This window comes from Panthera tigris, chromosome B4 (genome assembly GCF_018350195.1).
Source record: "Panthera tigris isolate Pti1 chromosome B4, P.tigris_Pti1_mat1.1, whole genome shotgun sequence".
Classification (NCBI taxonomy): domain Eukaryota; kingdom Metazoa; phylum Chordata; class Mammalia; order Carnivora; family Felidae; genus Panthera; species Panthera tigris.
The window spans coordinates 43,153,059-43,225,147 of NC_056666.1; the positions used below are offsets into that span (position 1 = coordinate 43,153,059).

Consider the following 72,089-nt stretch of genomic DNA (forward strand, 5'->3'; position numbering starts at 1 on the left):
ATGGCTCGGAGCCTGGAGCCTGTTTCCGATTCTGTGTCTCCCTCTCTCTCTGTGCCTCCCCCGTTCATGCTCTGTCTCTCTCTGTCCCAAAAATAAAATAAATGTTGAAAAAAAAAAAATTAAAAAAAAAAAAACAAAACAAAAAAAAAAAAAACTTGGCATTTCCCATTCAATACTCCTAAACTAGAATGTCTGGTATGCCCCATTTAATTGATTAATTAATTAATTAATGTTTATTCATTTATTTTGAGAAAGAGTTCACATGCCCACGTGTGCAAGCAAGGGAGGGGCAGAGAGAGAATCCCAAGCCGGCTCCATACTGTCAGCATAGAGCCAAATGTGGGGCTCGATCTCACAAACCTGTGAGATCATGACCTGAGCCAGAATCAAGAGTCAGACTCTTAAGCCACTGAGCCACCCAAGTACTCCTTTAGGCCCCATTTTATATTGAAATGTGGACCGGGAAAATTATTTTGGTTTTCTGTCCAACATAAACTGGAAAGAGGTTTCAATGAAAAGGGCAAGTAACAGAGCTATCTTGTTCATCAATAGTCTTTCATTCTTTAGAAGATACATAGATCTCAGTTCCCTGTTACCTCTCATCCTCACTGTGACACCAAGACATTTTGGAAAAGTAAACATTAAATTCTAGAATTTCTCTGTGCCTTGAAATACAGCCATTAGCAGACTTCATCGTGCCCTCCTTGCCTCCTTAGAATTGGGGAAACGATTTTATTATGTCCGCAGACTATTGAATACGTGCCACGTAAAATGAGGATTGAGAATTCTTTATTTAGGCACACAAAAAAAAGGTTTCCCACATAGGGACATTATTTACCACAAAGTAAATTCCCCTTATTTTACCATGTACCAAGGAGTCATATTTTCCTTGAGTGAAACTCTTGAATTTAAATAGAGCCTAGGGTGTCTTTAAAAGCATGGAGTACTGATGTTGTATCTACACATCTGATGTGCCATGTTTTGGTAAAATAAGCGAACTGAGAAGGTATAAAGCAATTCTTAACCCAATCAAATAAACCTTTGTGGCACCACCTGTGGACTCACCCCAACAGTGTATCTATGATGAATCAATTAATAAACATTTAGTAAGGGCCCAGTTGTAATTGACGCACTGTGAGCAATATACATTGGGCAGAGATACTACAAAAATAAGTTTAACCATTTTCTTTTCAAACACTATATTTTTAATTTTGGGGGTACTGGTAGAGTCCAGGATACTCTGTTTCGATTTTTTTTTTCAGCTCAGCAACTGGAGAATTTATCTGTATCTTTTTCTTACTTGTAGTAGTATCTCAGCAGAGTCATAAGCCTGTATTAATCAGTATAATAAATTAATTTTTCAAAAGATCAAATGCCATTGGACTTCCCTCTCAATTATATAAAGGAAATTAATAAATCCATCAATTAATTTGTGACTTTCTAAGTACTTTTCCTCTTATTCTCTGATGATCTTTCATGGAGAAGAGTCTGTGTTTTGTGTTGCCTGTGTTTCTTTTATTTCCTTGAGCTCATATGAAGTCCTCTTTAACTTCATCTCTTTCCCTCACGTCCACTGACCCTGGCTTTCTTGCCCTTTCTCTGGATATTGGAGGATCCCATATTCTGTACACCATAGCGTCTAGAAACTTGACTTCAGAATCGCCACCAGTAAAGCAAATTATGAGAGCCGCTATCAAAGAAAGTCCTAAGTTTCCCAGGATGAAAATTACATATAATGTACTGAAAGAAAAGAAACTCACAGACTCAGATGAGAAATGAAAGCATTTTATGGGACAATAAAAAATACAATCTGATAAGAAGTCACAGAAGACTGTGGTCTCTTCAATATAGGCGGTGATGCATGGCTTTCTTCCAAGTTTGATACAGAAAGATGAGTTTATTCAAAGTAAATAGCTTTCCATCTGGAATTTAAAAACATAGGTTAAACAATAAATAACTGTGTGTGCATAGAGAGAGAGATAGATAGATGATAGATAGACAGATGGATAGATAGGTATAGACATTGCTGAACAAACATACATATACACACACACACAAATACACATACACATCTAATCTATACGTGAATGTGTATAAATGTACGTGCATCTGTATTTGATGACTTATCAACTTATAAAACAAAGATGAGAGGTTTTAAAAAATGAGTCATGTACAAAAGCCACATATACAGCTGGAAATTCTTTAAAGCTATTTTAAAGAAAGAAATAAAATCTTATTGACTATCAGGATACTCATTTAGTACACATAGCTACTCAAACCCTGTGACATATGGCAGACTTCCCTTTGTTTCATCTATTGTTTTTATCTTTTTAGGCTTTCGTTGCAGATATATTTTCAGTATTTGTAATTTCCTTACCTTTTCCAGTGCTTTGTTTTTTCTCACGAGGAATCTGAAACACTGTTGATGTTGTAAGTAACAAGGGCATATTCATCTGGAAAATAAAGAGAAAGTTCGCCCCTTATTAAGTTTCCAACTTTCTATAATCAGATTATGTCAGACTATATAGATACATTAGGTCTTATCTTTCCAATAATTTTGTAAGGCAGTCAATCACTTCTCCATTTTCTAAATCCAAAAATATCGTATTAAAGTTTAAAGCGCTTGATGAAGTACATTCAATTAGTAAGTGACAAGAGCAGGAATTCAAATGCTACTTGACAAATTTCATGTGTCATTCAATGAGAAACTAATAGCACTGAGCTTCCATGGAAAATTTTTATGGTCCTTACAACATCTTAGCAACTGTTTTGGAACCTAATCTATCAAGAGTCTTCTATAACATTTCAGAGTATTGTCCACTCTCCTTCTCAAATCAAAGTCCATAAAGGTAGCATGAAATGGTAAGAGCAACAAAGAGACTGGAAGTGTCGAATGGTTTGTATTTCAAGTTAAAGGGGCGGTTTCTCACACTATGTCAAAAAGATTCTAGGTGCCGAAAATCTTTGGTAACTGGAAAATGGCCCAGTCTGAAGATATAACAGGGAGGGGAAAAAAGCAATATAGAAAGTAAAACCAGTTACTGTTTAGTATTTGATGACTGAGGTTGATTTTGGAAAATTTAGTGGCTCAGGGAGTCTTAGATCTAGATATCATGGTCATGTTCAGTAGCCTTAGGGCAAGGGCGTTGCTTGCCTACCTTTTTCATAATAATCATAGACCATAACCGGGGCTGGCTGTATGTTGGACACGAGGTTACTTTGCTCAACAGAGAAAGTAAAACTGTTCACTGTACTAAAAACCTAGAAAGATACAAATGGTAAATACATCAGGTCTACATCACACGAAGACGCAAATGACAAATACATTAGGTACAAATACATCAGCAGTTCTGCAAAGAGAAAATCACTGAGCAAATCATATCCAGAGTCCTTAGGTGTTTCTCCCATGGAGGAGGGGAAGGAAAAAAAAAAGTTAGAGAGGGAGGGAGCCAAATCATAAGAGACTCTTAAAAAACTGAGAACAAACTGAGGGCTGATGGGGGCTAGGAGGGAGGGGAGGGTGGGTGATGGGTATTGAGGAGGGCACCTTTTGGGATGAGCACTGGGTATTGTATGGAAACCAATTTGACAATAAACTTCATATATTGAAAAAAAAAAGAACTAGGGTATCAGTATCTTACATAATGACAAAATCATGTGTTAGGTGACATTAAATTATAAGAAATTTGAAGTCCCATTGCTTATATTGAAGTGAAAAGAATCTAGTTCAGAACATTAGTGTAATGCAGGCATTTATGTGAAAGGTAATGATGTACACATAGAAGGGACGACTCTAAAACTCATGCCAGCCTTTGTTAGGAGTTCCTGTTAAACTCTACATGAATTCTACATCGACTCTGTGTCCATACTATGTTAGATGCTGTGAGGAATGAAAAACAGGAAAATGATATTGTTGACTTGAGTCATTCTAGTAAAGTAGCTAAAGCATATATGAACACGCTTGTTAACTCTTATTATCTAGTGATATTTAGATATCATTAAATATCTTAAATATCTAATTACATTTAGAGTTAAGAGGGAAAAGTGGGAATGGAAGAACACTGAGCATCTTTAATGTCCCATATTTTCTAATAAACCCCATCAGATATACAGTTGACCCTCGAACAACATGGAGGTTAAGGGTACCGACCTCTTGTGCAGTTGAAAATCTGCATATATATTTTGACTCCCCAAAACTTAACTATTAATAGCCTCCTGTTGAAGAGAAGCCTTACCTATAACATAACCAATTAACATATATTTTGTATGTCATATCATATGCTGTATTCTTACATTAAATCTATAGAAAATGTTATTAAGAAAATCATAAGGAAGAGAGAATATACTTACAGTATTGTATTGCACTTATAAAAAAAAGAATCCTTGTGTAAATGGACCCATGCAGTTCAAACCTGTGTCATTCAAAGGTCAACTGGATAAAAATTCATATATGTATGAATAAAATACAAGCATCCAATTACCTTCAGAAATCAAAAGAAAGCCACGGAAGAAAAAAAAAAAACAATTATTGCTCAACTTACACTTTCCAAGTAGAAAAGAACATGATCATTCTTGACTTCAGTCTTCATCACTTGGCCATTATTTTCAAGCTTTAAAGAAATTGGCAGGGAGGGATGGAGAATAGATATTAAAGAATATCTTCTAGTATTGAATGTTTCATGCTTTTTACTTAACTGATTGTCAGGAATGCATTTTATGGATGTTCCTTTATGCCATGATATTTTTTAAAGTTTATTTATTTTGAGATAGAGAGAAAGCACAAGTAGAGGAGGGGCAGAGAGTGAGAGAGAGAGAGAGAAAGGAGAGAGCGAGGATGCCAAGCAGGCTCTTCACCGCCAGCGTGGAGCCTGATGCAGGGCTCGAACTCATGAACTGTGAGATCATGACCTGAGCTGAAATCAGATGCTTAACCAATTGAGACACCCAGGTGTTCCATGCCATGATATTTTTATAAACACAAGTAGGAACTAAATAAAGAAATTAATTATGAACTATGGGAAAAAATGACTTCTAATTGCTACAAATTAAGAACACCGTCCCTCCAGTGTGACAGCAAAAATAAACAAATGAACTCTGCATATATTTGTTTAAAGGAAAAATTGCACTATTTTGTTTTGCTAACGAATTATTCCGTGCTCAAGTTTTAGGCTTCTATTATTTACCTCCTCAATAGATGCCATGACTGGAGTAAATCCTGACAGCATTTTTACATCAACAAGGGCCATATTGGAGTTATTGCGGATTCCAGTATATCTGAAATTTAAAAACAAACACAAGTTGAGACAACAGTCTGGAAAGGTGACCTATATTAAGGCAAGGATGATGGAGACGTAGATGCCAACTGTCTGTACGTCTGGAGCAAAGGCAAGAACTGAAGAGGGAACAGGGCGAAGAAAGTCATTCTCAAACATCTGAGAATAGGCACAACTAGAATAATAATGGATGAGAAGATACAAAGGAGCGTAATTTGGAGTAAAGAGTGAATTATCTGGACCCAGAATCTCTCCAATCTCTTTTAAGTTTACCTGAGGCCTCAAAATCATGAATTTTAAACAAAGCTGATACATTTATATGACATATACTTATGTTAGCCTTAGATTTGCGCAATACTTAAAGGATATCTTTGTTTAGAAAGCAAGATGTTGGCAGAATCTTAGAGTAGTCATGCCCTTAAGTGACATAGATTATGTCCCTGACTCTGGACAGCATCGTTGGGACATGAAGTTGAGGGTTCCACAGCGTATGTAGTTCTTATCTTAGCTCTGATGTTTAAGAGATTTTCATTCAGAAATCCTAAGAAAAATCCCCCAAACTAATTTTACTCGTTGTTTCTCCACATATTAACTAGGATTAAAGCTCTCTGGCATCGATAAATTATATTTTAATTCAAGAGAATGATTTTGTCTACTCCAAATAATAAAAATCTAAAATTTTGCTCTGCATAGTTAGAGAACCAGTATTTGTAAGTTTCCTTGTACTGGCCCCACTGTGTGGTCTTCAGGAGGAAAAAAAAAATAGTATCTCTGTTGCCCAAATCTGACAGATCTTACACACACACACACACACACACACACGCACACACACACACAAATGGGAGCATTGCTGGAATATATTTCCAGCAGAAGCTTTCAAATTTATACTTGCCTATAATACAAATCATACTTGCATAAGTACTAAACTGGTGTGTACAGAGAGAGCTATAAAGTAACTATGCTGTAGAAATATCACCACCAACGTATGAACTCATCGCGGTTGCCATCATTAATATTTATTTTGCTACTATTTAAAATAATTATTGTTTGATCTATCGCCCTCTGTCTAAGCTGGGAGTTGATGTCAAAATGGGACACTCACTTGAGGGTTACAGTCAGGTTAAAATTGCTCTGGAATGTATCCGATGAGTTTTTCTTTATCATTTCCAAGGAAAGGGAAAATCCAGATGCCTTCTTAGGTAGGAGTACGTTATACCTCAGGGTAGCCTAAAAAGAAAAGCAAATCGTAAGAAAATCATAAGACAAATTTATCCTGAAGTAAAAATTGAAGGACTTCTGTTTCCTCTATTTTTAAATTTAATTTTTTAAACGTTTATTTGTTTTTGAGAGAGAGACAGAGCATGAGCAGAGGAGGGGCAGAGAGAGAGAGGGAGACACAGAATCCAAAGCAGGCTCCATGCTCCGAGCTGTCATCACAGAGCCCGACGTGGGGCTCAAACTCACAAACTGTGAGTTCATGACCTGAGCTGAAGTTAGGCGCTCAACCAACTGAGCCACCCAGGCACCCCTCTTCTATATATATTTCTAATGCACTTTATTTTGTATCTGTACCATCAGGGAATAAAGCTAAATGTAATTGTTCAGTTTTCAGAAGATGTAAGGACCTTTACATAATTTAATGGAAATATCGGAATTCTTTCTAACGGTGACATTCCTCGAGAAATTTCTCAGTTACCCAGCTGTCTTTAGTTGTAAGTGTCTCTTCATAAAATAATTTGCATTTTCAGCTTTTGATTAGAAAATATCAATGAGAGAAAGAATGGAGATAATAATGAAAATATACAACGGTAAAATAACACTCTATCTATAACTAAAAGGATAGTCTGGCTTTTTAACTGGCAAATATTTATTTCTGCCTCAGGTAGATTTCTATTACCTGGATAAATGTACAACCTTGTCCTTCCACATCTACTGTATATTGTCCATGTGCTTTTGTTAGTTCGGAACGCTGGACCAGTAAGCGATTGTCACTGTTAACCTGGAAAATCTCACTGGATTCTTCACTGTGAAAGGTGACGGTGTTTTGGTCATCAGAGAAGGTTAACTTCATGTAGCGGGTCATGGCAAGAAGACAGACTGCAGTGTCCTGCAAAGAACAGTAGAAGCCAAGATCTAAGTTCTGTTATGTTGCAATATTAGTCATCACTTGACCATGAACTTTAAATCAATCCGTAAAAATATCCCTAAGACAGGTCAACAGACCAAGAAACAAATCTTAAGTCATAAGAAGATACATTTGCTTATGCAATGATTGCCATTTAATCTTCTTCAACCCATCTTAATTAGATTTTAGTTTAAAGGATTTAATGCAATGTAGTCTCTGTTGAAAATAGTGTCAAATCTTTTCTAAAAATTAAGGTTCTATGTACTTTGGCTGCCTTGGATAATGCTTATGCCCAACAATCTTCAAGAAAAAGAGTCAGAATCAGAAAAGGATGTTGGGAGATTCACTAACATATGATTTTATTCAGATACTAAGACTAAAGCAAAGAAAATAAGGAGGGAAGTAACAATTTCCTTCATAGGAATGAAACCGCATTTCTTTGAATTTTACTTTTTTTCCTGTTAAGGAAAGACATAAGCCACTGTTTTTTATACCCGTTTCTTTTGTTACTCATTACTTCCATTTGTTTTTCCCAATGTGTACACCACATAAATAGAAATCTTTTTTCTTGGCCTATATGTAGTATCATAGTATTATTGGATATCTAACATCATCAAGACTCTGGTGCTTATGGTAACAATCCCTTCTAGACTCATATTCTACTTTTACTGTGCAAATGGAGGTAAAAATCAGTCACAAATTCCTTGAACAGAGGCCTTAGTTTATTCATCTGTATATGAAGAATTCTTGGTAGAGTCTCTGTTGCACAAGAACTGCCCAACAAATCGTTGGGCATACACAATATCAAATATTCTTCATCTCAGAAGGTATTTTCTATGATTACCTTTGCTATGTAGATTATTGAAGGCTAGCATCTTTCGCATGAAACATATGATTAATATCAGGCCCATGTCAATCACCTGAGTGGAGGAGAAACCCCCATGGGAATTCATCTGCCGGGCAAGCCACTGCACAATTTTACTCGCATAGGTGAGATCAGGAGTTTTCTTGGAAAGAACAGCCAAGAGCACATAACAAGTCTTCTCAGTCTCAGCAGAAGGTGCATGAGGAATAAAGAACCGGGATGCTTCTGTCTTGGGTTTCTTTGCTCGTTCCCAGTATATGACATTATCTAAGGAAAAGGAAGAATTTTCACATAGTCCCTATAAATACCGCTGATTACACATAAGAACAGTGCGAATTCCATTTCTGACCTCTGCTGTGGGTTGAGATGTGTTTTCTCAAAATTCACATATTGAAGCCCTAATCTCCAGTACCTCTGAATGTGACTCTCTTTGGAGATGGGGCCGTTAAAGAGGTGATTCAGTGAAAATGACACTGTTAACGTGGGCCCTACTCCAGTATGACTAGTATTCCGATAAGAGGGGAAAATTTGGATACACAGAAGGAACACCAGACAGACAGGTGCACAGAAGAAAGCAGAAGACAGAGGGAGAAGATGCCCATCTATAAGCCAAGAAGAGAAACCTCACTTGTTGATACCTTGATCTTGGACTTTAAACCTCTAGAACTGTGAGATAATAAATTTCTCTTGTTTCAGCCACCTAGTCTGCAGTACTTTGTTATGGCAGTCTTAGAAAACCCATATAGCTCCCAAGAGCAATTCCCTAAGGTTAAAAGCAGTATGTGATTAAGTCACACAAACAGTAATTTTGGTCGATGGCATGGTCACCATGCTTGATTTTCTCTACTCATCGGAAAAGAAACTAACAGAAAGGAGAAAGAGGGAAATAGAAAACATGTAATGTTCTTGATTTTATTTTTATTGTTTTAAAACTTTTTTAATTTTAAATTTAATTTTTTAATTTTAGAAGGGCAGAGAGACAGAGAGAGAGAGAGGGAGAGAGAATCTTAAGCAAGCTCTGCGCTCAGCAGGGCTTGATCCCTTGACTCCAGAATCAGGATCTGACCCGAAATGAAGAGTTGGATGCTCAACTGACTGAGCCAACAGGTGCCCTATGGAATGTTCTTTAAAGATAAAGGGGCACCGAGAAATTCCACAAGAGAAATGGAAGCAGACCAGTGAAGACAGGGTTCCTATATGATTATAAGTAAGTTTCACTTCTTTATTCTCAAGGCCATCCTCATTAGTAAGAGTGAATAATAATACTTACTTGTTTTGGTAGCAGATTGATCCAGGATCTGGAGTAAGGATTCCATTTGTTCCTCTTTTTCAGCTAATGCAAAAGCATAAGCTAGAATTGCATGATTATAGCCATTAGTGACGCCGTGTTGAAGTGCTTCCTCTAGGCAAAAGAGCCCATCTCGTAGAGCAGGAAACTAGTCAAGGCGAAGAATAATATATTTTAAAATAATACCTGAATACTTTATAAGCTTGCTGACTATTTAAACTAATCATTCTGTAAAATGTATACAATATGTCCTTGAAGTATATTTTACATATAAACTTATTCATATACACGTATGTATGATAGTTCATAAATATTGTTAAAATTCAGTTTTAATGACAATATTAGTGTTTGGGAAATAAAAGCTAAGTAATATGCATTATATTTCTAAGGATGCTTTTCGAGATATACTAGTGACTAAAAATTCCTGCTATTTCACTTAGTTCAGGAATAGATTTTTCAGTCAGATAATCTGAATTTGGGATTCGGGGGTAGCCAATATGATCACACTTAAGTTGAAAATGTTTACATACTAAACTGGTTTGACAAACAGACTCTTCGGTTACGTCTACACCTAAAACAGGACTTCTTAACCTGAAATTCATGGCTGGACATAAGGAGATATCTCAATACCTGAAATGGTATGAAAAGCTTGCGGATGTGTGCCTATGTGTATTTTCCCTAGAGAGAAACGCAAGCGTTCATCAGAGGTTTCTATGAATCAGAAAAACTTTGAGCAGCTTTAACTTAAGGAGGGGTAATGAATTAAATGCTCTCCCGATTTTCATTCAGTCTAAGGATTTCAAATCGCTCTGAACCCATAATGCATTTAATGTGCATTCAGCTGGCTGGAACTCAAGGATGATAAGAATCCGTACGGTGAAATTGAGTCCAGCTTCAAGGAACGCTCCGACAATATAGGCAGTGAGTAAAACGTCCTCTTCTTCTCCACCCTAAACACAAGGGAACAATTAATCACACAGGATAGTAGACCACACACAAAAAAGAGCTATTCTTCTGAAGTGAAACTAAGTATGCTAGAAACACTGGAACCAATACTCTTATTTATGAAAACATCCTAAATGTAATTTTAAAATGTGATGGTTAATAACTATGCTATCGGAGTGAGAATCCACCAAGATTCATTACACTAATGAAATAAACAAAAATACAATTAATGTCAAGTACACGAAATGACAATCTGTTTACATGACCCAGGATTGAGCATGAATTCCAAATAACTCCCATGGCTCTATTTTCCTTTATTTGTTGTTCATTTGGAAAAATAAACACGGAATTTCTGCTGCCCTCGAGCAGAAGGTTGCTGCGAAGCTGCCTGAACATCCCTGGGGACGTATCCTAGGAGGTAACGATAGTCAGGTCTCAAGGATTCGTAGAGTGTAAAACCAGAAAAGCATCTGTAAGTTATGCAATTTGTAAGTTGACAATGCATAAAAATGCAGTGGGGAACTTAAGCATTAGATAAACCAGCATTCACACAAGAGATTCTGATTCAAAAAGTTAGGAATAAGACACAGGGAAATGAATGGGTGCTCTAATGATATAGGTGCATAGCCTTCAGATGGCTTTTGAGATCCTCTGATCTGGCATAAACCTCTCAGTTTCTCTATTTAAGCAAAAGGTGACCTCTTTCTTCTTCAGAAAATGAACATCTGAGGAGCTCAGTTTGCAAGGTGCAAATAACTGTAGAAAGGAACACCAAAATAAGCTGTGGGAATCCATTTAAATTATAACAGGTTCTATCACCATTCTCTTGCAGTATGGGTTCTTGTTTTTCTGTTGCTTCTTAATCCTTCCCAACTCAACACACACACACACACACACACACACACACACACACACAGAATCCTGGAAAAGGGATTGGGTAAGATCAGACAAACGGAAGCAGTGATCAGTAACGGGCCCAGTAAGAAGAAAGCTTGCAGAGATGTTTTAGAAAAGAACATACACAATTCTCATTTTCTACGTAAGGACAAGAGCTCTTCTCTACCAGGGTGCTCCTATTGTGAAGAAGAGATTTGAAATAATTTAAAGACATTTGTCTAGGGGAGCCTGGGTGGCTCAGCGAGTTAAGTGTCCGACTCCTGATTTCGGCTCAGGTCATGATCTCACGGTTCGTGGGATCGAGCCACAGGTTTGGGCTTTGTGCTGACAGCGCGAGGGCTGTTTGGGATTCTCTCCCCCTCTTTCTCTGTCTCTTTCCTGTTCACGCTTGCGTGCGTGCTCTCTCTCAAAAACAAACTTTAAAACAGTAAAAAGATAAAGACATTTTTCTACACTACAAACAGTATAACAATTTGAAGAAAATTGCATTAAAATGAAATACCATACAGAGTGGCCATTTGTCCATATTTTGAAGTGGATTAGCTTTAGGTTTCAAATCCAAGAATAGGTGTGGTGACTCTGAACAATGAAGAGGGAAAGCCCCGAATATTTTAGGCGATACTATGGCATGCTAAAAAAATCATGATCAGGGCTTGTTTTCAGAGGGAAATACAAAGGTTAGGAGAATAAAGAACATAGAGGACGGAGGGGCACCTCGGTGGCTCAGTCGGTTGAGCATCCGACTTCGGCTCAGGTCATGATCTCACGGTCTGTGAGTTCAAGCTTGGCATGGGGCTCTGTGCTGACAGCTCAGAGCCTGGAGCCTGCTTCAGATTCTGTGTCCCCCTCTCTCTCTGCCCCTCCCCTGCTCATGCTCTCTCTCTCTCTGTCAAAAATAAATAGACATTAAAAAATTAAAAAAAAAAAAAGAATGTAGAGGATGGAATGGAGATGTACAGGTATCCTCAAAGAAGGGAAACCAGAAGGGAAAATGCCTAGTGATTTACCTACATATGCACAGGGGAAGGGAAGGGGTGGGTACCTTCAAGGACATAGTTCATCTCATTTGTATTTTGACCTACAGCAACCTAAGCCGTCATCCTTTGACTTGAGAAAACATTGAAAGAGTTTCACTGAAATGCTGTGAATGACTGGATATTCTTCCTGAACGTTCTTGCCATCCATAAATAGGAATGAATTCCCTAATTAGGGCCCCATTCTTTAACATATTGTCTGACTTTAAATTTATGAATGTTTCCCTTCTAGGTTCCTTTTTTCTTCCTTCTCTCCTATTTTTAGTTTATCCACTGCAGGAGACTAGTTCTATGGAAGTTCTATGGAAGAACTAAAGACCATGAGGCAAACAGCAGGTTCAGGAAAAGTTAGTCTAGCTGTGGTTAACATGCATGCAGGGGAATGAGGCTGTTGACCAGTACACCAGGGACCTACGACTCTGGTGGACTCAGAAGGGGTAATATTCCCAGGAAAAATATTCCTGTTCTAGATGAGTTAGACCAGAAGTAGGAAAGGTAGGCAATGCAATGACACGAAGAAGGCCTAATTCTGTTCATCTCTCACCTCCCACGCATTGTTGAAAAGCTTGCCATCACTTTTAAAGCAGCCATCGATTTGCTGTTTGCTTGAAAGCCAGAGCAAGGTCTGTTTTTGAACTTGTTCATCAATGTAAACATATTCCTTCATTTTCTCTAATGTCTTAAAAGTAAGGGCACTGAGCCTGTAATACAAATCACTAGTTAGACCACAGTTAGATAAGAAAGAGATGTCATTTCTCCAACAGGTTCATCAGCATTGTTCCCCTTCAAGAGTGGCTGCGTCTGATTTGGCTCATGTTGACCGCAAAGAACATTTACTGAGAGTGGATGGGTCAGTAAAATGCTGTGAACGTCAATATGTGAACATAAACGTAGGTAATTTCCAGCGTGTTTCCACTCAAAATTCTTGTTTTGTGGTTCATTGGATTATCTATACACGGAGACAGAATGGGTTTAATTAGATGCTCTGGGGCCTTCTGGTTTTACTTTCCTCTCTCCTGAATCTACATGGCTCTCTGAGAAGTGTAGACCAACCTGTGTCATTTGCCACAATGTTAGGCTGTGGCGGTACAGGGGGGTGTCATTAAATGATCAGACTTCTAGGCAAATTGCCACGGTACTTTAGGTATATGGTTGTATTAGAGATAGAATAGTCAAACATTTTAGTCAACGTGATTCATTTCTGTAAAGTCACTTTGAAACTCATTTTGCTTCCAAATCCCACCGAACTCAGCCCCCTCAGACTGTCACAAGCCCTCTTCGGATCACTCTTACATTATTTAAAATAAAATGTTCATCTCTTACCATAGGCTTCCTTTCCGGTTACTCTGCCAAAACACACTATATGAACCATCAAAGTTTTTGAAAGACAACTGCTTTTGATAACCTAAAATAAAAAAAAAAATAGGAAATTAGTTTTTCAAGCTACGAAAATTAGAAAAAAAAGAACGGCATAGCACAAGCCCTGTGTTTGGGTTTTAGACAGAAATTACTAGGAGGATCATTTCAAGTATAATTTCTGAAGTTTGGGTTCTCTATCCATAGTGAGAAAAAGTAAGTCATGCTTTACAGGGTTTTAATGACCAGATATGACATGTGACTATGCCTAGTTTAATAAGTGGCACTTAACTATTTAATACCTTTTCCTTAAGGTTAATTTATTTCTGTGATATCTTTCTGAAAAGTGAACCTGGAGAAATTATCCCCTTGGATCTCTCCTTGGTGTCACATTTTGCAAGGTTTGTATATCCTTTTTTTTTTTTTTTTTTTTTTTACATACAAATCCAGTCACTTCATTGCAATGGAATACAACTGGGCAAACGAATACAGACCTTGATGAGTGAGCTATTTATACCTATTAGTAACAAGCACAACAAACTAGGTAGGGTGGCACAATGTTCAGATGAAAAAAAAACTGGGCTCATAATTTTAAAAGTTATTGTTCTAATCTGTGAAGCCGAATGACCGCATAGATACTGAAGTAAAAAGAAAAAATAGCTAGGACTCAGAGCACCTCAGTTCGGAGTCCAGACCCACTATTATGGGTCAAAAATAAATACCTACCTGCCCCCCCCCCCCCCACGAGACCACCTCATAATAATAGCTTTAGGACATCTTGGTATCAGGGACAATTGATTTTATTTATTATGGGTGGAAATTACGCAAATAGCCTCACCGTTAGACAAGAAAAAGAAAGCCTTAGATTTAACTTCCTCGGTCAACTGTTTAGTAGATTGTAGATAGTCTAGGACATAGGTATCCGATGCGAGTAGGGCAATATTCTGCTCTCCACATCCATAGGGCATTTGGAGAAGATTCTCCAGATTCTGCATCGCAAGTCCTAGAATATCCCCTAAAAATAAGAAAAGCAGAAGGTTACCACCGCTTATGGTTGGTACCTCAGCATTAACAACCGCAGATAAAAGACACACAGTGGAAGTAGGAAATATTAAAAATCGCATTACAATTGTTTTTTAAGGGTTGTTTATTTTTGAGAGAGAGACAGAATACGAGCAGGGGAGGGGCAGAGAGAGAGGGAGACACAGAATCTGAAGCAGACTCTTGGCTCCGAGCTGTCAACACAGAGCCCAACACGGGGCTCGAACTCATGAACCTTGAGATCATGAGCTGAGCCAAAGCCAGATGCTTAACTGACTGAGCCACCTCGGTGTCCCTAAAATTGCATTTAAATGGTGGAAACAAGGAATGTTCTCCTGAGGTAATTCTAAAGAGGAGATAGGCGTAGCCGGTGAAGTTAAAGGAGTTTCTGGTATGCAAAATGTTTTTTTTTGTTTAAATGTTTATTTATTTTTGAGAGGGGGGGACGCCGAGAGAGAGGAAGACAGAGAATCCCAAGCAGGCTCCTCACTGTCAGCGCCGAGCCCGACGCGGGGCTCGAACTCACGAACTGCAAGATTCCTGAGCCGAAACCAAGAGTTGGGTGCTTAATCGACTGAGCCACCCAGGTGCCCCAAAGCATACAAAATATTTCTGAAAATCTCCTTACGAGAGACAGGGGGAAGTTAGAAAAGTGTGTCTTTGCTTGTTTGCTTGTTAGCTTTTTGAGAAACTGAGCCTGTGAATTATAACTGCAATCCATCCCTCCCACAAAAGCATTAATGTTAGAAAAAGAAGTTTGCCTTTTGTAAAATAGGTTTTGCCTGTTACTGAGGAAATTCTCAGCATCTTTACCAAGCAAAGTTTATTCTGATTTTTCAAAGGGGAAATACATAAATATGTGTAATATTTCTGATTGATGAGCTGTAATAGAAGCCTTTGTTTTCTAAATGGCAGTTAACGTCCAGCAGAACAAGTGTTTCCTAAGGGCATAGATTTGAAAATAGAACCCTCTTATACTGTTGGTAGGAATGCAAACTGGTGCGTCTACTCTGGAAAATAGTATGGAGGTTTCTCAAAAAGTCAAAAACAGAACTACCCCACAATCCAGCAATTGCATTACTAAGTATTTACCCAAAGGATACAAAAATACAGATTTGAAAGGGTACATTCACCCAATGTTTACAGCAGCACTATCAACAATAGCTAAATATGGAAAGAGCCCAAATGTCCATCGACTGATGAATGGATAAAGAAGATGTGGAGATATATATATATATATATACACACATATATACATATATGATGGAATATTACTAAGCCATCAAAAAGAATAAAATATTGTCCTTTGCAATGATGTGGATGGAGCTAGAGTGTATTATTCCAAGCAAGCTAAATAAGTCAGAGAAAGACAAATATCATATGAGTTCACTCATGTGTGACATTTAGGAAAAAAAAATGGATGAACATATGGGAAGGGGAAAAGAGAGAGAGAGAAGAAAGCAAACCATAAGAGACTCTTTTTAAAAAATTTTAAAATGTTTATTTTTGAGAGAGGCAGAGAGACAGAGTATGAGTGGGGGAGGGGCAGAGAGAGAAGGAGACACAGAATCTGAAGCAGGGTCCAGGCTATGAGCTGTTAGCCAATGTGGGGCTCGAACTCACAGACTGGGAGAAGATGACCTCAGCCCAAGGGGGATGCTCAACCAATTGAGCCATCCAGGTGCCCCAGGGGACTCTTAACAATAGAGAAGACACTAAGGGTTGATGGACATAGGTGGGGGGGGGGGGAATGGGCTAAATGGGTGATAGGTACTAAGGAGGGCACTTGTGAGGAGCACTGAGTGTTATATGTAAGTGATGAATCACTAAATTCTACTCCTCCTGGCCAATATTACACTATATGTAGCTAACTAGAATTTTTTTTAATGTTTATTTATTTTGAGAGAGGGAGACAGAGAGAGACAGGACACTAGTGAGGGAGTGGTAGAGAGAGAGGGAAACACAGAATCTGAAGCAGGCTCCAGGCTCTGAGCTGTCAGCACAGAGCCCGATGTGGGGCTCGAACCCATCAACCACGAGATCACGTCCTGAGCCAAAGTTGGACACTTAATCGACTGAGGCACCCAGGTGCTCCTTAGCTAACTAGAATTTAAATAAAAAATGTGGAAGAAAAAAAAGAAAAGGTACCATTCTCCTTTCAGATCCCACATGGAAATAAGCATAGAGAATGACCTTCAACAATCCTTCCCTCCAACTAATAGTTTAGAGAAATCTCTCCATTCTGTTATTTTGAGGATTATTTTTTTTAAGATCACCTCAATCAAAATTTTCAACTCATTGTGAAAGACAAGATTTAGCCAACTTACCCACAACAGTGAAAAAGGCCCTGGCCGATCCTTCTACCACATTGTTTGGCAAGTCCAAAACGACCTGATTGGAGACTTTGGTCCCTAGATGGAAAATATTGATAAAAAAGATAATGTGATAACTTTCTTTTATAGACAATAGCAGCCAGATACGTGGGACAAACATATTAGGAAATAGATTTCATTATTGACTTCTTTTTTGCAAGTTGCTTATTAGAAAGATGAAATTGAAATCTCTGATCTCATTTAGAATAATAATACATTCAGAGAATGGTGTGTGTGTGTGTGTGTGTGTGTGTGTGTGTGTGTGTATTAGATAATGGCCCTTAGTTTCCATTAGTAGAGTGCCTAAACTCCTTATGTGTGAAAAAAAATGTAAAAAGCTACTGACTATGACATATAAAACAGCACACATAGAAGGCAAAGTTTGGAGATTCCCACTAACATCAGATCATCATCAACAAGATGGCCACAAAGCAGGTGACTGAGGGGTGGTGATGTGTCTGTGGGTTGCTTTCTCCCCGTCCTGATCTTCCTCTGTCCAATGCTGTGCAACACATCATATGGCAAGAGGAGCCAAAAAATATGTAAAATGGGAAAACGGGTTGAGGCAGACCAGTGTCATAGATGAACTGACAAAAAAATTCTCACAAATTATACTTTTGGTCAGCCAAAATTGTACAATGAAGATAAGGGATGAAATAAAATCATCCCCCGTTAGGTACTTAACATGAAATCACTGAAATTACTCAGTGTGGCCAGGGAACTAATGTGTAAGGAAAGGAAATAAGTTGACTCTGTTGACAAATTTTCTTTGGGACTAATTTGACCACCTAAAAGAGTCTCTTACCTTGTGTACAGATAAGGAAACTTTGAGTCATTTCTTTTTCAATACCTTCAGGCTGTCAAAGAGTAAACAAAGACAAGCACAAAGTAATGAGTCTGGGGCACCTTCCATGTAGGAAACGTAATCCAGAATCAGCTCAGAGAGGCATGACTGGCCCATGTTTGTCCCCGGGAGATGATCCATTCATTGACCCCTTTTGTTTAAATTTGGAAGTCACTGTATAGTACCAAGACCTACTTTAGACCCTGTGTTCCCGTTGTTTGAACAGAGATAACTTCGATATCATCGTGGGACACTGTCAACCCCCCGATCCCGTCCAGCATCTCCAATGACAAATGACAGTGTTTTGTGGAGTAGGACCAAGAGGCGAGGTGAGAATTATCTACTGAGAATTGTTAATTCTTTTTGAGGATGATGGGATCTACACCGGAGTGTAGGACAAGTAGATTTGTCTCGGATTTAAGAGTCGGTTAAAAAAAAGGAAGGGAAGGTGCACCTGGGTGGCTCAGTCGGTTAAGCAACTGACTTCGGCTCAGGTGATGATCTCACGGTTCGTGGGTTCGAGCCCTGCATCGGGCTCTGTGCTGAGAGCTCAGAGCCTGGAGCCTGCTTCGGATTCTGTGTTTGCCTCTCTCTCTGCCCCTCCCCCACTTGTGCTCTGTCTCTCTCTCTCTCTCAACAATAAATAAAATGTAAAAAGAAAAAAAAATTAAAAAAAAAAAAGGAAAGGAAGAGCAACAGGTCTACAGGAACCATGAGTTGGGAGCAAGCAAAAAATCATCAAGCCTGTTTCAAATATTAAGCTTTACTATCCTGGGTCAGATATTAATTAAAGAAAGGATGAATTTTCCTGCTGCTTTAATTCATCTAAAATGATATGTTTTGTGTCAAAAGTCACTATACTCAATTCATTAAGTATATTCAAGAAGAATGCCTCCCTGTATTTAACCCATTGCTTATCTGAAAGAGCCTGACAGTTTTGCATGTACATACCTCCACCAATAGACTTTTGACCACAGTATCTTTCCAGTTTAGATTCTGCTGATCAGTTGCTTCTTTGGGGCAGGCACTACTTTGTCTGGACTCAGCAACTACCGTGATATTCACTTTACCTGGAAAACATTCCTGAATGTAAGTTAAATTGTTGACCATAGGCCTCTTCTGTAATGGGAAATGGTTAGACTCTACGAACCACATCTTGAATTGGATGACCTGAATACATACTATCATCGTGTTTGTGCTTGACCAAAATAATTTGTTCTTTCTCCTGCCTGAAGATGATTTGATATGCTCTGTTTTAGCTGTTTCAAGATCCTTATGTTAAATACACGATTCATTATTTAAAAAACAAAACAAAGAAACAAACAAAAAGAATCAGATCTAAATACAAACAACTTGATAGTTGCCAGAGGGAAGGGGGTGGGGTAATGGGCAAAATGGGTGAAGGAGAGGGTTCCAGTCATGGAATGAATAAGTCATGGGAATAAAAGGCACAACATGGGGAGTATAGTCAATGACACTGTAGTAGCCTTGTATGGAGACGGATGGTGGTTATACCATAGAGATGTTCAATCACTAAGTTTTACACTTGAAACTAATGTCGCACAGTGTGCCTACTCTACTCAAATAAAAAAGAAGTTAAAAACCAACCCAACAAAGATAATAAATGATTTATTTATTTAATTAAAAAGTAAAATATTTTAAGGAAAAATAATAATTTGCAAAGCCACCAGAGAAAATTCCTTGATAATTGGTTGTCGATAAAGGTTACGTATACCAATATGGGGACAGAACATCAAATAACCAGGGATCCTCACTTTTCCCAAGTTTGAACAAACACAAATAGTAAAATATGACATAGTGGAAAGGGCACTGGATTTAAGTCAGTGCTAGCAAGGAATCCATTGTTTTTAACTCCCCGTGAATCATGGGTCATGTAATTAACACTGATCTTCAGTTTCATTGTAAAAATTGGAAGATTGAAAAAGATAATTCTTTTGGCTTCCTATTACTGTATGCCTATATACCAATATATATAACCAATTACTGTTCTTGTTTTTACTTGTTGCTGTGTTTTGTTTCATTTGTTTCCTTTTAAGAACGACTTTGATTCTCTATTCTTAGAACTGTGTCCCCCACTTAATGCCATAAAACTTACCATAAAAAATGCCATATAGTATTCTATCTCAATTGCCAGGGTAAGATTTTTGAAGACTTAAGTGTAGTCAGAAAAATCGAGAAACAAAATCTAACAGGGAAAGTAGTTTTAGTCACACCAACATCACAGGTGAACCAAAATGATCTATAAATAAACTCTTTGCTGCCTGCAATAACACAATGAACATGGAACATGAAATAAAGGAAATTTTAATGACAATTTTTTACATCAGCGATAACGAGTATCACGGCTCTATCACATCTAGCATTTTGTTTACTAGTTTTTTTTTTTAACTTTCCCTTCCCTTATATTTTCAACAAGATACTTGCAAATTTATTTTTCTATATTGCAGATAACACATGCATGAAGAAAATACTCTTCTCAGTGTCTGATCTCCATCCAAGGGTTCACTGTTTTTGATGTTTCATGATATATCTAGCAAATTTATAAGTCCTGGCAATCATCATGATTGAGGAGTAATTTTGGTATAGGTGACGCATGTCCTTGATGATAGGTGAAGGAGCAAGTTAGAAGTGGAGGACCTGAGCAACATTAATAACAATATAACCTCCTTTTGGGACATGACATATGGATTTGATAGATCATGGAAATTGGCATTTATATTGTATTTAAATCATGTTATTCTTTTATACAAATGAACGGTGGCTTTGCATTAGCAACTGGAAAAGAGATTATCAAAATAGGATTTTTAATTGAAAATTTACAAAGAGGAGGGGCACCTGGGTGGCTCAGTCATTTAAGCGTCTGATTCTGGCTCAGGTCATGATTTCATGGTTCAGGGGTTCCAGCCCCACATCAGGCTCTGTGCTGATGGCTCAGAGCCTGGATCCTGCTTTGGATTCTGTGACTCCTGCTCTCTCTGCCCCTCCCCTGCTTGTGTGCTCTCTCACAAAAATAAATAAACATTTAAAAAATTTTTTAAAAGAAAATTTACAAAAATGAGACTTACAAAATGTGAGGGAGAAAACTATGTTTGTATAGAGGATTTAAGGAAAATAAATGAAGGCCATAAAAGTAGGCTGTTTTTTCCCTACATCTATTTCACCCATCCTGGGGATTAAGACTGCACCTACCATGATGAGACCTGAATAATGTATAGAATTGTTGACTCTGTTGTAAACCTGACTCCGATATAATGCTTTGTGTTAACTATACTGGAAATAAAAGTAAAGAAAAAAAAGGTTGAAAAACAAAAGGGCTGGTTTTCCATGAGGGATTGGCATACCCATTGACTTACCCAATGTCTTCGGTAGAAGAGTCCAGACATACGTTTTCTTCTCTCCAGCTTGGATAATCTCACTGCCATTGTTTTTAGGGGTGCTGATATTTGCTTCAAAATACTGAGATGATTCCAGCCGAACCGAAATCTGAAAAAAAAAAAAAACAGTCAAGCAATGAGAGTGGCATTCTAAAAACTTTGCTGCTACGATTCCTCTTCCCATCTTGAGAAAATTAGCCAATTTGCTAGCAAAAACAAAAGACACCAAATTACTTCTCACAAGAAGATAAACAATGGTAAAACACACAGCAGTATGATATGATATTCTCAAAGTTGTATTCAAATCAATGCTGTGAATTAAAACAGCTGTTGTTGTTTAAATTTTTAAATGGTTATTGATCTATTTTGAGAGAGAGAGAGAAAAAAAAAACCAAGCAGAGCATGAGCGCAGAGCCCAATGTGGGACTCGGTCTCACAACTGGGAGATCACCACCTGAGCCAATATCAAGAGTTGGTTGCTCAACAGACTGAGCCATCCAGGCTTCCCTAAAGTAAGTATTTCTCCCTGAGGAATATGGGAACAGGTCTTATAACTTGATAGTGCCATTTTTGCATTTGAGAATAAAGAGACTAGGGTAATATTCAAGGAAAATATTGAGAGATCTTTTGGCGTTGGTAGATTTCGTGTCCAGATCGAAGGGAACAACTTACCTCTACACATGTACTTAGGTAGCTGAAGACACTGACAACCAAATCGGATTGTTCATTTCGAACAACTGAAAAGGGCAAAGTCATTTCAACAAAAAAAGGCTGGGAGATTTCCAGAGTGACTGTTGATGAAATGCCAAATCCAGCGTCACCATTCACACAGAAGCCATTTGCCTGCCACTGGGTTATGGTATCAGGGACGAGGAAGGACATGTTTGCTGAACCTGAGGAACTAAGGAGACATCATTGATAAAATGCATTCCTTGTCTAAACAAGGAAGCTAAACGTCGTGCAGAGCAAGCAAAAACGTATTAACTGAAGGTTAAAAGTAAGTTAAAATGTTTAGACAGGGCATTAGATAACAATCTTGAAAGCCGTATTTTTATCAAATTTATCTTTAAAAATGGCAAATTTCTTTGAACACTGCACGATTTAAAAAAAAGTTGAAGCAGCTTGCATCTGCCTGCATGAGATTAATAAATGAGAAACAATGCTAGAGAAAAAAAAAATAACGTGATCAGGACATAACAATGAATGATCGTCTCTATTTTACAAATACGGTATTGCTTTATACAGCTGATGGTGAAGTTTAAGAAATAACAACGAAAAGAAAATAGAAATAAACACAGGAGAGAAAACTCAAAAACTCACTCGACACTGACGAGGTCCCATATCCACGTCTCTGGGAAGTTTGTTCTTACCGTTTCTATTATAGCCTGTTCTACATAGTCAAAATTCTCCTTCAGGCCTCCACCAGCTAAAAGACAAGAGAAATGCTTTAGACAAGAGAATAAAGGTATGTGTTTCAAAGGCACACACCTATAAGCTATGTCGTTAATCACACATGCTTAATGTGAAGCAAAATAGGGCTTTGCTCCCGGGGCTCATTGCCAATAAATGTATATCTACACCTAGGCATCGGCATTTTGATGTTCAAATCTCTGCCATTATTCAAAACCACAACAAACCGACAACAATAACAACCGGGCTACATTGTGCCTCCAGGGCCAGATTTAGAGAAAGTGATGTTTGTTCCTGAATTGAGCTTCTCATTTGACATTCTGGTATCTTGCACTTACTTGGCCTCTAGGCTGTAACCAGCATTCTTAATCACTGCGTCCTTTTTAAATAGTCACTCCTGTTAACCTTCGTGACACCACATCCTTCTAGTTTTCTTCTCTTTGGCCACTCCCATTCTCCCATTCTCCCCATTTTGTGATCTCCCCCTCTTTGACTGGTTTCTAAGAGCTCTGGTTTCTAAGACCTCTTCTCTTCTTTAGGCACTGTCTCCCCATTGACATCCCCACACATGGTGCCATTACAATACGTGTGCTGAGGTCTCCCCCAGCGCCCCCCCCCCACCTCTGCATCTCCAACCTGGACATTTCTTCTTGGATACTTTACAGGCATTTCAAATGAATCTGTTCCAAAGGCAAACTCATTATATACACCCCCTTCTCCTCTCTAGTATTTCCTGTCTCCTTGAAAAGTACCAAAATCCACTCACTCACCCAAATCAGAGACTTAAGAATTGCCCTTGATCCCAGACCCCCTTTCTGTGTTTTCTATCCTAACCAATCTCTGAAAACAGCTCTCAGATCTATCCATGTTTCTCTATTTCCACTGCCTTTTTATGGTAGTCCCAGCACTGCCGTCTCTCAGTTTAATTACTAGCATTTAGAATATTTCATACAAGCAGCCCAAATCCCAATCCCCTTTTCCATAGAGCAGCCAGAGATATCTTTTAAAAACACATATTAGATGGCGGAAAACTTGTCAATCGTGTATTATTTCACTGAAATGAATTGTAAGCGCTTTCAATGCCCTACAAGGTCTTCCTGAGCTGTCTATCCCTCTTGCTTGGCCTATCTTTACTCTTGCTTTTGAGCCATCCTTCTGCCACCCTGAAACACTTTTGTTTTCTTCGCTGGTCTTGCATAGTGCTTCCCTCACTGCTTGGAATGCGTTTTCTAACTCCTTTGCGATGTACAATCATTCATCTTTCAGGTCTTGGCATAAATGCCAAGGATTTAACAGGCCCTGGAGGAATTTATGTCTCCTGTTTATATTCTTCCCATTCCGTGCACTCTTTCCAGGCTTTTGGTGTTCCTGCTTCACTTGTCATGCTTCCCTGTGAGACTAAAAGTTCCAGAAAAGCCGAGATGAAGCCACTGCCTTTACGATGCGTAACTCCGTACCTGGCCTCAATAAATGTTTGTTGAGTGAGTTAACAAATGAATAACTGAAGAAGGAGGACATTACAGGGAATGACTTTGGGGTTCAGTATATTTCACTGAAAGATACTAAGCAGTTTAAATGTGTCTGATAAAGATTACTGAATGTAGTGTCATCGAGTAGCAGAAAAAAAAGTACAGAGCTTCAACCTCTTGACTAGGACTTCGAAGCGGTTTTAAACTCTACACTTCTAGGGTCTCTTGAGTACCTGCTGAATCCACCCTTGCATGAAGTTGTTAGGGCTTTCATTTTTCTCCAGTAGTTTCTGGTACTCATCTTCAGGATCAGCCCCACTTCGACTACTGGACTCACTCGATATTGTGTAGGGGGATTTGTGGGTGTCATTCACGTATTTTCAGATCTGGAATTCAGCTTTGATTTTAGTCCCATTCCGATGATCTTGTTTCATTTGCTTTCCCGACTACATTCCTGTTTTGAACATCTGTCTCATTACCTCATTCGCCTAAGATGATGGCTGATTTTTGTGTTTACAGCCCTTTCAATAGAAAACGGACTACTATTTGAACTCATGTCTCTGATGCCAGCTTTTTGGCTACCTGGGAATCAAAATGCCTTCTGTCTTGAACCCTGTGGATTGTGGTTTACACGTAATACAGGTATAAGGGCCCCATCAGGACACCTTCTCCTGTATCACACTCACTTACAATGATTGTCCCTCCCGCATCACGACACATTGCCTGCTCTTAAACACTTCTGATTCTGTGTTCTACCGATAAAAATAAACTTCCTTGTACATCCGAAGGTAATTCTTCCTTTGAACAACAACAACAAAAAAACCCAAACCAAAACCCAAAAACCATTTCTAGTCTGCCTTGTCCTGCAGGATGTCTAGTTGTAGTCAAAAACATGGCCTAATTCACATATAAATCCCAATTTTTATAGTTTTATCACAAATACACCCAGTTCCACAAACTCTTTTAGCCATCTCTAAGACATAAAATTCTAGATTACCCACATGCAAGTCTAACTTTTTTTTTCCCCTTCCCCTCCCCCACGGTCTTCTGTTGTTTCTCAGGATCCACATATGAGTGAAAACATATGGTATCTGTCTTTCTCTGTATGACTTGTTTCACTTAGCATAATACTCTCCAGTTCCATCCATGTTGCTACAAAAGGCCATATTTCATTCTTTCTCATCACCATGTAGTATTCCATTGTGTATATAAACCACAATTTCTTTATCCATTCATCAGCTGATGGACATTTAGGCTCTTTCCATAATTTGGCTATTGTTGAAAGTGCTGCTATAAACATTGGGGTACAAGTGCCCCTATGCATTAGCACTCCCGAATCCCTTGGGTAAATTCCTAGCAGTGTTATTGCTGGGTCATAGGGTAGATCTATTTTTAATTTTTTGAGGAACCTCCACACTGTTTTCCAGAGCGGCTGCACCAGTTGGCATTCCCACCAACAGTGCAAGAGAGATCCCGTTTCTCCACATCCTCGCAGCATCTATAGTCTCCTGATTTGTTCATTTTAGCCACTCTGACTGGCGTGAGGTGATACCCACATGCAATTCTAGGTGGGGCACTGTATATTGGCCCATATCCTTCTGCGTCTAGATGCAATGGCCTGAGGAATGGCATCCTTCCCTCCGTTGAACATACTTCCGGTTTCCAGTAATGAAGGTTGGTAAAGACTTTCAGACCCATAGCCTTCAAAGAAACAAACAACAAAAGAAAGCTGTGCGTTTCTTTCATGCAAGACCTAAAAAAAGGCCTACCAACTATATATTATAATGATAAACAGATGATAGAAGTTTTCTCTGCCAGCAAGGGTGTGGGATTTTAGAAGTCAAGTCAGCTCTATTTGATGTATGGAAAGTCTTTAATTTGGAACAAAAATGATAAGCATTATGATTTATCTAGCATGTATGTGCCAGGATTTTGCTAAGTATTTTAAGTCATTCTCCATTTAATGCAAAGGGAAAAATACTTATGAGGTAAGCACTATCATCACCCTAATTAACGTCAAACAGATGCAAACACATAGATATATACACATGCACTGCACAGTCCCTTGTAGATTAAACTAAAGTCTGTCTAGCCCCTTTTCTTCCATGCCTTCTGACTCCTCTTATGGAGACTTCAGCGGATCTAATTGATGGAGCCTGGATTATATTTCAGCTTCTTGGTTTGGTAATTTCTGTGTAACACTTATTGCAATAAATTGAAGACTGGCTCATTACTTCGAACACAAAGTTTTATAATTTCACTGCCACTTATTTTTAACAAAAGAGGGAGAAAATCAACAAAAATTAATACCTTTTTGAAAATCTTTTACTTATTTTTGAGAGACAGAGGGAGACAGAGCATGAGCAGGGGAGGGGCAGAGAGAGAGGGAGACACAGAATCCGAAGCAGGCTCCAGGCTCTGAGCTGTCAGCACAGAGCCCGACGTGGGCCTCGAACTCATGAAACATGAAATCATGACCTGAGTCAAAGTCAGACCGTTAACTGACTGAGCCACCCAGGCACCCCTTAATATCTTTTTATAAGATAGTTTCTGCGTCATCTTGAAAGAGATTACTGACACCAGTCTCCAAGAATAGGAAGAAAACGACACATTTAATAAAACACAGATATGCATTATGAATACTACAGTTAAAATTGAAATGAAATAATTTTTAAAGTCTTAAGTGATCTTACCCTGAGAATATCATAGGTGTCTCCATCCCCATAGTTGCTTACAGGTATATAATACAAACCATTGTAGAATATATCCTTCTGAGGAATGCAAGAGTCAAACTTGCCATCATCAAGGTTGAGGCCATGATAGAAATAACCATACAGTTCTACACGTGGAAGCAGATCGTACACCTATGAGAAAAATCACATGGTTCCCAATGGTTTTAAGCATTCCTCTTTTATTTTTACAAAATTGGCAAGTATTTTAAATACTTTTTAGTTCCATAATAATCTTCTCTTTATTTTAAGAGCATAGTCATAATATTTAATCCAACATTTTTTGTCAACTCATCCTTCCAGAAGAGGGAAACTTCAATTTTGTTTCAGGTGGTCAGTGTCATGTTCATAAAGTTTTCCGCTTCGGTTCAGGATTTAGGATAGCATGTAGGGTAGCATTCTCCACTCCTATTTCCATCAGCAACAATATTTGTAATTAAACAAATAGCGTTTCATTAAAATAACTGGAAAAGGCACTCTTTATCAATGAACACTGTCCACAAACATATCAAGAACTGGAAAAAATTAATTCCATACCAAACTGCTATAAGATAAAGGAGAAAATGAAAATCAAAACATTTCAGCTGATGCAACTTGTCTGCTAAAGTCACTAACCGAACAAATAGAGAAAAAGCTATACCAAAAAAAAGAAAAACCAAAGACATTTCATATAAATCAAATATTCTTAAAATTTTTTTTAATGTTTATTTATTTTTGAGAGACAGAGAGAGATAAAGAGCACTAGCAGGGGAGGGTCAGAGAGAGAGGGAGACACAGAATCTGAAACAGGCTCCAGGCTCTGAGCTGTCAGCCCACACGGGGCTCGAACAGAGTGCCTGCCACATGGAGCTCGAACCCATGAGCAGTGAGATCATGACCTGAGCCAAAGTTGGACGCTTAACTGGCTCCAGGCACCCCTAAATCAAATATTCTTAAACATTCACTGGGGGTACTAAAAAAAGCACCATGAATTGGAAATTCAATAAAGAAAGAAAGGAAATGAGAAAGACCTAGGAAGAAATAAAATGATAATTTATTAAAGTCAGAAATAGTCAAATTAATATCAGATATAAACTCCAAATTATACAGAGCTCAAGAAAAAATAGATGGAAAGAAAACTTTAAAAAGCAACATAAAAATAAAGAAAAAAGAATAAAAATGAGAGGAAAATAAATTAAAATGAGTCATAGGCAAAGCAGTTGACTTGGAAAGCAGGCAAAGAAGATCCAATATTGCTTACAGAGTTTTTCTAGAAAGAGGAAAATGGAAAAACTAATATTTAAAATTATAATTCAAGACAAATTCTGGAAATAAAAAATGAGTTTACCCAATGCATGGGTCTACTGACTAGCTGGTAAAACATCTCCCAAACAGATTCTGAGAGGTGTTTTACTAAAAATATTAGATTTTAAATATAAAGGGAAAAAGCCAAGCCCTTCAGGCAAAAAAAAAAAAAAAAAAAAAAAAATCAAATAATTTACAAGGGCACACGAATTAGACTTATGTCAGTGTCCTTAAAAGGAAGATTTGAAGCAATTCCAATAGGGTAGCAGCATTTTCAAGAAATTTAAAGAAAGTGGGAACCAAGAATTTAAAATATAGATAACTTGTCCTTCCCACAACAAAGCTTTAGTGAAAGAATTGTGAATGCGAAATTCAGGGAATTCTCTACCCAGGTGACCTTCTGAGGAATCTAGTATAAAAGAGCTTTGGGCAACCAAAGGATGGCTAAGGCAATGGGCGAAACTCGGTGCGTTTGAAGAGAAAAGTAGAATGTAAACATAGGATGTTTTGACAAAGAAGTAAAGATCCAACTTTAACATGAGAGAAAAGGTGAAAGTACAATAAAATTATTGACTGTGGTAGAGATAATAGGAAGGAGTCAAAAGACACTACTTAAAAATGACTGCTTAGATTTAAAGGTTAAGCAAGAAAAAAGAGAGATTAGAGTTTTATAAAAGATATAAACACAAAGACGATCACTAAAATAAAAATTAAACCTCAGTTAAATGCAACAAATTTGAAACCATCTAGAGCAAAGAAAAACTCAAAAAGCTAAAGAAATAAAATAAATTTGGGGTGCCTGGGTGGCTCAGTCAGTTAAGCGTTCGACTTCCACTCAGGTCATGGTCTCAGGTTCAGTTTGTGATTTCGAGCCCCTCATTCGGCTCTCTGTTCTCAGCGCAGAGCCCGCTTTGGATCCTCTGTTTCCCTCTCTCTCTGTTCCTCCCTCGCTCACTCTCTTTCTCCAAAATAAACATTTAAAAAAAGAAATAAAGTAAATTTAAATGTTGCACAGTAATTATAACAAAAACGTTATGATAGAGTTGATGCCTGTTATGATAGAGTTGATGATATCACTCATATCAATACAAGTAAATAGACTTAATTCTTTTCTAAAAAGTTTTTTTAAAGCAAAATCCAGCACTATACTTCTAGAAAAAACCTATAAAATACAATATTTCAAGATACTAGGACTAAAGTGTAGGTAAATGAAATTAATAAGAAAGCAGAGGTTGTAATTATCTTGATATTAGACAAAGTAGAATTAAGGACAAAAGGCATCAAATAAGATAGAAAAGGGAACTTTGTAGTGCTAAAACCCCCATTGCACAATAAAGGGACAAGAGTAATGAATATCTGTGCACCAGATAATACAGCAGTCATTTATGCAAAGTGTAAACAGCAGAAGGTGCAAGGGGAGGTAGACAGAAACACTCTTTACAGAGTAGTTTAACACACTACTCTCAGTACAAGACAAGTCAAGTGTATTTAAAAAATAACAACAGAATCTTGCCATTTGCAATGACGTGGATGGAGCTAGAGAGTATTATGCTACACGAAATAAGTCAGAGAAAGATAAACACCATATGATTTCACTCTTATGTGGAACTTAAGAAGCAAAACAAATGGGCAAAGGGGGGAAAAAGAGAGAGAGAAACCAAGAAACAGACTCTTAACTGTGGAGAACAACCGGACGATTACCAGAGGGGAGGTGGATGGGGGATGGGTTAAATAGATGAAGGGAATTAAGGAGTGCACTTGCCATGATGAGTACCTGGTGTTGTAGGAAAGTGTGGACTCACTATATTGTACACCTGAAACTAATATTGCACGTATGTTAACTATCTGGAATATAAATAAAAACTTGGAAACAAATTAGATCTTACGGATAGAAAACAAACTGATAAAAGAGATTGCATCTTTTGAATACAAGTGAAGCATTCTCAGAATCTGTTGATACATTTGGGCACGCAGAAAAAAAATCAGTAGTTTCCATAAAGTAGAAAGATTACTGATCAAGAGGCAGGATAACTTGAAATTAAAACGAAAATCCCCGTATAGGTAGGCCTGTCTACATATACATTATAGAATGCTTCACTAAGTAAGTTTTCAGGGAAAGGCTAAATGCAGATAGTATAGAATTTCTGAAAAATGATGATGTAATTGCTACAGATCCAATCTAAGAGATACTTTAAAAGTAGAGATCAGAGAATTCATAGGCCTTAACGCTTAAACCAATAAATATAAGTAAATGAAAATTATGCAAATTTCTAAGTAAAAGAAGTTACAAATAACATCAACAAAACAAGCAACAATAAAGAAGTTATATGGACACAAGCAAAAATTAATGTGTTAGAATACTTCAAAAAGCCCATATTAGATCAAATTAATCAATCAAAATCTGAAGTTGAAAAAATCAACACAACAGGTAAACCACTAACATATTAATAAGGAGAAAAAAAAGGAAGAAACTAAAAATATGCAAAATAAAAGTTACATAAAGAGGAAAAAATTAAAGAAAAGAAGGGTGTAACGATTGATATACAGCACAGAGTTTTTAAATATCATGAGATTTCTTTGCACTTCTCAGTACAAATAAATTTGAAAGCCTATATAGAAAGAATTTCTTAGGAAAATATAAATTGCCAAAAGTGACACCAGTAGAGAGAGAATGCTTAAGCAGACCAATTTCTACAAAAGAAATAAAATTATTAAGAAGCTACCATGCACAAAGCACCAGGCACAGGATATTCTGCTAGAGTCCAGAACAAGGCAAGGATGCTATTCCTCCTGCAATTTAATATTCTACTGCAATTAGGCAAACAATTTTTTAAAAATAGATCATCAGGGGAGCGCCTGGGTGGCTCAGTCGGTTAAATGTTCGACTTTGGCTCAGGTCATGATCTCGCGGCCCGTGAGTTCGAGCCCCGCGTCGGGCTCTGTGCTGACCGCTCGGAGCCTGCAGCCTGTTTCGGATTCTGTGTCTCCCTCTCTCTCTGCACGCCACCCCCCTCCCCCCCTGTTCATGCTCCGTCTCTCTCTGTCTCAAAAATAAACAAACGTTGAAAAAAAAAAATAGATCATCAGGGGAGCGCCTGGGTGGCTCAGTCGGTTAAGCGTCCGACTTTGGCTCAGGTCATGATCTCGCGGTCAGTGAGTTCAAGGCCCGCATCAGGCTCTGTGCTATTTGTTGGTAATATGGCAGTATCCCTAGAAAGCCTAGAGAACAACTTCTAGAACTAAATCACTAAAGGATTTCAGCAATTTAGCAAAATTATAAAATTATTCTGCAAAAAAAATACCTCTCATATACACAAATAATAACAAGTTAGAATGTATTATAGAAGAGAAAACTTCATTCACAATAGCAACAAAAGAAGTTAACCTGCTTCTGGATAAGCTTAACAAGAAACTACATAAAAGTTATTTAAAATTAAAATTCATGAAAGACGTAAAAGTACAGTTGAACAAATGAAAAAGGCATTTCATGTTCTTGATGTGACATTTCACCATCAAGATGTACTTGATGTGATTTATAAATTCCATACAATCACAATAAAAAAATATCAGTGAACGTTTTCTGGAATTAGACAAGTTGAAGATAAAATTGCTACAGAAAATCAAACATGGCAAAATAGCTAAGGAAACTCTGAAATATAAGAGCTGGGGGATGAGAAAGAGGAGTTGATTTCTACCCAAAAATTAATGCACCCTACAAAGCTTCCATAATTAAAACTGTGGTGCTGACCCATCAATAGACAGGCAGACCAGTGGAATAGAATATAAACTCCAGAAATAAATATAATTGCAAATAGAAATACAGTCTATGGAAAAGTATTGCAAACCAGCACAGCAAAGATAATGTTGTATCAACTGGATAGATACTAAATTTTAAGAAGAGAGAAATAAAATAAGTACTATTCCATTGTCTAGTGAATTAAGGATCCCTGGAAAAATAGTTATTTTCAAGGCTGGAGCAAAGAAAGTACAAGATGGGCCTCTAGCATCTTGCGCCAGAAAATCAGCAATTGCTAAAACCATGATGTGGGCACGTCACAAGAACACGGGCACCGACTTGAAGATGTTCCCACTGGGAAAATTTAAGATAATTGTAACATAAAAATAAAGGATAGTAATGAATTGTGAATTATTTAAAAATTTTTTGTGATGTTTATTTTTATTTTTGAGAGAGAGAGAGAGAGAGCATGAATGGGAGAGGGGAAGAGGGAGAGAGGGAGACACAAAATCCGAAGCAGGCTTCAGGTTCTCAGCTCTCAGCGCAGAGCCCGATGTGGGGCTCCAACTCTTGAACCATGAGATCATGACCTCAGCCGAAGTCAGACGCTTAACCGACTGAGCCACCCAGGCACCCCTGAATTGTGAATTATTAATTCAAAATTATAAACGTTGAGAAATAAATATTCCTGCATCCATAAGTAAAGAGGAAGAGGGAGAACTAGAAAATCATGTTCCAACTCTCATACCAATATTGGTTTTGGCAAAAACTATCAATGGATGCTAACTCCAAGGAAATTCTGATGAGAAGCAGGATGTACAAAGAGTCTTAATAAGCACAAATTGCTCATTAGTTTAAGGAACAAAATAGCCAGTGGAGATATATGGAAACACCTTTATCAGGTGACTAAAATTACCATCACCAAATGCGCGGCTGAATCTTGTGTACCTTGAAAAACACACAGTATCTTACACGCTGTATTCCGGACAGAGATGCATAATCTTGGCCCAAACATGAGAAACATCAGACAAACTTAAAATGAGGAACATCCTATTTAAAAAACTACTTGGCTTACGTTGTTCTAAAAGGTCAGATTCATTAGAGACAAAGAAAGATTCTGTTCCAGGTTAAAGGAAACTAAAGGAACATGACTACCAAATGCAGTATGCGATTCTGCCCTGGATCTTGCACTAAATTAGGAAAAATGTGTGGTATAGAGGACAACTGACAAAACTTGAACATAGCTGGCAGATTAGATCGAAAGTGCTGAAACAATGTGCAGTATCCTAAATTGGATAACTGTATTGTAATTATGCAGGAGAATATCCTTGCTTTTAGGAAATGAACACTGATATATTAAGGAATAATATAGCATGAAGTTTTCTACTCACTCTCAAATGGTTTAGAAAAAAAATTGAAATGCTATATACATATGTGTGTGTGTGTGAGAGAGAGAGAGAGAGAGAGAAAGGGGGGAGAGAGAATGGGAAAGAGAAAACAGATGTGACAAAATGTTAGAAACTGGTGAATCTGGGTAGAGAGTACATGAGAGTTCTCTATACAATCCTTATATCTTTTAACATTATTTAAAACTAAAAATTAAACTTATATAACATAATATTGAAAGTACTATAAACTTAATATGAATAGGAACGTTCTCCTTTATATAACATCGCTTGATTTACACTGTTAATATGGCCATAGATAATAAACAAGGGCAACCTCCTTTGGCTCTGATATATTCTGATTCACTTGTATCTTCTGGTCTGGTGAAATGCTTCTGGAATTTTCTACTGGTGGACCCTTGATGGTTTTTCCTCAGGGTGTTTTTTTTTTTAATATTTTTTTAATGTTTGTTTATTTTTGAGAGAGAGAGAGACAAAGTATAAGTGGAGGAGGGGCCGAGAGAGAGAGGGAGACAGAATCCAAAGCAGGCTCCAGGCTCCAAGCTGTCAGCACAGAGCCTGATGCGGGGCTAGAACTCAGGAGCCACAGATCATGCATGACCTGAGCTGAAGTCGGAGGCTTAACTGACTGAGCCATCCAGACACCCCTCTCAAGGTGGTTTTTCTAAGACCTTGCTACCTCCAGTTGTAGGAAGAATGAGTAGAGATGATTTACTCTGGCTCCATGAAACTCTTAGAAGAAAAGTATATATAGATTTTCTATGTTTATAGGTAAGCTTATCCTTTATTTGTTGATACTTTTCTGACTCTGAAGTCAGTTAGAAGCTTCGTAGCTCCAGGGTATCTGGGTGGCTCAGTCCATTAGGCATCCGACTCTTGATTTCGGCTCAGGTCACGATCTCCTGGTTCTTGAGTTCGAAAGTCCTGCATTGGGCTCTGTGCTGACAGTGCGGAGTCTGCTTGGGATTCTCTGTCTCTCTCTGCCCCTCCCCCTGACAAAAATAAATAAACTTAAAAAAAAAAAAGAGAAGCTTCTCAACCCCAATAAGAAATTTAAATGTATTCAACTTTGACATTGGGAAAAAATGTATAGCTTATGTCATGATTAATTGTTAGTATATTAAGTCATTAATTTTTATAATTTATACTTAAAGCTGGATGTACTATAGATTGTTAAAAGCAGAATACTAAATTGTGTTTTTCAGTGAGATCCCATTTGTAAAATATATATGCCTTCAGAAAAGAGATTTAAAAAATTACATCAGAAATGTCCATATCTATATAATAAAAGCCCATTTTGTGAAATTAAAACAAATTATCTTAGTGTTAATATTATGAATGATTTTAAAGATTTCCTTCTTTCTGCCTTTGTGTATTTTGCACATTTTCCGCAGGACACAGGTGCTGTGGTCTGAACTTGTATGTTGAAATCCTCATGCCCAGAGTGATGGAATTGGAGGTGGAGCCTTGGGGAGGTGATTCGGTGGAGTGGGTAGAGAGTGAGATTAATGCCCTTATCAAAGACGCCTGAGAGATGTCCCTTGTCCCTTCCACCATGTGAGGACACAAGGAGTCTGCAAACCAGAAGAGGGGCCTTGCCTGACCATGCCAGCTCCCTGATGTCAGAATTTCAGCCTTCAGAACTGTGAGAAATATTTCTATTGTTTATAAGCTACCTAGTTTGGGGGTATTTTCTTGTAGCAGTTCAAATAGCTTCAGACAATAAGTATAATTTTAATCATAAGAAAAATTTTTAGTTATTCAATTAGTTATAAATGGGATCATACCTTTCAATATTTATATGTCCTCATGCCAAAAAAGAAAAAAAAAAAGGGAAAATAGCCAACAGTTATTAATGGAAACAATTTTGATGTGAAATTCTAGAATTGCTGGTCTGGAAATGCTTATGAGAATATAAGATCTCTTAATAGGTAATAGACAACTGTAGACTGTATCCAAGCATCTCCTCCAACACAGAGATTTAACTCTAAGTTTCAAGAAAAATAAAGTGTATAATCCCTGGGAGAAAAAAGGAGGAGAATACTTGATATTCTAAAACTTGTTTCGTCTCAAATAAAGCACATCGGCTGAAAGGCAAGGAGTCCAGATGAAAACGAGGAACAGGAGGAGATCAGAGAGCTTACACTTTCGGCTGACAGCTGTTGTTCTGATTTCAGCAGAAGAACACTTTTATCCACAGCCCGGAGTGCGCAGTATGAGTCAGGGGCTGCTTGAAGGTAGAGATCCGTGTTGGAGCCAGGTAGCCCCTGCTCCTTAGAGAACTTCATGCTAACCTAAAGTGGAGGAAGAAAAGGAGAGTAAGATACTTATAAAAAAATTTTTTTTCAATCTTTATTTATTTTTGGGGGGGGAGGGGCAAGGAGAGAGAGAGACACAGAATCCGAAGCAGGCTCCAGGCTCTAAGCTGTCAGCACAGAGCCCAACACGGGGCTCGAACTCACGGACCGTGAGATCATGACCTGAGCCAAAGTCGGTCGCTCAACCGACTGAGCCACCCAGGCGCCCCTCATCCCTCCTGTTTTAATCATACTGACATTTATTGTGAGATCACTGCGTAAAGGCGATAGTAGTCATGTAAAGAAGGAGACAGCGGGGAGAGAACTGCTTCGCTCCTCTCTCTCAGGACAGGAAAGAAATAGAAGAAACATCACCTTGTTTTTAAAGCACTTGTCAACCTGGAATCTGACACTGTCAGCCACAATTTCCCCACTGGGGTGAAGGGTGTAGACAAGCATGACAGCCACAGGAGCAAGATCGGCACTGACGTTGATCGGGAATGAGAAGTTTCCATTCCAGGCTGTGTAGTAGGAGATGTCATTAACTTTAGTGCCAAAACTTTCCTGGCTCACTGGCTACACTTGGATAAAAGAGAATGGCTGATGGATAGCGGGAGCAAATTGGGCTTTGTGTTAAAGTCAAACAAGTTAAATAGTGGGAACGACGTGGGCAGATAAAAAAGACTGCATAATTTAGGCGGCAACAATATTTGGGTTTGGCGGAGCACGTTTCTATAATGGGCTTGACAGCCTGGCAACGATTGAAAGGAGTTGAAATCACTTTCTCTGCAATATTTGGAAGAATACCCTGGGGTCATACTATTGCTTTCCACCCACTAATCGTTAACGTTAAGTGCTCTTGACTCTATCCCTATAACATTTTCTTAGAAGGAAAGAAAAATGAAGGCAGAGTACCTCGTAAAAAAAAAAAAAAGAATGTATTATGTTTACCTTTGTTTCTGATTTCCTTTTGTCCGCTGAGGAAGATAGCCCCTTTTACCATCACCTGGACAGAACACAGGAAACACGACGTGTAACATCACGCTATCTAACAGAATCTGAAGAATTGCTAATGACGGTCTGATGATAATTCTGTTCCAAAGATAAGGTAGCTTCTACGAACAAATGCAAAACTCTGCACCACTTGGAAAAGAACACAGAAACTTCTACGGACAAAGGCAAAACTGCACCACTTGGAAAAGAACACAGAAACTGACGACGATGAATTGAAAGTCTATTATGTGCTAGAAACTTGGTAAATAATATGCAATTCACCAGGCAAGGGAGTGTACAAAGCCCTGAATTATTTAGACTGTCTCGCTTCAAGGAAGCCAAGTCATGTCACTTCTCCACCACTGTTCCCTTATTTGTAAACTGAAAAGTGTAACTTTTTTTTTCCCTTTGCCTCATAAGGACAAAATGGATAAATATGGAGACAGAGCCAAAAGGGCTCATTCCTTTTACTGCTTATCAAAATTAGCCTTCCCCTTTACTCTCTTGTCTCTGCCTAATGTTGTACTCTCATGAAGGGTCACGGATACTCGATGTGAATTATAACCGAATGTTTAAAAGAGCAGACTCTGAGTAGCAGGTTTTTCAACCTTAGGGAAATTGAAATTGCCTTGGATGTTTTTATGTGTTCATTTACTTGCTTCTGTGTTTGTTTTTAGCAGATCCAAGGGTAGTCACAACCATGTGGGGTCTGCACACTCAGGAACAATGACATGATTGATGTCCCCGTTCCAAGCCGCCCTGTGTTAAGCAGACAATCAGACAAGACCCAAGGATCCATCAGTGGAGACTTACCAAATAAAAAAAGTTGATATTGGAATCATCCCTATATGCTTCTTTGTTTAGGGTGTAATGCACAGTAACAGTTTTCTGTTGATTGCATCTAAGCTGTTTTGGTTCAGGAACAATCTTCAGGAAGCTGTTGGTTCGGGAGTAAAAGCGTGAAACTGAGAAATGAGCATCCACATACTCAGGCGCTAACCAGCTGGGAGGATAGCAGTTCTTAGGTCGAATATACGTGGCCTAATAGGAAAAGAGAAGTAAAGGATGTTAGAGCTATAAAGACTTTTAAGGACAGGGATTATTCCAGAATGGAAGGCTTCTTATCTCTTCACAGTAGAGAGGAATCTTAGTTTGTGGCTGACGTTTCAAATATCAAGTTATTGGAAGTAAAATAATAATTACGCTTTCTTCTTTTTTGGCGTACAAAACATGACCATAGTTGTATGTATATTTTATTAGGCCTACGCTAGTTTATTTTTACTTTGTAACTGAAGTCAGGGAATAGTCTTACACCCTGTATCTTTCAGCTATATTTGAACGTGGATGAATTGTTTAACTCTAAAATTCTGTTCAAGAAGCAGAAAAATGGAAATCAAAGGGGATAAAAAGGCCAAATCATCTTCATGAACTATTTCTGGTGTCTCAGAGGAAAATATTGGATGTTACAGACTTTATAACAATTGTACCAGGCTATTATCTCATCCTCTTGAGTAAGTATTCTTACATATTATTTAATGAACAAGGAGACATATAAAATACGTGAAATTTTGCAACTTTTTAAAAATATATATATTTAAAATTTTTTAAATGTTTGTATTTATTTTTGAGAGAGAGAGAGAGAGAGAGAGAGAGAGAGACAGAGTGCGAGTGGCAGAGGGGCAGAGATAGAGGGAGACACAGAATCTGAAGCAGGCTCCAGGCTCTGAGCTGTCAGCACAGAGCCCGACATGAGGCTCGAACTCATGAACCGCGAGATCATGACCTGAGCCCAAGTCGACAGTTAACCGACTGAGCCACCCAGGTGACCCTAAAATATATTCTTAATATAAATGATCTTTTAAGAGATTCCTAATGTTCAAAATTCCTAACACTCAAATACTTTGTGGGATCTTGTCTACTCTTTGGTGTCTTACTTTCAGGTTGAACTCTGAATCGAATATATCTGAAGTGTCGATGGAAAACAGAGCTTCCCCATTGTCGTCTGTGGTGTAGTTTCCTATAAATCTGTTATTTAGCTCCAATCGCAATCGCTTGTTCCCCTTTGGTACATTATCAGGTCCAGAAAATTTAAGCTGTGCCAAAAAAAAAAAAAAAAAAGGCATTAATTTTTAAAACTCAAAACATCACATTTCTATAGAGAATTTTCTATTCATAAATGTGATCGCTTATTTGTAATTTTATTAAAATCCAATAGACAGAAAAATGGTCTATTAAATAGATACATAAAATGGAAACAGCTATAATTGTGTTGATCACTTTCCTTCCCCCGTGGGGGACTTTCTCTCATCTATCAGACATCGTGAGGCTACAAGTGTGTTATAAAAGTAGGAAAAAGATGTCCAGAAATTTTCAAAGGGCAATCCATGATCCAAGAAAATGAAATGAAAATATGTATTTTTAAGTCAAACCTACAGTTCCAAAATAAGGAATGCCTCTTCTGTAGAAAGAATCCATATTCTCAAAGCTCACACTCCCAAGCAATTGAGTGAGAAAAATGGAAGTCTTTTCACTGATCTGCACACCTGTAAGAAATAAAAAAAATAGCGTGAGGGAGGATGAATTGTTTAATCTAGAATCTCAAAAGAACAAATAGCTTAGGGGATATGTACAAACTTCTATGCAGAGAATTACATTCTTGTTCGACATTGAAAGGAAAGCGTAGGTGCTTTGGAGTATGTTTCAGAATACTCTGTATCTATCTGGTTATAATATACATCAAACTTAATAACATAATCAATGTGAAAACGTTTGGACCAGAAGCAGGAGAAAATGCTTTTAATTTCCTTCTTCTGACCATTCTACTCAGTTCTGGCTTGTAACTCCTTTTATAGCAGAGAATGTCACAGACATCTCTTGAGAGAAGGCTTTCACTTCCTTTAAATCTTTCTTTAGCCTGTCAAGATAACTATGCTTTTAGACTTTTCCCAGATAAGAAAAATATCTGAAAGCAAAGTAAATAGGAATGGATTGTGATAAGCAGAGGTAAACATACCTAGCTAAGTTACAATGCTACAAATACCCATAACAAATGCCATCACTCTATTGATCAAGTGTGTTTATACAAAGCACTTTATAAATAATATTATCTCACTCATTTTTAAGCAACAAAAATAGCCATTGAATCTGGCTTTCTCCACTCCAAATTAAATTCCACTTTCCTCTTTTTCTTTGTTATTCTTTTAACAATGATTTATTGAGCACGCATGTGCAATCTTGTAAATTTCTCAATGATATTTTATACCCGCAAATGTCTCCATTTGTATTAAATCAGAAGTTGACAAACTTCTGTGAAGAGGACCTCACAGTTATTATTCTAAGCTTGTGAACCATAAGCTACACAACTTTGGCATTTTAGCTGTTAAGCAAGGTAAACGAATGGGGTCATGTTCTAGTAAACTTTACATAAAGAAGCGTGGAGCTGGGTTTGACATTCTGGCTGTAGATTGTGAACTTTTGTATTAAATCAAAGCTCAGACCTGGTCAATTGGTTATCAACTGATTTACCCAAAATTAAAAAGAGTGCCTACTTTATTAGCTTAGCTTGCTACTTCAGAAGAAATCTCTGTCTGATTGATGCAGGCACAGAAGTAGATACAAACCTGTAACATTTACATAATAAGTTTATTTTAAACATTACGAGGAAAATCTTTTTTCAGAAGCAACCTTCAAGTTGACCTATTGGTAAATGTACTCCACTTTACTATGTGGAACAATTATTGATCTCTATTTGGTGAATCTTGCTTACTAGATACACTTCTCCCTAGGAAGCTGCATATACCCCCAGGTTGCCCATAAAACATGATCATTACCTGTCCCAAATTCCGTAACTGTTACAGTGGTTTGAAATGACATGAAAAATCCTGAACGGTAGAGTTGGAAGACTTTCGTATTCACAATTTGAGTCACACAACCATTTCTCAACTGAAAAATGAAGAGAAGGTATAATGAAAAGATTAGGGATTCAAAAGTCTTAAAGGGATATAGACTTTTAGCACAGATTTCTACCTTCCCCCACCACCCCATGGTTTCATCTCACAAACTTGTTGAAATGACCAAGAATTCCAAAAGAAGGGCTGGGAGTCCATCAGCAATTACAACAAGTGAAGGAGGTAATGTGTATTTTACAGACTTCAGGGATATTCTATTGACAACAATGTAGATGGCAATAAATTAAAGATGAGAATCCTATTTTAAGAATTAGAGATTAAAATCATCTTGAGTCTTCAAGTGTGTCACACAAGAACTCTTTTTAAGGTAAATTGTTATTTAAAATGAAGAACAAATCTATAGATGATCTTTCATTGGTGACATCAGGAACGAGAGAAACGTAGATTTAATTACATTTTAAAATGAACGGTACTATTAATTCTAAATTTAAAATGGTAGAGGGATAGATCAATTCATCTGACTCTCAAAACTACCACATGAGGAGACACGATTGTCATCACCATTATATGGATGAATAAACTGAAATATATAATCTGCCCAAGGTCACACAGATAGAAAGTGGTAGCTAGGCATTCTGATCGCAGAACATGTGCTCCTCTGAACCATCAACTATAATGTTAACAACAAAAACAGGCAATTTTACTTTGTCTATTTATAATACAATCAAATTACAAAGAAATGACAGAGGCGCCTGGGTGGCTCAGTTGGTTGAACGTCTGACACTTGATTTCAGCTCAGGTCATGATCCCAAGGTCGTGGGATCGAGCCCTACCTTGGGCTCTGCCCTGGATGTGGAGCCTGCTTAAGATTCTCTCCCTCCCTCTCTCTCTCTCTCTGCTCCTCACCCCCCATTCATGCATTCTTTCTCTCTCTAAAAAAACAAAAATTAAAAATTAAAAAAATGAAAATAAAATGTAATCAGAAGAATCTTACATGCCTTGAAATTAAGAAAAAAACCATTTTTCAGTAATACCTGAGTCAAAGAGAAAATATAACGTAAATCAATAAGAGTCTCGACATTAAAGACAAGGAAAAAAGTGTTTTGCATCAAAATCTATGGTATTAAGCTATGGTTAAAAGAGAAAGTAAAACACAATGTGTTTTTAACGAGAAGAAACAACATTTTTTAAAACCACCAAAATAAACTAAAATTTCAGGGAAAAGAAAGAATATGATGACTATAAAAATAAATGATTTAGGGGCGCCAGGGTGGCTCAGTCGGTTGGACATCCTCCTTTGTTTGGCTCAGGTCATGATCTCATGGCTCATGAGTTCGAGCCCTTCATCAGGCTCTGTGCTAACCACTTAGAACCTGGAGCCTGCTTCAGATTCTGTGTCTCCCTCTCTCTTTGTTCCCACCCCACCTGTGCTCTGTCCCTCTGTCCGTCTCTCTCAAATATAAGAAATAAAACATAAAAAAAAAATTAAAAAAAAATGATTTAGGAACAAAAAAATAATATCGGAAAGGAAATAATAAAACAAAAGTCAGAGGAAGTCCAACAAAACAGAATAACCTTTTACGAGCACTATTTAGAATAAAGAGGGAGACCAAAGTTGTATAAGATTAGATGCTAATACAACTTAGTATCCATTTAGAAGAAAACGAAATGTGTTATTTTACAACATAATAAAAACTACTTTATGTTGATTAGAGAAATTTTTAAAATGTTAAAATCACGCTTAGATAGCTACACGTACAACATGGTGATAGGTGAGAACTGTTTCTAAGGCTGAGAAACTGTAAACATCAGGAACTTTGGTATTTCAAAAATAACACAATCAAAGTCAATATTTAAATAACAGTCTTGAAAAAATATTTGCTTAGGGGATAGAGGGCAATATTTATACTAAAAGAAAGTTTCAGTTTCACACAAACAGGGAAAACAAGGACCATTAAGAATTCTTGAAAGAACAAATTCAAACTCATAACAAAAATATGAAAATACACTCAAGTTCACAAATAATACCAATTAAACCAAAAGAAACTTCTTTCAAAATGGCAACATTTTAAAACCTGCTATACATATTGCCGGCAGTAACTTGGGAACTATAGTCCTCTCACACATTGCTGACAGGAATTTAAATGCTTAAAAATTTTTTTGACAATATTTTTTAAATGTAAAATTGTGTGTGATTCTATCATCTATCTATCTATCATCTACTTTGATTCATGAAATCCATGCGAAGGGATCTGTATGAAATACATAAAACCACTGATATAGAAAGATAGTTTTAGCAGATTATTTATTGCTATATTTGTCACACTGGGGAGCAAAAAGCCATTCGCGGAGAGAACACCCATCACTTGGTAAAATGACTAAATTACATTAAAATCACACTACAGAAAACTGCACTGCTGATATGGAAGAAGTCGACTCAGCCTTTCTTTGCCTGCAATTCTTATCTACAGGAGTTCTGCTTGTCTTTAGCAAATCTCGATATTTACCAATTGATGTTCATCAATTTGGTGAGTAACTTCAGGACGATCAGGCTTAAATTATAAACTGAAATATATGCAAATCTCATTTTCGAGGTCCTAAGTTGATTCTCAAATAAATGGGCAGGATTGTTTACTGAGATTAAGATGCCACAGATCAGGAAAGCAGGTGGCGGCTTCAGAAATGAACCTCAAATTTAAAGCAATGCAGGTAGATACTCCGAATCGCAGGTGTGTGCGAATGAACTTTTTTCACAAGGACAATTCTAGATTGCATGGTGAGTCTTATCAGGGATTTGCTAATTTAACAGATGACTAATGATTCCACATGGGAAGACCAGAGAGATCATCTAGACGGTATATAAAACAAGAAAACCAATAAGGTTTTTCAAATTTAAAAATTCTATGAATCCATAGGTGGGTAACCATTTACATGGCCTAGAGAAAGAGACTATTGGTGGACGTTGTATTTGCTCCTTATTCTTCACCTTATCTAGCTGCAGCCTCCATTACCCACGAAATGAAAATAATGTTTTTAAGTCCCTTTTATAAATGGAATTGTAGGGGCCAAAGGCAGGTTCCCCCCAAACATGCCACATGGACTTATCGATATTTTATTTTATCATTTAATTTCATTTTATTTTAATTTCATTTTATTATTTTATTTTATATGTTTACTTATTGAGAAAGAGAGAGAGAGAGAGAAGGGGAGGGATAGAGAGAGACGGAGAAAGCATTCAAAGTAGGGTCCATGCTGTCAACACAGAGCCTGTTGTGGGCTCGATCTCATGACCATGAGATCGTGACCTGAGTCAAAATCAAAATCAAAAGTCGGACACTTAACTTACCACCCAGGCGCCCCAAGGCATATTGATTATTTTACATAAAAGTTACTTAAGGAAGAGCCGGTGCAAGGACACTTAGATCCTCCTTGGTCCCCCTGAAAGAAGGGAAAAAAACTCCCAGGTGAAAGGCACCCTCGCTGCACTAAAAAGTAAAAAGACATCCTTACCACCAGAGACAGGGACTTTAAAGCCAAGAAAGCTCTAGAAAAAAAAAAAAAACCAAAAAACCCCCAAAAAAACCTTGCTGGTTTTTTTCTAATCTACTACCTCGACCCAAATTCCAATTCGAATTCTTTACTAATTAAAGCTTACAAACACCTGTTTTCTTTGTCCTGTCAATTCCTCACAAATTTATTGTCCCTCTGTCAAAAAGTATAAAAGCTGCTTGCCTTGGTCATCTTTTTGGACCTCAATTTCATTATGGGACCGCTGTATGTACCTAATAAAATTTTGGGTTTTTTTCTCCTGTTAACCTGCTTCATGTAAACTTAATTCTATTTAGTCCAGTGGAAGACTTTAAAGGGTAGAGGGAGGATTTTTCCTTCTCTACAGAATCGAAGAAAGAATAATAATGAAATATAATGATAATGACAATAATAATGATGATCTGTACCTGCGCAATAAATTGTTCACATATTTCATTGTTGTTGTTCTCACAGTTCTCGGAGGAAAAGAATTTTCTGCACACCCGGATTTGAGCTTTTCCTTGCACCGGCTGGCCATAGGTGTACCTGGTAGGAGAAAGTGTAGTGACAATTATAGATGATCAATACCATGGGCCTATTTTATGGGCTTTTTCAGAAATTGTATATGAAATCTGGAACGTATGGCTACCCCAATGACTGAATTCTATTAGCAATCATCATCTATTAGTGCTATCTTCCCCACAGAATTTGAATTCAATTAGGCATGTGATCTGTTATGAGGATTCGGCTGCCTTTTTAAAAATCAAACTCAAGGGGTGCCTGGTTGGCTCAGTTGATACAGCATGTGTCGGCTGATCTCAGCACTGTGAGTTCAAGCCCCACGTTGGGCGCAGAGCCTACTTAAAAGAAAACAAAAATCAAATTCAGGGAAATGTAGAACCTAAAGTCTCAGCAAAAGGGATTTAATGATCACATCGAGTTTTTTAAATTACATTTTAGCCTGATAGAAATATTATAAAATTTGTCTGCAGCACCATTTTTTTTTAGCAGAAAATATATATGGATCTAAGTAACATGTGGAGTATTAGGATATATTTTTTTAAGTTTATTTATATTTTGAGAGAGGCAGAGATTGTGCAAGTAGGGGAGGGGCAGAGAGAGGGAGACAGAGAATCCCAAGCGGGCTCTGCACTGTCATCTTGAAGCCCGATGTGGGGCTCGAACTCAAGAAACCGTGAGATCATGACCTGAGCAGAAACCAAGAGTCAGAGGCTTAACCGACTGAGCCACCCAGGCGCTCCTGGATTATTTAGGATCTTAAAATACTTCCAGATCAATACTTAAAAAAATTTTTTATATTTATTTATTTTTGAGAGAGAGAGAGACAGAATGCGAGCAGGGGAGCGGCAGAGAGAGAAGGAGAGACAGAACCTGAAGCAGGCTCCAGGCTCTGAGCGGTCAGCCCAGAGCCCGACACTGGTCTGTGACTCACGAACCAGAAGAGCATCACCTGAGCCAAAGTTGGACACTTAACCGACTGAGCCACCTAGGCTCCCCCAGATCAATACTTTAAACAACAATTCTCATTGTACATCCAACAAATGCAGCAGGTATGGAGATTGGCATAAACTAGATAAATTTTGATCAAAAGTATGTCTTGTGGGGTGAGATTAAATAAATATCTCATTTTCTCCTAAAACACACAGAAAACCACAACACAAGGTGGGGTTTTTTTTTTTTTTAATTTCAATCAAAGGCAAATACAGTTGATTTGAAATTTTTTGTTATTTGAGGATTGCTTCATTTAGAAAAACATAGCACCTGTGAAATTAGTAAGTAGTAAAACTGAAAATAATTAAATTTATCAATGATAATATTTTTTTTTCTAATTTTTGGGCACTACTATGTATCTGGTGGTTACACAGATGATCTAATTTATTTTTCAAGCAATCCTGAGACGTCGGCGTATAATGTCATTGCGCAGATTAGTGAACTGAGGTCAAGCAACTCGCCTACATTGTAAGATACGGAATTGAAATTCAAACTCTGATCTTCCTCCCTTCCCACAGTCCGGGCTCTTCCACTAAATTGCTTTTCTCTCCCTACTTAAGAATTGTCAATGCTTCTGAGAATTCGATTCGAGCCAAATCGCTAAAATCATCTGTGAGCTTTAAAGATCAATTACATATAACACAGCGGCAAGACTCAGATCAGGCCACAGGTGACACAACTGAACATATCTTATTATTGCTTCTTACTGTCTTTTGCTTACAAAATAAAACTCTCATTGTCATATTTTCTAGGGGTTAACACATGCCTGTGAAATATGTAGCTTAAATGTTCGTACAGATCAGAAAGAATAAACATTTTCCCTTTGTGATTTGAAAAGCTTTTGGTGGGTACTAATGCGGTTTATTAAGGTGTCTTTGCCTATAGGCGCGTTTTCTTCCCTGTTTGCTAAAAGGGGGCCGTTTGCCAAAATACCCTGGCTTGCTGTTGTTTTCTCAAGTTAAGTGCCAGGGAGTCCTGAAGAAACAAGGCACATAGTGCGTGCGACCTGAAGTAGGCAACTCATGCATGGAGTTCACTCCTAGACATACTGATTTTATTCATCCTGTTCCTGTAACATGCCCAGAAATATTTCTGTAGCCACGAGAGCTTCTGTCTCAACTGCCTGGTCCTGTTGCAGGGCATCATGATTGCTGATAACTGAATACCATGTCATGTCAAATCTAAATGAAATGTAACATTCAAGAAGTTTTTGAGAACTCCCAATTCTGTATCAACAGTTAGTTTAGCAAGTCTCCTATGAAGGCGATACTTGATAAATACTTTGGCTCTCCTGATATCTGTGTCGTACTTTTTTTTTTTTAGCATACCCCTGGGCAGATAAATTATAGGTATTAATCCCATTGACAATTCTGGCTTGTGTGGGATTTTATGAGTGAAACTAGTTTAGGAGCCTGGATTTTTTGAAGCGTATTTGATTACCTCCTTATTTTTAGCACACATATCTACATCTTTCATATATTACGTTTATGAAATTCTAGCACGTGTCAGCTACTCTTCACCGAGACAAGAAAATATTTGTACAGTTGTGCTAGAGTCCAAAAAACATTGTAGATACTGTCAGCCTTTCACCCAATATATCTTTAAAGTACCTTGACTCTACTCAAGAATATTTTGAAAGTCAAAATCTACTTTGAAACCCTCTGAAAATGCTCTAAAGCAAACTATTTCCATGTCGCCAATTAAATAAAAAGTTGGAACAAATATGTCATGTATTACAATTTTTAATTGTTTATATAAATTATAACAGAGGTCTTGGTTAGAAGAGTACTTCTGACGTCAAATAGTATTGGTCTAAATCCTAAGTCGGCCATCAAAAGGCGCCATTACTGTTGATAAATTATTTCAGTTCTCTGTATCTTGTTATCTTTTTTTTTCTAAAACAAAGATGATAACAGCTCCTATCACATAGCATGGGGGTAAGAATATAAGAAGGGCAATGCTCAGCACAGAAATTGGCATTCAATAAATATTAACTATATTAATTATTATTAGAAATTTGAGAAAAGGCATCATACTCTTAAAAATGTAAAAGGCATTCGAAATCATTTCCCAAAAAGAAAATTAAAATTTCTCAAATCATACAGGATTTTTTTTTCACCCGAGGAAGATTCAAATTAATTCTAATTGCTAAAAATACCTTTTTTCCCCACTATGACATTTTGAAGAGTTTCTTTTTTATTTAAAATGAAAATATCAATGATGGTGAAGATTCAGTGAGGCAGGTACTTCTGTATCAGCTGCTGGAACTTTACACTGATGCAACATATTTAGTGAGTAATATGGCAATCAAAAAACTAAAAGAATATTATACATTCTGTCTTGACAATTCCAGTTCTGGACATCTTTCTTAAGTAAATCGTTTTTAATTCAGAAGATACTTCTTATACACTTATACACAAAGACATATACTATAATAGTACGGAAAAAAGCTGAATAGCCTCCATGTTATATAATAAAGAAAAGTTAATTTGGTATGGCCACATAGAGTTATGTTTATGCAGCAAGGAATTGGAATTCGTAAAAGATGAGCTGAATATGAAGACGTGTTTTCTTAATTATAGTGTATAGAAAAGGATGATTGCAGTTGATGAATATGAAAAGATTCATACAAGACTAGAAGAAAATACCTTACAATGTAAATGGCAATCGGCAGAATTAATTACAGGTAATTTCTTATGGTTTTCTTTGTTTTTAAAATATTTTACAACGAGAATTCGCTCTTTCTCTAACAATCTTAAAGGAAGCATATAAATAAAGTTACATGGTTAATCTCATTTCTCATTCTTTCTGAGCTCTATATTGACCGTTGGAGTCAAATCTCCTGAATACTTACTTAGCACATACATTCACTTGGAACTCATCATCCGAAATAGTTACTGTTTGTGGTGCACTGACCTTAACTTCAAACCTGGGCAACACTGGAAACAAAAAGAAATAGACTTCAGCCCCTACAATCATTGGTGAGAAAAACTTATGGCAATCATGTAACTAATCATGTAACTAGGTAAGTTTCTGTGCACAACATTTTCCTATGTATGCATCTCGATAGCCCACATTTCAACTGCCTCCAATTCTGTGTGTGGCACCAGTAAGTGATAGGGCCTTTCCTTTATCTTCCCTGTTCTCGGAACTTCACATGTTATTTATCGTAATCATTTAGATCGTCTTAGAAGATTGTCTGGATTCTAGAAGATGAGACATTTCCCAGGTAGGAAGGTCAGGGGTTAGAATAAGGATACGGGGCAAGAAGGAAGGATGATAAAGCAGAAAACCCCAAGAAAGGAAAATGGCAGAAAATCAAATCAAGCCTCACCTAAGTCTTTTGGCTAAATCTAACATAAAAATTGTTTTGTTCAGCCCTTTGAACTCTTCCTTTATAAGGAAACAACCATAAGTAGTAATTCATTACCATATCTATCAACAGTAAATTGGTGTGTCAGTGTCCTTCCCGATTTTTCTTTCATGATAATAGAGTAATCTCCAAATATTGGTTCTGAAATCAGTTGGAAGGAGAGTTGGGTAATATTTTGAAAGGAGGTCACATTTTGCCACTGAAAAATCCTATTGTGTTGAGGATCCTAGAAATAAAGAAGAAATAAAATTAGAGGTCATGAAGAGTATTATCCTTTCCTTCTTTATTCTGAGTACCTTCTATAGTTATTGGAAGTAAAGAAAACTACCATTTTATTGCACTAATATCTTGCACTGTAACAATAACATAACTTCCTCGGGTATACAAATTCAATATTACAGTATGTCTCTGTTAAGCCCCAAAAGGATAAGAACAACAATCTCTAACTATTGCTTTGGATTTTTGTCTTTCTGAACCAGAGTTCCATAGTTAACAAGTTTAAAACACAGGGGCGGGGCGCCTGGATGGCTCAGTCGGTTGAGCGGCCGGCTTCAGCTCAGGTCATGATCTCATAGTCTGTGAGTTCGAGCCCCGCGTCGGGCTCTGTGCTGACCGCTCAGAGCCTGGAGCCTGTTTCGGATTCTGTGTCTCCCTCTCTCTGCCCCTCCCCCGTTCATGCTCTGTCTCTCTCTGTCTCAAAAATAAATAAACGTTAAAAAAAAAATAAAAAAAAAATAAAACACAGGAGCGCCTGGGTGGCTCAGTCGGTTAAGCATCTGACTTTGGCTCAGGTCATGCTCTCGCTGCTCATGAGTTCGAGCCCCTTGTCAGGCCCTGTGTTACAGCTCAGAGCCTGGAGCCTGCTTCAGATTCTGTCTCTGTCTCTCTGCCCCTCCCCTGCTCACACTCTGTCTCTCTCTCTCTCTCAAATATAAAATTAAACACAAAAAAAATAAAAAAAAATAAAACGCAATGTGCCTGCTCCAGAGTAGTGCTTTCCACAGTAGAGTGGACCCACTCCAACAGATGCATAAGGAGGGATTTATTCTAACAAATACTTCTATTTGTCACTGGTGTTTATTTGGTCTATAAATAAACTGGTTATGAATTTACACACTGCATGCAAGAGCTGTTTAATGGGAGTTCTACATTTTCTCCTTTATTTGTTTTTAGCATATTGCATCATATGTGAGCCTGCTTCCATAAGCCTATTTAAAGATATCAACCAGTTGTGATTAAAGAATTCCTGATAAAAAGATTTCTACAAAGAAACAAAAACATTATTTACTACTCACTTAATTTAATTTTTTTTTCTTTCCTCTACAATAAAACCTAGAAAACTAAATTAATTTTCCAGGCTTCCTTTCAGTAAGGATTGTCCATATGACCAATGTAACCCAGTTGGCCAATGAAATGACCAATGTAACCAGCTTGGCCAATGAAATGTAAGTAGAAGTCACCGAGTAGACATTATTTCTAAAAGAATCAGATGCGGCTGGCATTGAGAATAAAACAACACACTGAGGCCAGCCGAGAGGTTACATAGAAGAAGCCCGGATCCTTCGTAATATTATGTTGTTCTTGTCCCGACCTTAAAGTGCCTGCACTCAGACTTAGTGGTTTGTGAAAACAATAAAGCTTTTACTCATTTAAACCAATGTTGGTTAAGCTTTCTGTTGCTTTCAGTGGAACACTAGCTGTGAAGGTAACTGTGAAGGTAGAATCCTAGTGTTCACACTAGGATGTGAAGATAATGCTATTTACAGATTACGAAGGATGCGGAAAACATGAAAATGGCTGACTTGATATTTATCCTACTGGAAGGATGAGCTATTTGCCACCCACGTAAGAAGGAATTCGTATTATAAAGACAAAATTATATTGTGTATATATATATATATTATATATATACAAAATTATATATCGCATTATAAAGACAAAAAAATTCGTATTATAAAGACAATTTGGAATATTTATATACATATATAATGACAATGAACCCAGATCCTAGTGTATTAACATTTAATTTTTTTTTTTAATCTTTATTTATTTTGAGAGAGAGAGAGTGTGAGCAGGGAAGGAGCTGAGGGGAGGGAGACACAGAATCCGAAGCAGGCTCCAGGCCCTGAGCTGTCAGCACAGAGCCCGACGGGGGGCTCAAACTCACGAACCACGAGATCATGACCTGAGCCGAAGTCAGACGCTTAAGCAACTGAGCCACCCAGGCGCCCCTCAGTATATTAACATTTAGACTTAGTTAATAGTAATAATACATATTGCACGTAGAAATTAAAGTACATATGTTGGAGTTGATGGGCACAAAAGATTTACTGACAGACTTAAGATCTGAAATTAAGTCACACTCTACTGCACTAGAGCTTTGAACTGTAGAAGGAGACTCCATTAACTATTTTCTGAAAGCAAAGGGTCCATTTTGTAATAATATCACCGACTCTATTTCAAACCTTTAGGTGTTTGTGTTTTCTATTTCCTTAAAATAAGATATGGTTAAATTAACATTGAGAAGGGCCAGTAGCCAAAATGAAGCAATTTTAAACATAAACCTCCCTTAGAAGGAGCCCAATCGTTCATTTTCTGTGGAAATCCATTACTGCATTTGCCACACAGGATCAATACCAAAGTGGCAGCTTTTTATTTACATCTTCGGCTGATGCCTTACATTGTAAGTAGATAAACATTTCTCTTCCCCTTATTTCAGTTCCCTTACTTTCTAACTACACGTAATGAAAACTACACACACACGCGCACACACACACACACACACACATCCTTATTTATCTGAATATTCAAAATAATGAGTGTGATAAAGCAGATCGCTTACCTGAAGTGTGATCAATGGATACTGAAAAGAAAAAAATGCAGGTTAATATTGTAATAGTGTTTTTTTTTCTTTTTTTTTTTTTTTTTTTGCCAGATATTGCATTGTTAAGATCGTCTGGCTTCGTGTTGAGACGGCCTTAAGTTTCGCAGAAGACCAAGTTTCTGTAGCTAAGCGTGCCAAGAAAACCCCAAATGTGAGAGATCCTGAACCTCATCAGGGAAGTGGAAAGCAGGTTCCATGCAACCCATTTTTTTCCCCCCTTATATGATGAAAAGACCTAAAGAAGTACAAACTAACTCCCAGTAAAGACAAGTTCTAAATTTGGGGGTCAGCATTGAAACTCCACCTGTACAGTATTCCATGTTAGAATCAATTTCCGTACTTATGCAAAGCCTCCTGGTGACACTTTAGATGGTAATGGATTTGTTTACTTTGCTTCGATTTCATTGTACCGTTAGAAATTAATGAACTCACCAATTCCTCAACAGGTCTGAACTTGGTATCCAGCGTCACGATGCGAATTTGAACTAAAAGAAAAGAGGAAGAAGGGATGAATGCTTGTAAATAGACATAGGTATGTCTACGAATGCTTGTAAATAGACATAGCAATTAATTGTCTTGCTGTCATGGAATGCTGCCCTGTGTCCCCTAGCTCTGATGTGACCCTTTGAAATTTGGGTCCTATTTGGAAAGAGCTCTCGTTACACATTTGTAATTCCTCTGTTGACTGTTGACGATGCTCTATTATTACCAAAGCTGCTACCACCAACTGGAAAGTTTTGCCCTAAATGGCCCACAGGGACACCTTAAAAATTGGAGCCTCGGGGCACCTGTGTGGCTCAGTCAGTTGAGCATCTGACTTTCGATTTTGCCTCAGGTCATGATCTCACGGTTTGTGAGTTCAAGCCCCACATGGGGCTCTGCACTGACAGTGTGGAGCCCACTTCGGCATCTCTCTCCCTCTCTCTGACCCTCCCCGGCTTGCATATGTGTGCGCATGCACGCACGTGCTTTCTCTCTCTCAAAATAAATAAACGTTATAAAAAATTGGTGCCAGAATTAATTGTAGAAAGAAAAATGTGAAGTATGTATAGTAGAAGTTAAACATAATTTTCTGGAAAAGGATAGTAACGTTAGCAAACATTAAATTAATTTTAGCAGAATTCCAGAAAGATCATTTTAACTACCTTTATATACATAACTGTCATGATAACATTTTAATAAGTACAGAGAGAATATAATGCAGGGAAAAAAATCTCAGTATAGGAATTCTGTTTTAATTCTTTTATTTCTTTTCAAAATAAATCATACAAATATGTAATATTAGAAGAAAATACATAGATGATGTCATCCAACCCCCTAATTTTACAAATGAGAAAGCTAAAGATCTCAAAGAGCAGAATTTCCTTGGCGAAATCCAATAATTTACTGGTACAGCCAAAACAAAAACCACCCCAGTTCAGAATCCTAGTTTGGTGTTCTTTCTGCCACCTTTTACTTACCACAATACTAAAGAAAATAGAAGAACTCTGCTTAGGTTATCAGATTAGTGATTATTTCTACTGGCACGAATAATAATAATAATAAGGAGTCTTTGTGCTAGGTCCTATTTTACATTGACTGTCTCATTTTATTCTCACACTATTTCCGGAAGGGAGGCATTTTTATTCCCTCCATTCTACAGATGAAAAGACTTGAGTCTACACAGAGATTTACTTGGCTGGCCCAACTGGTAAATTATGGAGCAAGAAGTGAAACCAAACGTTTTGCATCCCAGGCTCGTATCCATTTTATTACGAAAGTCTGTCACTAGAACTTTTAAACTTTTAAAGTGGCATGCACGCGTTTAAGAAGCAAAGCATTCAGTTCCTGGGGCTGGAGGGCACTGTTACGTAACTGACCTAGGCGGCCAGTAGAAATTCGAGAAATCCGTGATCCCGTACCATTCAGAATAAACTTGAGACTGACATTCACACGTTCGGGGTGCTCTAAATTTGAGGAATGTGTTCCTGAGGCCAGTGAAACAAAGGAAACAAGAACACTGACTTACCCTTCTGTCCAGGTTGATAGATGGGCTTATCTGTCTGCACAAAGGTTACGGTCTCCTCTGAAGCGAGTGCTACGGACCTCCTCTCAAAGATTTTAAGAGTCTCTCCCTTAGCCCGCAATGTCACAAAGGCCAAGGGCTCAGAGGACTTTTGAGACACCTGTTCATGTTAAAGAGCAGAGAATGGGAAAACAAGTTGTAGACACTGAGCTGGTAAATAAGGTCTTAAACTGGCTTCTCAGGCCGCGAGCCTCTAGAGAGGACCTTATGTCTTTTTTTATTTTTTTAATTTTTTTTTAACGTTTATTTATTTTTGAGACAGAGAGAGACAGAGCATGAACGGGGGAGGGGCAGAGAGAGAGGGAGACACAGAATCGGAAGCAGGCTCCAGGCTCTGAGCCATCAGTGCAGAGCCCGACGCGGGGCTCGAACTCACGGACCGCGAGATCGTGACCCGGGCTGAAGTCGGACGCTTAACCGACTGAGCCATCCAGGCGCCCCAGGACCTTATGTCTTAAAGGGAGACTCGGAGACCACTTTTTACAATTGCTTTAGTTAGCATGAGGACTGTTTCTGACAAACTTATTTTTACGTCCGCTAGCCTTCTATTTTCTGTGTGTGTGTGTGTGTGTGTGTGTGTGTGTTGCCCTCACTGTCAATCTTGCTTCTTTTTACCTGTATTTTCTTTCCTCATATTGTTAAACGGTTCTATCCAAAGGGCAGTGATTGTGCTTGATTATCACTGCCTATGAAAGAATAATGGCAGTATTTCACAGGTTTTGTTGCATGGGTAAATTTTCCTTTTGTTTCTTGCCTCTCAGGAAGTCTCTGATCCCATTCCCTAGCTTCCACATTGCATCCAAAATCAAGGTTTGTTATCTCTCTAAAAGTAATGCTTTAATGCTTATTTGTTTGTGAGAGAGCGCAAGTTGGGGAAGGGGCAGAGAGAGGGGGACAGAGGGTCCCAAGCAGGCTCTGCGCTGACGGGAGCGAACCTGATGTGGGGCTCGAACTCCCGAACCATGAGATCATGATCTCTGAGCCGAAGTCAGACGTTGAACTGACGGAGCCGCTCAGGGACCCCTCTCTAAAAATAATTTTTCAGTAATAATTTCCTCACCCCCGCTGAAGTTCGGAAACGGCAAGTTCAGTGCCTCACCTTGAAATCTGCACAAGCGTAGAAGTTATCGTCGTCCACAGACTGGTCAAAAATCGTGGTGTTGTATCCATCATATTCTAGGACAACACTCAAGGATACAGATTCGTTAAGGTTTGAAAGGTGGAGACAAGCCTTGTCTGTAGAATGACTCTGCATCACGGAGGACACCCATAGGATATATTGCCTGTGCAAAGAAAGTAACCAAGGCTTTAAACAAGTGTAGCAGAAATGCAGAACACGCATAAGAAACAATTTTAACGTATTGAAATGTTTCTGAAACATTTTTCATAGCATTGCGATAAACTTGAGTATGTAGAGAGAGGCATCTTAAGAAAAAGGTCCTAATTCCCTCATATGCTTGTTTAAAATTTATAAGGCAAACCAGCACTCAGTCTCAGAAGTTGAAACAGTCAAGTAGAATCATATTTTAACACAGCAAGCATTTCCCCTGGTCACTTTGCCAGGACTCAGGGTAAGAATACAGAGTATACATTTCCTTACGGTTCTGAAGCCACAGAAACAGTAAAATGAAGCAAGAAGGTGCTCAGAAAAATGGTGGGCACCATTTTATCCCAGTGTCTGAACAATAAAGACTTCAAGGTAAATATTCAATCTCTCTCTCTCTTTTCTTCTTATTCGATGTTAGCTGCCCCAATTATCCACTTTCTTTTCTTCCTTCCACTCTGCCTTTCCCTGTACGTTGTTGCTTTTATAGTCAGGCACGATGAAGGATCAGTTACTTTTTGGAACAAGTCACTTGGGACCCATCAATCACACGTAGAATAGCCTCTCCCATTACTTCTGGAGCAAGGAGGAGCGTGTTATCGCTTTATATATAAAACTTCCTTCTTAAGTTCATTGGATGCTGCTCTGTTTTTGGAATCAGCAGCACAGGTTGGACAGGAAGCAAGAGAAAACAAAGAAAACAGTTGTGCAACACTTAAGAGCTCATTCATTTAATTAAGCACTTCCCTCCCGGGGCTGACCGCAGTATCAGAAAGCGTTGATAGACAGGAATTAGCACTGGGCAGAAAAATACCCCTCCAAAAAGCTGTTATCATTCTGATTGCCAAAAGGTACATTTTTTAAGCTGCTGAGAAAAGTAGCAATATCCGATGCTATCAAAACACAGGTGGAAATGGATATCTCAATACAGGCTCGTTTTATGGATAATTGATACTGTTTTTATTCTTTTATAAATTCAAAATGCAGAATGGAACCTTTAAAATGTTGACGTGTGTTCAACATTTACGATGATTTTCTTAGGGAGGTTTTTTTGACAATGTTCAATATCCTTTTCTACCCTAAATGTCATAAGAAAAAGGGGCGCCTGGGTGGCTCAGTCGGTTAAGCGTCCGACTTCAGCTCAGGTCATGAGCTCACGGTTGGTGAGTTCGAGCCCCGCATCAGGTTCTGAGCTGACAGCTCGGAGCATGGAGCCTGCTTCGGATTCTGTGTCTCCCTCTTTCTCTGCCCCTCCCCCGCTCATGCTCTGTCTCTCTCCATCTCTCAACAAACTGAATAAAAAGTTTAAAAAAAATTTAAATATAATAAGAAAACAATTCAAGCAAAAGTAATAAATACATGTACGTGTGTATACACGCCCAGTAGTCACTTCACCCTTATTTTGATTGCAAAGCATTTCTAAATGGAAAATGAGCCATGCCAAAGAAACTGGCAACCTCTTGACTTGTGTCTCTGGTGTGTTATTTTTCCCACTTGTCTCCTTTCCTTTTTTTTTTTTTTTAAACATATTTTCTATTTCAAGTATTGATGGAGTTAGTACATCTGGCTTGAAGAATGTTACGTTGTATGATGAAGGGAGCTGGTTTCAGTCTTCGTTTCTGAAAGAAATAGGCCCACGACACTGCAAAGGCAATGCAAAGTCAAAACAAACAAACAAAAAATAGCAGTTATAATAGATGAGAAGCTGTAATGAAGTAGTAAGAGCCCTCAGGAATGGGAGACTAAGGGTTCCTGGTTGACCCCATTTCGAATTCCAGTGCAGAAGTGTGTTCCCCAAAACTCTGACCATGTTGCTTTCTCAGTACAAGTGAGACCTTGCTCCCTTCCTCATTTCTATGTTAAGACTTTTGTGTTTGTCTGCCTTTTCTCTAAAAGGAAGAGAAAGGAAGCCAACTCTTCCTGCAGAGGAAGCCAACTCTTTTAAAGTCTCTGCATGCAGGGGGGTGGGGGGGCTTGAGTGGCTCAGTCGGTTAAGCGCCCGACTTCAGCCCAGGTCATGATCTCACGGTTCCTTGGTTCGAGCTCCGTGTCGGGCTCTGCATTGACAGCTCGGAGCCTGGAGCCTGCTTATGATTTTGTGTCTGCCTCTCTCTCTCTGCCCCTCCCCTGCTCATGCTGTCTCTCCTTGTCTCTCATAAATAAATAAATATTTAAAAAATAAAAATAAAAAAAAAATAAAGTCTCTGCTTCGGCACTAATTCTCACTTGTTGACCTGTCCAATCATTTTTAAGATTTAATTTTTTTTCCACTGGAACCCCAGACTGTTAATCTCTGTGTTTGACCAACACCCTTCCCTCTGATAGCCCCTTAGGCTTATTATTAGAACCACTCTTTCCACTCCACTCCCCATACTGATATCATAAGATAAATTAAATCACTAGCTTCCCAGATTGTTGATAGATCAAAGCAACGAATTCTTTATTCCCAAGGATGATAAATCCAAAGAGCTTGAAACTTCTCTAAAATATTTGCATTTTTCCAAGTGTAAAACGTAAAAAATTCTTTTTCGCATTTACTTATTTTTGGGACGGATAGAGACAGAGTGTGAGCTGGCGAGGGGCAGAGAGAAGGAGACACAAAATCTGAAGCAGGCTCCAGATCTGAGCTGTCAGCACAGAGCCCAACGTGGGGCTCACACCCACGAACTGTGAGATCATGACCTGAGCCAAACTAGGACGCTTAATCCACTGAGCCATCTGGGCGTCCCTCCAAATGTAAAACTTTATGTTGGGTAAATGCCTGTTGATCTTAACGTTAATCGAGGGAATTTACTGCTAACAAGAATGTGGGTTTTTCGCATTCTTTTCATTCATCTTAAGACTAGCAGGGTTTTACGACATTTCTTTCCTCAAATATAATTTTATCTGATGAACATTTCCTCCAGAGAATTCAGGTATGGATTCAAACTTATCTACTGAAGACTTGCTATATATGGGCAAAAGTGCTAGTTCTAGAAATAAAAAGATAAGTAAGACACAATTCTCTAAAGCAGTTTACCTTCTAGTAGACAAGGGAAGAAGGGAGGAAAGAAGAAGAGAATGAAGAAAGAAAAGAATGGAGGCAGAAAGGGAGAGAAGGAGAGAGGGAAAGACATGGGAGAAGGGAAGGGGCAGAGTGAAGATGAAGGAAGGGATATGATAGAGAAGAGAGAGTATTTCCTGAGTACTTGATACATAGCAGGCAGTGTACTAGGTGCTGATATGGACAGTATCTCATTTAATCCTCAGAAAATACAATTTTAAATGTATCACTTATTCTCATCGTACAGATAAGAAAAATACAGTATTGGAAAATATCATTAATTTTCATAGGGTCTCCCGGACAGTTAAGTGGGGTTGGGAAGAATTTCTTTTTTTTTTTAAATGTTTATTTATTTCTGAGAGAGAGACAGAGCATGAGTGGGGGAGGGGCAGAGAGAGAGGGAGACACAGAATCGGAAACAGGCTCCAGGCTCCGAGCCATCAGCCCAGAGCCTGAAGTGGAGCTCAAACTCACAAACCGTGAGATCATGACCTGAGCCGAAGTCGGTCGCTCAACCAACTGAGCCACCCAGGTGCCCCAAGGGAAGAATTTCTTTTAGCAATCATAAATTGAATGAGATCAAAGGATATGTTCATAGGTAAGAATACGAAAGGACATGGATTAGTGTACTTTGTTCTAAATTCTCAGTAGGTTTCTGCTGAGCAAAGCCATATGTAATAGAAAACAGATATTACATCAACATCTTTTGGCAGATTCAATACTATTTAAGTTATTGGTATTTACTGCTGTGGGAATACCTCTATTGACTCATTCACTCAGTACATGTTTATTAAGTAACTACTATCTGCTAGAATTGTGGTAGACGGTAGAAAGGAAGAGGTGAATGTAGGTTTTGGAGTTATCATTCTATCAGGAAGGGCAGAGGCTTAACAACTAATAAGTCATTAAAATCACGGTAAGTCTCACAGAGGAGAAACAACTATAGGGCACCATGAGAATGTATGTTGGGATGTACTTAGTATTAAACTAAGTCCTGGTGATAAACAGATGAGTAACACCACTTCTTTTTTTTTAATTAAAAAAAATTTTTTTAATGTTTATTTATTTTTGAGAGAGACAGAGACAGAATGCGAGTGGGTTAGGGTCAGAGAGAGAGGGAGGCACAGAATCCGAAGCAGGCTCCAGGCTCTGAGCTGTCAGCACAGAGCCCGACGTGGGGCTTGAACCCACGAGCCGCGAGATCGTGACCTGAGCCGAAGTCGGATGCTCAACCGACTGAGCCACCCAGGCGCCCCGAGTACTACCACTTCTTTTCCTAGAAGAGTTCCCTGTCCACTCATCAGGAAATGTAAACATAAATTACAATGCCATGTGGCACAAAGACTATCCTATACTGAAACTATGAGCAATGCTCAGTGGAATCATATTAAAATGATAAATTAGAAAGCTGGAAACAAGTTTAATAAGGTTTGAGTTGGAAATATTAACATGATTATGAATTTTCCAGGTATAGTAGAAATTAAAGAAACTGTTATAACAGCTTTAAAAAAAGTTTTTTCTTAATTCAAGTATAATTACTGTACAGTGTTAGATTATAACAGGTGTACAATATAATGATTCAACAGTTCTCTACATTACTCAGGGCTCATCATGATAAGAGTACTCTTAATCCCCTTCACCTATTTCACCCATCCCCTCACCCAACTCCCTCCTGGCCACCACTTGTTTGTTCTCTATACTTAAGAGTCTGTTGTTTGTTTGTCCCTTTTTTTCTTAGCTCACTTGTTTTGTTTCTTAAATTCACATATGAGTGAAATCATATGGTATTTGTTTTTCTCTGACTGACCTATTTCCTTTAGGATTATACCCTGTAGACCCGATCATTGTTGTTGCAAATGGAAAGATTTTATTCTCCTTTATGGCTGAGGAATATGCCATCGTATATATGGACACCACAAGTTCTGTATCCATTTGTCTGTGGGTAGACACTTGGGTTGCCTCCATATTTTGGCTGTCACAAAGAATGCTGCAAAACACATAGGGGTACATATATCTTTTCAAATTAGTTTTTTTTGTTTTTTTTTTTTTGGGGGGGCAAATACCCAGTAGTGGAATTACTGGATCATATTTTAATTCTATTTAAAAATTGTTCAGGAGGGGCGCCTGGGTGGCTTGGTTGGTTGGGTGTCCGACTTCGGCTCAGGTCAAGATCTCACGGTCTGTGAGTTCGAGCCCCGCGTCGGGCTCTGTGCTGACCACTCAGAGCCTGGAGCTTGTTTCAGATTCTGTGTCTCCCTCTCTCTCTGCCCCTCCCCTGTTCATGCTCTGTCTCTCTCTGTCTCAAAAATAAAAAAATAAAAAATAAAAAAATAAATAAATAAAAATTGTTCGGGAACCTCCATACTGTTTTGAGAGCTCCTTTTTCCTCCCATCCTCACCAACATTTGTTGTTTCTGAAGCAACAGCTTTTGGAAGAAAATTGTAAGACTGTAATAAAATATTATGCATATTTTCAAAATAATAGGTTCAGTTTTGGTGAGAAAACAAGGTGGTGGTATGACATGACATTCGATAAGGAGATTGAAAAAGGTTGTGGCTGGCTTAGGAGAAGTCTTTTCCTTGTGCCAAGGAGATTGAATGTCACTTTGGAGGGTAACGGACGTAATGACTGGGCTCCTTGGAAAACGGGAGTGAGCAAAATAGTGGTAAGAGAACCATGTGGAAGTCTGCTCAAAGACTATTCTAAGTTACACAGGTAAGGGATTGAACGATGACAGTATCTCCTCAAGAAACATTTTCGATACTGCAGGTGTTAGAACTTGGTGAGTTTTGACATGGAGATGAGGAATGGGAGAGGGCGAGATGGACACGAAGCGTGAGTGCCATTGTAATTAGACAACACAGGAAAGGCAAAATGAATGTAGAGATTGATGGGGGCTTGTGGTGATGGTGGGGTTCAGAAGTGATGGCCAAGAGAGAATTCTTGAAGATGTCTTTGGTGCAAAAAGGTGATTTTATTAAAGCACGGGGACAGGACACGTGGGCGGAAAGAGCTGCACCTGAGTTGTGAAGAATGACTGATTAGGTCGGGAGGGGGTTGGGGACAGTGTACATCTCCAAGGAATTTTGGAAGTAAGGTTTCCAGGACCTTGAGAGGCTAGCTGTTGTTAGGAAGACGTCATTTATCACCATTTAGTAAAACCTCAGTCGTGAGACCCTTCAGATGTATATCAGGGGCCATATGCTTGGAATATAATTGCCAACATATACTTGGGGGTGAAAGATAAAAGAGGTTTGCAAAGGAATTGTTATGTGTTTAAGGAGACTCACAGGATCCTGGGGCTGTGGTGGGGGGGGTCAAGATAGTGTTAAGCTAAGATTCCCTTTTGCCCCGGAGCAAAGTGTCATCATCGAGGCAGCTGAGCTCCTTGAGAAAGGTCACTCTGCCTGTAGGCAGTAAGGGAATATCATTTTTCATTTGCCTTTGTTTCCCACACCACCATGGCAAGCACTTAACCCCCCTCACATCTTGATGAGGACAAGACTAGGGCCCCCAGCAATGGAGTCTATAGGTTTCTGGAGATTAGGCTATGGATAAGATTGTCTTTTTCTTGCAGTTTACTGAGTTATCCGTGAACTGAGGGAGACTCCTGTCCTGCATGACCGTGATCTCTATCAGCCAACCATTTGCTTCCTTTCCTTTCTTTTGTTCTTGGGCAGCCACGAGTGTCCGAGGAATATCACATATATCTCACCTGGGCGGGAATGAGATGAATCTGAGGCAATGCCTTAAAGTGTTTTGACACGATGCGTTTTACGAATTCTTTCAACAGCAAGAAAACTTCTTGATTTTCTTAGCTACCTAACTAATAACGGCGCATTTTACGTGTGCAAAGTGTAAAGCCTATTTCAGCGTTCCTGAGAAAGTCTTGAATGTCTAGTTCACCTTTGTGAAACGTTTAAGTCAACATTAGAAATAAGAGCATTGCCCAAGACCCTTAATATATAGGCAGTTAATTGCGTTTTAAAATAAAGCTGTTCAGTTCCCGATGTTGCAATCCATTGAAAGGGAAGTCACCTTTCCCTCCTAAAGGAACAACCTACTTGACGAGTGAAACTGCCTTTCTTATTCTCAGATGTTTATCTCCTGCCTCACTGATTGGTTGGGAAGGTGGCCAAGAAACTTCTAACCACACAATACCCACCTGTGGATGAGTGATTAAAAAAAAAAAAAAAGTAATGGGGAAAAAACCAGATGGATGATGAATGACCACTTGAATACTTAGGGCATGGCTATGTTTACAAAGCCACGTTTTTCATGTTTTTCAACTCTGCAAACCAAACTCAACAGTGTCAAAGATAAGATTATCCAAGATTGTTTAATGTCAATTGTGCCCTTCTGTTTGCCTAAGCACCCACTACCAATCTCAAATAATATCACTCCATCCAAGCAGACAAATGTCAAATGGAGTCTTTACCAAATGCTACCACCCATATGGTGGTTCAGACATCTTTAGTTCTACAGCCCTTTTCTTTACTAGAGAAAATATTAAAAGGTTGCGGTGAGGGGTAGATGAGATGGAGAAAGGATGTGTAATGATGGTAACAATATAGTACAGTATGCATAGTTACGTTATTCTTCACTGGAACAACCATCCGCCTGGAAATTTCTGTGACTGTCCTTGGGGAAACATGGCCTTAGCAAGACATTTAGACTCCAACTAACATTATTCAACACAGAGACTTGTTGATTGCTTTGTAAAATATTCAGAATACATTTCATATGACTGCATATCAGTAATAGGTCTTGTGATTGGGTAGAATCAAATAGTAATAATAATACCACAAAGCTTATTTTCTTCAAGAATATGGTGATTGAATTGTTGAGATAAATGCAAAATCAACTCCAGACCACGCAAATGGAATAATAAGGAAGCATGGGTTTTAGGAAGCTTTCTGCCTGGAGGAGAGCAGGATCAAAGAGGATCCCACCAAAGAGGGGTCATTTAAGAATCTTCAGGCTTTTAATTTTATTATTATCTAAAAATCAGAAGCCTCAACTAGATGTACTCCTTACCCAGAACTGCTGTTACATTTTAACTTGAATAGACCGGAAGTTGTAGCAGTACATGGAACCTGGAAGAAGTTAGGTTATGAAAGGCTAGGGGAACCTGGACGGTAGGCATGAGGGATAAGGTATGATTTTCTCTTTCTTCCCCAGAATAAAAGGGTATAAAATCCAGGTTTCTGGATTCCTCTGAACTAGCAGTCTCTTTCTCCTTCTATCATCAACAAGATGGATAAAACCAAATAAGGTTTTCAAAGAACAAGGGAGGCCCTGGAAGGCTGTATCCTTATTTTCTTGTGTATGCTTTCCTTAGTGGGTAAATGACGAGATAGTAAAGTAAAATAACCTTAGCTGAGGGGATCTGACCTAGTTCACTGTGACTATCTGGGCAATCATCGAGCTACCTTGATGATTCTGGTAGACCTTTCCGGTCTAGACACCTAGCTCATAGTGATGACCATGGTGATAGAAGAATAGGTTTATATATGACTCTTGCCACATTATGTCATGTAATTTTGTGAATCAGTCTTTCTACTCTTTCCTAATATCACAGGAATACAGGAAAGATACATTAAATGGAAATATATGTTGGTACGGCCTGAGTTATAATTTCAAATATATTTTCTAACAGTCTGTTTGGCCCAAGGCTGGTCCAAATATCTTTCTAACTCTGACTCTGTGTCTCTGATGATAAATCTCAAGCATATTAAGCTGAGTTGCTACCCTGACATTCATGGAACAAGATTAAGACATACTTCAGTAATTTGGCTCAAATGCCATTCTACAATCACTCCATTCATAACTGGTCATGAACTTTCAGGGATACCTGTGGGGCATGATTGCCAAACTCCTACTTCTGTATAATGTGTGAGAGTTTGTCATTTCCCTCTTGTCTTTGGACTCCTGCCAATGCCTATCAGTTAAGTATTGCTCGAGAAGTCCTCCAAAGATTTAACTAAGGAAGACTGTAAAAAGCAGGTTAATTTGTTTAAGAGAATTTGTCATTTATTTAACAAATAATAACTGGACATTTACTATCTGGTAAACCTTGAAAAATGTATTGGGAATTTAACAATTAACAAGGCATGGTGTGATTCCCACTGTAAAAGCTTTTACAACTTAATGGGAGAGACATTTTATTTTATTAATTTTGTATTAAAATTTTTTTAATGTTTATTTATTTATTGAGAGAGAGAGAGAGTCAGGGAGGGGCAGAGAGAGAATCCCAAGAGTCAGATGCTTAACCGACTGAGCCATCCAGGTGCCCCGGGTGGGGGAAGACATTTTAAAAAGCAGTTATAATATAGTGTGATAAGTGCCTTGATAGGATTGCAAGGTGTACAGGGAGCAAGTAAGAGAGGTGCCTACCACAGACCAGAGCATCAGGGAAGTCTACCTCCTTAAACGTAGGATACAAGTGAAAGGTATATGTTTGTAATGTAGACATATGTTGTTGGGGTAAGTAGTCGGTCTCGAATGAAGGTAAAAAGTGTGCACAACATAAAAGTAAGGGAAAGTCTGTCAAGTACAAGGATTCAGAGTGGCCAGAGTAGGTGGAACGCAGAAAGAGAGAACAGGGTGTAGTGAAATATGAGGCAGCCAGCAAAGTGAGGGGCCAAATCACGTGGCCATTTTGTTTTTATGTTGTTCAAAGGGCAACTGTAACCCGTGAAAGTGTTTTCCTTGTGGGAGTGACAGGAACAGGTGTTTCAAATTGTGTTCAAAGAAGTCCTAAGGCTGGTTAGCATTCAAATTTGCTAATTAAAATATTCAGAACGTGTCAGATAAACCTGGACAAATTTACATCTGTCCATCCATCCTTCATTTTTTCCTTGGTGAGGGGATGTTTGGTGAGTTGTTTCATATAGGTTATTAAGTTCCGTAATGGATTTATACATGAAAAAAAGGTTTATTAGAAAAAAAGGTTTAGAAAAAAAAAAAAACAAGGACAGCAACACTTATTGAGACTTAATTACCTACCAGACATCGTGCCGGAGTCTTTCAGGTATACTTTCTCCTGCAAATTTAACCTGAGGAAAGTTGGCTAATAAGAAATGCAACTGGATTCAATGATAACTAGCTCTGACCCACGTGGCTTCAGGGACAGGTAACAGTCCCTAACTAGAGTCATAAAATCCCAGGAAACAAGACATCAACGTTCCTTTCTAAACAGTGCTACCTTGTGGTGCTGAGCTACCATTTTTATAGTAATTTTATAGGAATTTCTTCACTCTTTTTATCCCCTGGAGTAGGGTTTCTTAGCCTCGGCACTACTGACATTTGAGGCTGGATAATTCTTTGTGGCGGGGGCTGTCCTGTGCCTTGTAAGATGTTACGCAGAATCCGTGATTTCTACTGACTAGCGGCTGGTACGTCATGACCACCAAAAATGTCTCCAGACGTTGCCAAGTATCCCCTGGGGGCAAAATTTTCCCCAGTTGAGAACCACCAGGAACAGTATTTGTCAAATGATAATGCAAGAATAGCTGAGAATCAGATACTGGTGTTGGGGACAGAGTGTGCGTTAATCTTTGGGGAGATAAGGACACCTGATGGAACATTAAGCTCTTTATTCTGAGCTTATGGTCTTCCTGCAAGTTTGGTATCATATGTCCTTTCTTTTACAGAATAATGGTAAAAATAAATGATCGTTCTTCTTAATTTTTCATTCCTTAAGCAGCAAAATTAAAAAAACAGCCACCTTTGTCAACTTCCTATTTATTTTATTTTATATTATTTTATTGAGCTATGAAATCCAAACTGTCCTCATCTATGGAGGAAATGTAATGACCATCTTATCAAAGCAGAAGGATTCTTAGAATATCTGGGAGGAAAATAATTGGGCTAATTCTAACTAAATAGGAAATAGCAAAAGTTTCCCTTAGCACCCCATACATTTCAGTCTATCTAACTACCCTTATGACAGTCACCGTGTATTGGGGAGGAAGGCAAATTAATGCCCGATTTCCACACAGGGGGCATAATTCTAAGGGTGTGCCTAAGAAGACAGTATTATTTATCATTGTTGGTGCACCCAAGTGGGATTGCTATCAGTCTTAAGGCATAGACTGACAGTGCCCGGACATACCTTAAGAGTCCTAGTTGAGTTCTAATAATTGAGGCTACTCTTTCTTTTTGGAGGGACTGCCCGAAGAAAGTCATACCAACTTTCCCTTTGTCCAAGCCAACAGCTGGGCAGCATAGATGCCACTTACTAAAAGATACCGGACAGGCATGGGCAATACACTGGAGGGGTGGCAGGAGTTTTGCATGAGAGATACAGGAGCTGAAGCCATCCCTTCCCATTTCCAATGGACTTCCTAGAAAACTTAAGGGAAAGGACAACCAATCGTGGTTAGAACTATTTGGTGGAGGATGACAGGCGAGGCACCGATTTAAAATTAGGGCATTTGAAGCAGTTGGAGAGAGCTGCACCCAGGGCGTGTTCCTTCATGAGGAAACACCTAGGTGTTTGGAAAGACAAAGATCACTAATATTCCTCCTTTCCCCATACATCTTGGGGTCTGCAAAATGTTCTCCCTAGGAGTTAGAATTCATACTCTATTTCAGCTTCCAAAAAGTGTGTCCCATTAGAGTAGCTATAACCTCATATATTTTTCTCAATCATCCCTTTGGTGTACCCTGATCTTTTGTTCCAAACTGTCAGGTACAAGACAAATAAGGGCATTTTAAGAATAGAATTTACAGAGACCTATTATGTGCTGTACTTTGGCCCACATGGACTATTGTATGGGAACTCAGCAAGCGATATCCTCAGCCAAGTGGTCATTATTCTTCCAATCCAGGACCTTGTCAGTCCAAAAAGACAATCCACATGGCTGGAGCACAATTAAGGTTAAATCCCTTAGGCTCGACCCGTATCAGTTGACTTTGGATGTCCCCACTCTCCAAAGGATTGGGTAGGATGATGGTCTGGGTATCTGCCTGGTTTCAGATGGGCTGTCAAAAAAGTTTGAGTCCTTCCCCTCTCCAGAGTTTCCCAGCATACTCATACAGGTGCATATGGTCTTTGGTCCTTCGTGGGGCCAGAGGGACCTTTGCACCACCTCCCAACACTTTTCCTCTTAGAGCCGCTGAGGTCAGTAAAAGGTGTGGCAGGGGTCAGAGAGCATGGAAGGAAATAAGTTCCGTATTAGTAAGGAAGGAACATTTGTTTTCCGTTCTGAGAAGATGGTGAATGCTCTTGACTCAACCAAAGGAAGTACTAGTGACTTCTACCCACCCAAAGCTAGACATATTTATTGCCGACACCATTTGTTTCAACTTTAAGGACTCTGACTTAGCAGCTACAACCACATTGAAGTTTGGCTGGGATCACAAGACTTCAGGCCTTATTTTCATAATGGCATCCCGGATAGTTAATTTTATGTGTCAGCCTGACTAAAGGATGGGCAGTAAACATTATTTCTGGGCGTGTCTGTGAGGGTGTTTCGGGAAGAGATTAGCATTTGAATCAGTAGACTGGGTAAAGAAGATATCTGCCTTGGCCCGTGTGGACAGGCATCATGTGATCCAATGAAGGCCAGAACAGAACAAAACTGCAGAGCAAGGGCAAGTTCTCTCTCTTCTTGAGTTGGCCCATCCATCTTCTCCTGTTCTCAGACATCAGAGCTCTGGGTTCTCAGGTCTTTGGGCTCCAATTAAATTCTACCACTGGCCTTTCCTGGTCCTCCAGATGGAGACAACCTATTGTGGCATATCCCAGCCTCCACAATCAAGTGAACTGATTCCCATAATACATCTCTACTTTATCTATTTATGATCCATGTATCTATCTATGATCTGGCATCATTATTTAAAACACACACACACACACACACACACACACACACACCTTATTATTTTTGCTTCTCTGGAGACCTCTGCTTACCACACGTCCCTTCCTCCTCTTACCTGGGAGAGAGTAAGCAACAAGTAAGGTACCATTCAAACGACTTGTTTCAATTCTACCTCTTAGCCCCTCAGCGTTTAAGCATTCATTAACATTTAGGATGGTGAAGTACCCTTGCTCCTTTCTACTCGCTGACCACTTGAATGAGAGCATTCACTAGCAGATCCTAAGGACTTTTCTGATATTCCCTAGCCTGATGCATGGAACTCTTGCCCTTTCTCTTCTAGGAAGGCACGCTTCTGTCAGTATCCCATTTCAACCTCAAAAAGTGTCAAAAACTGTGAAGAATCTGAGATTTTATCCTATTTTCAAGGGGAACAAGGTAGCCATCTATTTTAGGAATGCTAGCAGAAGACATTAGATTCGTGGGGCAGAGACAAAGCAATATTATTCATGATAAGCCGTGTAAATTACATGTTCACTTTGTTTTGTGTGGTCCCTCCTAGCTCCACGGGGCCAACAAAGAGTGACCCAGAGATATTCTCCATAAGTAGTGGGTTTGAGTCACAGCTCAGCAGTCCCCACCTTCAGAAACCTTGATCTTGTGCAGTAGGCTTTGAACAAGCCTACCTGATCTTTACTTCAGACATAGGTCATTCTTTTTAAATACTAAAAATAGATTAAATAAATTATTTTAAAAATAATGGAGGGGTGCCTGGGTGGCAGGGTCGGTTAAGCGTCTGACTTTTGATTTCGGCTCAGGTCATGATCTCACTGTCGTGGGATTGAGCCCTGCATCGGTTTCTGTGCTGGGCATGGAGGCTGCTTGAGATTCTCTCTTTCTCCTTCTACTTCTCATGCTTTCTCTCTCTCTAAAAAAAGTAAATATAATAATAATAATACATAAAATCAAAAAAATAAAGGAGACATTCTTTTTATTATATCGGATGGCAAATGAATCTGCTTTCTGCTCTAGAGAGAGAAGTACCGTCTGTATTATCCAAGGCTGTTCGCTATACAAGTATCCTTGAAAAGACAGTCCAGAAGAAAATATCATTAGTGTCTCTGTTCCCAAAATGTGCACAGCAGTAATTCTCTGTGGAGAATTACCTACCAATAATATTTGCACATTCCATGCATTGTCTTGCTTCTTTCTTTCTTCATTTACTAATCTGTCTTAGAAATCTTGCTGAATCATTACATGGAGTGCACCATCGTTGACTTTTGCAGGAACAGAGATATAACTATGTGGACCCTTAGATTAATTCAAATCTTTTTCTCTTAGAAACAGGGCTGCAATAACCTCTCACATAATTTTTTTATATGGGGGCCAGAATTAGCTCTTTATGTTGAGATTTTTTCATTTGTCTTTTGACATTGCTAATGACCTCTTTAAATGATGCAGCCACCTTTATTTTTACGTAGATGAATTTTTTAAAAATCTTTTCTCTTTTGGCTTCTGGATCTTGAGTTATCTCTAAAAAGCTCTCCAACCCAAGGTAAGGAAGAGATTACCCTCTATTGTCTTTTAGAATTTATATATATATATATATATATATATATATATATATATATATATATATTTCTTAATATCTACATTTTGATCAATTTGGGGTTTATTTTGATGTACGGTGTCAGGTTTAGTTCCAACTTTTTCCACTTCCAGATGACTATCTAGCTGTTCAAACATCATTCATTACCTCACTGTTTTTTTGAATGTTGTTTATATCAAGTTCTAAACTTCCATATATACATGGGTTTATTTCTTGTTTTGCTGTTTCATTTCTTCGGTCTAACTATCCAGTTATGCAAAATTAACAAGCACCCACTGACATGATAAAAATTTTTAATATATTCTAAGGGTGCCTGGGTTGGCTCAGTTGGTTAGGTGATCGACTCTTGATTTCCGCTCAGGTCATGATCTCACAGTTTGTGGGTTCAATCCCCACATAGGGCCGTGAGCCGGGAGCGCGGAGCCTGCTTGGGATTCTCTGTCTCCCTCTCAGTCTGGCCCTCCCCTACTTGTACTGTCTCTGTCTCTCTCAAAATAAGTAAACAAATTTAACAAAAGCTGGGTTTTGTTTATGCCTTAGGAAAAAAAAATTCATATTCATTGTAATTGAGATTTGTTGGTATTAACTGACTAGAAAAGGGAGAAAATTCTGTAGTGTAAAATTGCTAAAGACACATTTTTGTGGGATAATGGATTTAATGGATTTAGTGTAAACAGCTTGCTACATTTCACAAATGCATTTGTGATTAGTACAGACATTGGATAGGGATTGACGATTGTCTTAACAAATAAAAACAATATATGTTAAAGTAGATTTAAGTAAGTATAGTTTAAATGATGTTCCTACCATTGAAAAATAAGCTATGTAAAATGTGACTATGTTGTATTGATACAATAATGGAAATACGTGTGTATGATTTTACACATATAGTAAATTCTTTAGACAATATTGCTAGTATTAAGAGAGGTAGAATAATTGTGTTTACAGTGTGGGCCGTGGAGCCTGACAGGGTTCAAATCTAGGCTCTTTCACTTACAAACCGATCGATATTGGACATGTTGAAACCTCTTGGAAACTGACATCCTTGTCGACAAAATGCACAGAATATCAGTCTTTTAGAGTTCCTATGAAGATTAAATGTGTTATTAGAGATACAGTGCTTAGAACAATCCTTGTCACATAATAAAAACTCAGTAAATATTAGGACATAGAAGGTGAGCTAACACATTTGGCGTAAGCAAAGTAAAACTCTTTGACCTGGCTTCACGTCTGCTTTTGTAGAATGTGGTCATTGAACCATACATAATGTCTATCATTCCTTCTATGTTTATACATCCTATCTCTGAAGTTAGACTAATTGATATTCCAAGAAATAAATAGAATCAATTGTTTAGGACAGCAGGTGGTCATTTGCTTGGTGCCAGGACAGTGATTTGCATTGTTCCAGGAAGGAGGAAGGAGAATCAGCTGCTTGCTATGACATGGGCTCAGCCTAGTTGGTCTGGAATTGTGCAAATTAGTACAGCCATATTTAATTAATCTAGTCCAACACAAACATGGGCAGATTTCCTTACCAATCCATCCACTGGGACAAAAAAAAAAAAAAAAAATCTAAAGGTAACTGAGTTTTCAGAAAGCCAGGCATTTTCCTTTGCAAACTAAATACTGTGTAAATGAAAAAACATTCTAGAGTCACAAGTCGCTAAGCCTTTGTTGAAAGCCTCTTAAAGATCTGAATGGTGTATATATTTTTTTCTTTTGTCTGTTGACCTGTGATATCTTTATTATAAAGAAGTAAAGAGAGAAGCCACCAATCTCTTATCTTAAACAAAAAGAAAGAAATGGACCTTTTTTTTTTTAAATTGAAAACTGATTATTCTAGACCAAGAGAAGTGTGTTATTCTTTTTAATCATGACCTAGTTCTGAAGAAATAACACAACTACACAAATTAATCCTCTGTAGAGCAAAACTGGTAATGGTGGAGGTAGGCAAGACATTCAGTATTACCTGTGAATTCTTCTACTTTTTCAGTTTTATCCCATTGCATCAGTAAAGTTGAGAACATCGCATATGATATCACTCCACATCTCTCACAAACTTTCAAATACAGTTGAATTCGTTTTTCCTCAATTCCTTTTTTTTTTTATGATGTCAGAAGATTAAATATTCCTCCATGTGTATTTTGGATCCCATTCTGTCCGTGTCTTTGAACTTGTACTTCTTAAACAATTGGTCCATGGCTGAAAAAAGCTAATATGTTGACTCAACGAGGTCTTACCTCATCGTATCTGTAAGAA

The 72,089-nt window shown here is 38.3% G+C and overlaps 1 protein-coding gene across 1 annotated transcript; it reads right to left on the reverse strand.

Moving 5' to 3' along the window:
• Nucleotides 1–1,769: 1,769 nt before the first annotated feature.
• On the reverse strand, nucleotides 1,770–55,971 carry LOC102957134 (ovostatin homolog 2-like). The gene is made up of 36 exons (XM_015541277.2): nucleotides 55,630–55,971; nucleotides 55,129–55,312; nucleotides 53,973–54,129; nucleotides 52,397–52,449; nucleotides 51,923–51,943; nucleotides 49,138–49,306; nucleotides 48,562–48,646; nucleotides 44,624–44,741; nucleotides 40,590–40,701; nucleotides 39,193–39,302; nucleotides 38,694–38,852; nucleotides 37,573–37,800; nucleotides 36,718–36,772; nucleotides 36,142–36,287; nucleotides 35,614–35,763; nucleotides 27,008–27,178; nucleotides 25,871–26,015; nucleotides 22,756–22,861; nucleotides 22,108–22,336; nucleotides 21,415–21,544; nucleotides 18,992–19,110; nucleotides 18,002–18,053; nucleotides 17,152–17,235; nucleotides 14,622–14,798; nucleotides 13,751–13,832; nucleotides 12,972–13,128; nucleotides 10,427–10,501; nucleotides 9,534–9,699; nucleotides 8,319–8,530; nucleotides 7,171–7,380; nucleotides 6,376–6,500; nucleotides 5,184–5,274; nucleotides 4,542–4,610; nucleotides 3,159–3,261; nucleotides 2,378–2,453; nucleotides 1,770–1,922 (listed from the first exon to the last, which is right to left on the reverse strand). Exons 1-35 carry the CDS (start codon nucleotides 55,692–55,694, stop codon nucleotides 2,401–2,403), a joined length of 4,368 nt encoding a protein of 1,455 aa, XP_015396763.2. The 5' UTR covers nucleotides 55,695–55,971; the 3' UTR covers nucleotides 1,770–1,922; nucleotides 2,378–2,400.
• Between the last annotated feature and the right edge of the window lie 16,118 nt (nucleotides 55,972–72,089).

Excerpts from the sequence above, each read along its gene's own strand:
- LOC102957134 (XM_015541277.2), bottom strand. The coding sequence starts at position 55,694 with ATGGTGCCCACCATTTTTCTGAGCACCTTCTTGCTTCATTTTACTGTT. Across the intron at positions 3,262-4,541 it reads TTCTTTTCTACTTGGAAAGT|GTTTTTAGTACAGTGAACAG; the intron begins GTAAGTTGAGCA and ends GTATCTTTCTAG. Across the intron at positions 2,454-3,158 it reads CTATGATTATTATGAAAAAG|ATGAATATGCCCTTGTTACT; the intron begins GTAGGCAAGCAA and ends TTTATTTTCCAG.